Genomic DNA, 72,089 nt, shown 5'->3' with positions numbered 1-72,089 from the left:
AGAACGGTGTGCCAAAATTAAAACCTAAAGGCTGTTCATGACCCTTGTTATGGAATCATATGTTTTCACAATACATATGATCAACTAAAATACGCACATTGCAGCAAGAAGCCGTAACCTATGCATCGACAGTGCTGTAGACTAAACAAAAAGTTATAAGTGTGTCGAAGGACTTATTTTTGACTAGGTAGAAAAGTTTCAAAGCTTTTATCTGATGTTTCTTGCTACGGAGTCGTTTGAATAACACCAAATTGTAGCGTTAAAGCACGCTTTTAAGTGGATTCGAAACACTAGAAAGGGTCACAGCAACGAAGTGCCTGTAATAAAATTTCAAGGTAGTCCATGACCACATTTATTGCAACCCATCTTTTCCTAAAATATTTAGTTAACTTAACCTTATGCATATTAAGGGTGATAGAGTAATTTTCAAGCGCTAATGAATGTTTCTTTGACATCACATTAGTTTTATGCTCACTTTGGCATTCCTGTTTCACCGCGTAGATGCATCACAGTGTTATTTTAGCAGCAAAGCTATTGATGCCTAGGGTTCTCTGAGTATTTTGTGTGTGCAAGCAAAACTGTCATTATCAGCAATGGCTCGTGCCACTGCGCGCGCATTCGTCGTCGTCTTATTGTACAGCTGGCTCGTAGGCGACCATCAGCCTGAGAGCATAGAAGAAAGTTTGCTGGAATGGAGGGTGCGCTCTTCAAGTGGTGTCATATTGTTCTGGGGAGAAACCTCGGCGGCCGCCGGATTGTGAGCAGTGACTGCAGAGTGCAGTGATCTTTCATAGACAGACGTGCGTCTGCAGGACCTTCGCATGCGTGCAGCCAGAACTGCAGCGAACATGGACCCTATAACGAAAAACTATTCCAATGTATTTTTATTTCAATCTCGTGACGTCAAATTTGCCTAACCGCCGACGCAAGCAGCGGGCGGTGACCCGCAGGGTTGTTTGAATTGATAAATCAAACGCTCTCCTCGTTCATAGAAGGTCAGTTTTGTTTGCTTTTAAAACGAAGAACATTGCGTACACTGAGAGGCTTGTCTTATCTAATTGGCTGACAGAAGTCGACGAGCACCCTCAAGTGGAGAGGGATTCGATGAGGCCGAGCCATTACACTGAAATTCGATAATCGGATGAAGAGGGTGGTGCCGGTGTCTGCTATTGGTCCGCTTCTACTTAGCTTGCGGTGGCTGGTCGAAAATGGCGGCGCGATGCAGCGGAAGGTTAATAATGCCGCCAAAACGGATCCTCAGTAAAGAAGAGTTTGCAGAGGGAGGTCATAAACCTGCCGATAGTGCTCGAAAACATTGCACGTCCACACAAAAACTTTTATTATCGGCAAATGAATCCATCCTCTCCGGCAGCTGCGAGTAGCCACTGCCTGAGCGATCGGCGGCAGCCATCTTTTATTCCTTTTGTAACAAGGCAAGCTGCCACTCTTCAGAAGAAAATATGGTTCTGTTCGGCATATTAACGCATCTTTAACGAGTACACGTTACTTTGACGCGGTTAGTTTTCGCAATTTTGTGAGGGTGCGGGACAGGCAGGCAAAGCGGGTGCAGGCCGAAAACTTTTGACCAACAGGTGAACTTTAATGACGAAGAGGTGTCGAATCAGAAATAATTATTTATCTTTTCTTCATTAACTCGCGTTTGTTCTCTAACCCAATCTGCCCTTTTCTTATCCCTTAACACTACACCTGTCATTCTTCTTTCCATAGCTCGTTGCGTCGTCCTCCATTTAAGTAGAACCCTTTTCGTAAGCCTCCAGGTTTCTGCCCCGTAGGTGAGTACTGGTAAGACACAGCTGTTATACACTTTTCTCTTGAGGGTTAGTGGCAATCTGCTGTTCATGATCCGAGAATGCCTGCCAAACGCACCCCAGCCCATTCTTATTCTCCTGATTATTTCAGTCTCATGATCCGGATCCGCAGTCACTGCCTGTCGTAAGTAGATGTATTCCCTTACCACTTCCAGTGCCTCACTACCTATTGTAAACTGCTGTTCTCTTCCGAGATTGTTAAACATTACTTTAGTTTTCTGCAGATTAATTTTTAGACCCACCCTTCGGCTTTGCCTCTCCAGGTCAGTTAGCATGCATTGCAGTTGGTTCCCTGAGTTACTAAGCAGGGCAATATCATCAGCGAATCGCAAGTTACTAAGGTATTCTCCATTAACTCTTATCCCTTATCTTATCTTCATAGAATCATGCATAATCAGCATGTACAAGTCATATCATATGGCGAGCTATCGGCGGTGATCCTGAAGTCACGTGACAGAAAGGCAAAGGGGGTGCACCAAAAAAGATTTTCGCCAATCACGGAGGGCTGATTGCAGGATTGGAATAGAAAAGTTTGAAATAGCTTTACGTTATAACCTCATATGATTCCATCAGGCGTGTTTGATTTAACCATGCTGGCGCCCTCCAAATATATGTTGGCCCACCCCCGAATTGGAGCAGGCCCGCCCCCAAATTGCAAGCTGGCCTACCTCCAAATAACAAGTTGGGCCACTGCAAATTGGAACTTTGCCCATATCCAAATTTTAAGATGGCCCATCCTCAAATTTCAATAAGCCCACCCCCAAATTTCAAGTTGGGCCAGCCCTATTTTAAATTGGCCGACTCCCAAATTTCAGTTGGCCTATCCGTAATTCCAACTTGGCCCACCCCTAAATTTTAAGTTGCCTTCCCCCCGAATGTCCAGCTTAGTAATTGTTATCACTTGCGAGGAAAAAAATTTAGAGGACGCTTAAGCTTCGCCTTTAACAGTGGAACACGATAGAGTTCAAAGATCCCTTACTTCCTTTCATGCTTCCTGGCAACTGCAGTTGATGTAACCGTAGCGTTTGCCGGGAAACGCTGGCTGCGAACGCTACCCACGAAGGCGAGCTTTCTCGTAGGCCTCGGCGTGGGCCGAGCTCCTGTTATTCTTTCGCACTTCTAATATTGCCACATCCTATATAGTCGCCGCGGATATGTGCCAGGCGATGAAAACGACGCTGAAGTAGCGCGCGGGTAGAAAAACATAGACGACAACGACGTCGCGTTGGCTTCCCTGATAAAGATGCTTTTATACGTCCTCTACACCGGCTTTCCCATCCCCTACCAGGCTGCGACACTGGTGGAGGTGCGGGGTAGGATTGCCTCATGTTCGGCACCCCTTCGTGGAGCCATACATCGAACGCGGAATCACATTTGCTTGTCGAAACTCCTCTTTACCCGTACAGTCGCCGCCTGCTAGGCCTGACGCCCGAGTTCAACCCACTGCAGGACCCTGCGGGAACGCGTATGCCTACTTCCGCCATGGCCACTGCAACTCCATCGCAGGCGACGCTGCAGAATCCTAAGATCCCAGAAAGTATACATGGTGACACTCTTGAAGGTGTCTAAGATTGGCTGGACCAATTTGAGCGTGTCGCCAGTTACCATGACTGGGGCTAACAACAAAAGCTGACTAATACCTATTTTGCGCTTCGAGACAGTGCGCGGACGTGGTTTGTGAACCAGGAGAGAAGTTTGACCACATGTGATGCCTTCCGCACCCAGCAACTAGACACATTCGCTAGTAGCGACAGAAGGGACGGAAGGGACAACGCGCAGCGTCCTTCTCGAATCTCGTATTCAAAAACCAAATGAGAGCGTTGCATGGTTGCAGAAGATATGGCCTCTCATTTTCCGCAGAGCAGATCCTGAGATGACCGAAGAAAAGAAGTACGCTCTCTTGCGCGGAGTGAAGGAGAAACTGTTTGGCGGACTCGTGACGAACCCACCGACGACAGTGGTGGAATTTACCAAGGAGTTCTACAGCTATCTAACGGGCACTACAGCAACCGCACCGCCAATATGATCGCAAGAACTCACGGTGAATTCTTCAATTCTACCTGAGAGCTGCGGCACCTTTCTGCGTGAAGTCATTCGAGAGATTGTGCGAGAGGAGATCCGGCAGCTCGGGATTTCTCTCATGGCACCAGAGGGGGCTTCTGTCGCTGATATCGTTGTTCGGGAGAAAGTTCGACAAGCCTCGCCCGACTGGCAGGTGGTGCCACGATGATTAACCTACGCGGAAGCTATCTGTCGTCCACCTCCCGCCAGTTCGAAGCTGCAGACATCGTCAACTACTACGACGCAGCCATCACCACCACCCCCGACGTATGCCGTATCGCCGTATGCCCACGTATGCCGTATATGCCGTATCGCCGCCAGCCGATTGCTGCACCTTGGCCTTACGGCGAATCCCCTGTCGGCTACCCGCTTCGAAAGACAGATTTGTGGCGCACCGCTGACAGCCGGCAGCTATGCTTTCATTGCGGCGAAGCCGGGCATTTTTACCGCGCGTGCCGCTACCGCGCAGCTGGGTATCCAAGATTTCCCAACTGCAATTACCCTCTGTTTGTTGCTGCACGCACTTGCCACGGAAATTCTACATACTTTTGGTGGGAAGGTGCAACGATGCCTCGATCACGTTCCCTTTCTCCCGCTCGTTACAGCCCACCGACACATCGCGTTATTTCTGACGCCAATAAGGGCAGGTCCCCTAGCCCGCGCCAGGGAAACTAGAGGCAGCGACCTCCAGGGGTGAGGTTGCAAACCGTCTAGCTTTTCAAGAACCCCAATCACCGATGATCGGCGACTCTAAAACTCCGACGACTCCTACCACACCCCCTGTGACCGACGCCATCAGCGCCGATCTTGTCGTTTGCATTGACGACCACCAAGTGGCCGCTCACGTCGATACTTGTGAGAATGTTTCGATAACAAGACAAAAGCTGCCAGACAGGGTGAGAAAAGGGCAAATGCCGTGGACCGGGCCCAACATCAGAACTGCCGGCGGCCAGTTGATGACGCCGATTGGAAAATGCACAGCCAGAATAGTAATCACCGGTGATGCCTTCGTCGCCACCCTCGTCATTCTCTGTGAGTGTTGCAAGGAACGTACATTGGGGATGGATTTCTTGAGAGAGTACGGTGCAGTGATTAATGTCCGTGACCTAATCGTTACATTTTCTACGAGCTCAGTCGACGTCAACGCCGCGGAACACCAGCGAACTCGCTTACATATCGCCGACGACGAAGTCACGCTTCCGCCATGGAGCTGTTTCCTCGTTTCTGTAATCTACGACAACATGAACACCGGGACAGGCGTCGTTGAACACATCGACGCACTGGTACTGAGTGAAGGCATTTCCATCGCCACGGCCGTAATTAACGTACGCGACGGACATGCTGAACTCTTGCTGACGAATTTCACGAGGGAACGTCGACACATTGTTAAAGGCACGGCTGTTGCTTACTTCGACGGATTTACCTCAATACAGGACAGCCTCTAAGTGGAGCACGCGACGTCCACCGTGGCTATGCCTGCCCCTGTGCTTGATATCAGTCCCACCTTATCGCCCGTCGAACGCAACAGCCTTCTTGAGCTCATCGATGAGTTTAAGAGCTGCTTCTCATCCACGTCACGAGTTAGCCAGATGCCGCTCACTAAGCACCATATTGTCACCGAAGCCGACGCCAGACCAATTCGTCAGAATCCTTATCGTGTAGCACCGAAAGAGCGCGAGGCAATGCAAACACAAGTGAAGACAACGCTTGAGGACGGGGTTATTCGGCCATCTAAGAGTCCTTGGGCATCGCCTGTCGTATTGGTGGAAAAGAAGGACGGTAGCTTGCGATTCTGCGCCGACTATCGAAAACTCGACCAGATCACAAAGAAAGACGTTTATCCGCTACCGCCTATCGACGATTCACTGGACAGGCTATGAGACGCATGTTACTTTTCGGCGATGGACTTGAAAAGCGACTACTGGCAAATAGAAGTTGATGAGAGAGACCGTGAGAAGACCGCTTTTGTGACGCTCGACAGACTTTATGAATTTCAGGTGCTTCCCTTCGGTTTGCGTTCTGCGCCAGCAACGTTTAAACGACTAATGGACACGGAACTCTCAGACTTCCACGGGCAAACCACCCTGGTTTGCCTAGACGACGTGATTTTTTTCTCCATCACGTTTGAGGAACACTTATGGAGACTAAAGACGGTCCTTGAAGCAATACGCCCAGCTGATTTAACTTTGAAACCTGAAAAGTGCCATTTTGGTTTAGAAGAACTTTAATCGCTCGGTCGCGTTGTTAGTCGTGAAGTTGTCCGACCTGACCCTGATAAAATCTCTGCCGTCGTTTATGTCTAAGCGCCAGCAGATAAAAAGGCCGCGCGACGTTTTCTGGGCTTTCACCAGAGAAGATGTCCACTTCGTGTGGGGTGAAGACCAGCAACGGGCATTTCACGACATACGGCAATGGCTGCAGACGCCTCCCGTGCTCGCACACTTTGATGAAGACGCTCCGACGATTCTTCATACCGACGCTAGTAATGTGGGCCTTGGAGCAGTCCTTGTACAGCGGCAGTGCGGCACCAAAAGAGTGATTGCTTACGCCAGTAGGAAGCTATCAAGAACGAAGGCTAACAACTCCACTACAGAAAAAGAATGCCTCTTACTGGTGTGGGCCCTCCTGAAATTTCACCCATGTTTGTATGGTCGGTGTTTCACCGTTGTCAGTAATCATCATGCATTTTGCTGGATGACTATGTTAAAAGATCGAGGGGGTCAGCTTGCACGCTGGAGTCTTCGGCTCCAAGAGTTTGACTTCACGGTTGTATACGAATCGGATAAACGACACAGCGACGCCGACTGCCTTTCTCGGTCTCCTGTTGGGACTGCAGTGCACGGTCATGATGACGCTGCTTTTCTAGGCGTGCTAGATACTGTCGCCGTTTGACGCCAGCAACACGAGGACGCAGAAGTGGTTCCTCTTTTCGATTACTTAGAGGGAAGAAGAAGCAGCGTGTCGAGGTTATTCGTCAGAGGGCTGCCTTCATTTTGCTTGCGCCACGACGTTCTCTATAAAAAGAACTTTTCACCTAGTGGCAGCAGCTACCTACTTGTCATTCCCGCGTCTCTTCGCAACAAAGTCCTATATGCCTGTCACAACGAGCCGACCGCTGGTCACTTGGGCTACACCCGCACATTGGCAAGAATTAGGCTAAAGTACCACTGGCCGAGACGTGCGTCGATCGTGAAACGCCACATATGTCTGTATTGCCAACGTCGTAAAGTCCTACCCGGCAAGCCAGCTGGACTGCTGCATCCTATTCAGATACCGCAAGTGCCGTTCGAACTAATTGGCATGGACCTTTCAGGTCCGTTTCCACTGTCTACTGGCGAAAATAGATGGATAATCGTCATAACTAATTACCTTACTTGATACGCCGAGACAGGTGCTAACCAGCGTGGAACAGCAGCCGAGGCAGCGCGATTTTTCATCGAAGCCGTCGTCCTAAGGCATGGCCCTCCTACAGTGGTCATAATAGACAGATGTGCTGCGTTCACGGCGGCGCTTCTGGATACAGTTTTGCGACTTAGTGGTACCACTCACCGAAAGACCATGTTTATCATCTCCAAACCAATGGGCTGACAGAAATTTTTAATAAGACTCTGTGAGACATGATGAGTATGTACATCGACGTGGACCACAAGAACTAGGACGAGATTTTACAATATGTTACATTTGCGTATAACACGACTCGCCAAGAGGCAGCACGCGTGACACCTTTCAACCTTGTTTACAGCCGGGAAGTGACAACAATGTTGGATTCAACGCTGCCACACGAGTAAGGTGACGGCGAGACTGGTGCCGAGGAGTTTACGCACCACGAAGAGCAAGCCAGGCAGCTTTCGCGTTTGCGAATAAAAAAAAAACAGGAATACGCCGCCCGACACTACAATCTGCGGCACAGACTCGTCACATGCAACGTCGGTGACCAGGTGTGGGTCTGGACTCCTATTCGTCGGCAGAGGCTGCCTGAGAAGCTCCTGTGAAGATACTTCGGGCCGCACACAGTTCGGCGCTGCATAAGCGATGTGAATTAGGAAGTTGTCCCCGACCATCATAAGTGCTCCAAACGCCGGCGGCATCTGCCCGAGGTTGTGCACGTGCTTCGTATGAATCCATACTTTTCCTCGTGACCTGAGCTTTGTACCGTCTGGGCACTGCCTTCGGAGGTTGGTTCATCGTGATGATGTCTTTTTTCCAAAGGAGGGGCAAATGCTGCATTCTATGTGGTCGCCGCGGGTATGTATGTGCCAGGCGATGAAAACGGCGCTGAAGTAGCCCGCAGGTACAAAAACAGAGACGACAACGGACGTCGCGTTGACTGCTCTCATAAAGTGCTTTTATACGTCCTCAACACCGGCTGTCCCGTCCGCTACTAGGCTGCGACAATATTTCAGTCTTAGAAGAGCTAACGTAAAGGATATGCGCTGCCGGTGTTCTTTTACATGATATTTGTTTGTGGGCTGCCGTTCTCGAAATTCGGAGGAATAACTTTGTAATGAATGAAATACAAGGTGTGACAACTTTCGCGGTAAAGAAGTGGTTGGGTATGCGTGGTTCGGAATTTGGTTCTAAATTATTATTGCCGAAGCGACGTACAACGCCAAGTGGTGGCGCCGATGCGGGATTTTCTGCTACACGGGCTCTTTAACGCTCTGGCGTAAAAATTTGGAAGACTTCTAGGCTTCGTCTTTAAGAGAGAAACGAGATTTCAAAGATCCCTGACTTTTTGTCACGCTTCCCGACTCAGCATTCTTGTGGTTGCGCGGAGGCGAGCCCGATGGTGTTGTTTCAAGGAACCGAGTGGGACATGCTGCTAGGAAAATGGGTTTGTGTTTGAGTTTCTGCGTAACAGAATTGTGTTTTCTGGTATGTTCAAATTAAACTCCGACGCTACCATGTCTGTAGGTTGTGTTTAGACCATAGCTTACTATTTTTCTGACGTAGTTCACTCTGAGAAGTTCAATTACTTTAGTGAAACATCTGCCCAGCAAGGAGGCTCTGCGTGGTTGTGGTTCGGAATAATTTCACGCCTAGCGACGTCCGATGCCGGCAGTAGATTTTTAGTGACACGGGTCCCTTTCGCCCTAGCTATTGCGTTAGAACGGCGGCGAAAGCGCAGGATATGATACGAGGCCCGCAACTTCACTCTCCTCTATGGGGAGGTATATGCGCATTGCGTGCCGATCGACGCACCACTGGTGGCGGCCTTGCGCAGAACACACGGGAGAGAAGGCAGCCGCGCGCCGTAGTTTGCTGTGTCGTTCATCGTGCTTCTCTGTCTGATTCACATTGTCAGCGCAAAATAGGCAACACCCTTCGCATGTGTGGGGTGACCAAAGCTTCAAGGAATGTTGAAAAAAATTGTTGCAGGGTGGGAGGCTCAAATACCGGTGAAAACGGCCCGGCGATACGGTTCTAATCATTCCCCGCAAAGCCTCATCAGCGGGAACAACGGTAGCAAAAATGGGTCGTCGCTTCAGCGGGAATTTTCTTGTTCACATACTTTCCTTTGTCTCGTGGGTGTTTTTTCCACTTGATCATAGTTAGACGCGTAAGCGACGAAGCTCGTGTGCAGTGCAGCGTGCGGTTTAAAGGCATTTCGCTGGAGTTTGGAATGTCGTTTGCCACTTACATTGTTTTCCGCTTCTTTACCGCGTTGCGCAAGCTAGGCAGCAAGACTGCCCGAGCGCATTGTGTTGTATGTTAACGGTACTGAAGTTTGCAAGAACTGAAATTATTGGTTTTATGTGGTCCGGTAAATGCTCGCACCAGCTGTCGAGCACTTCATGTTTTTACATTTATTTTATGCGTGGATTCGCACGTCTTTAACTGCTGCTAGTTGCTCCATGCATAACTCTTGTTGATTCTTTTGAGCTGCGAAGTTTTCAGCCTGCCTCATTTGTAAAGGGTATAAATCACTCTTTGACTTGTCGGAATGATACCAAGGAAGTGCTTCTTTAACAGTTTTGTTCTTTTCGCCCGAGGGCATCTTAGATATTGCGTTTTCTTTAAATGTGTTTAGAAAATAGGGAGTTCAGGTCGAGAATTGCTAATAGGTGCTGCATATGATATTTTTTTCCATCTTTCGCAGAAAAGTTAACGTCACGTTTGGGAAGTCATCTTACCTCGATGCTGCCTGAGCAGAATTAACATGCCCGAGCGATTTCTTTGTTTCACAACATATTCCCTTCTTGCATGCGAATTTTGTACTCAACTGAATTCTTTCCTATTATGGCTACGCCGCAGAGGACTAAACCCGGCCTTTTGCGCCAGCGCTCATCTACTTTGACTGGCGCTGCTCTGCCTTTAAATATATCATGTGGCACATTTCTTTATTATTATACAAAAAAGGTACTGAAAACTTAGTCAGACTTTAATTTGTAGGTTTCCAAGCAGCTCCCTTGGAAAACTTAAAATTACAAAAACTGCAGCGGGAACGGCAGTTCATTGGCGTATGCAGCAGAATTGCATCGGCGGTACAGCACTAACATGCGCTTTGATTAACCCGTGCGTTTGGTGACTTCGTTGGCTAGTGCACGCGTTCACATCAATAAATTCGCAATTACTCTTCTTTAGGCGACTTCGACGGCACTTATTCGGCGATGTCACATGTATTCATCGCCAGAAAGATCGCAACAGCATATGCAGACATCGCACCGTGCGTATGTGTTTGATATAAGTCTTCACTAACGACGGGTGCTGATTATTGAGGTACAGAAGCAGCATTACGGCAAGGGTAGAATTCAAAAAAAACGATCGAGAGATCGCATTACTGAACAAAATTTATCGGCTAGTTAACATGAGCTCCAATTCATGTAAATGGGGTTCATGGTGTTTGGCTGCGGGACGCACCTGGAACGTATGTGGACTATGTTGCATAAAAAACCGGTAACATCGTGTTCATACTGGCTCCCACACAGATCAGCGTCTTCCCTACAGCTCTCACCGCAGAAGCAGCAGCCTGGCACCCGAACAAAGGAGAAATCGCAGCCGTGAACTTCAGCCATCCTTGCTGCAAAGGGTTGTCGTCTGCTACTGCTCCCGCGCGTATTGTTGGAAGCGCCCGCTAGGTGGCTATCAGTGGCGCCTCTATTGGCGGTGCACGAGGCTTATAGGCGGCTTCCACTCCGGGAGTACTTTTATACTCCATTGTTATCTTCCTCTAACAGTGCGAAGGTGCTCGTGCCACCGCTCGCGCGTTCCTTGTCGTCTTCTTACACAGCTGGCTCTGTGGCCGCTCATCATGCCAGCGATCCCATATAGGTTCCTCCTCTGCGAAAGCGCTGACGGCACTTGACCACTACCAGTCGGTGTGGTGATTACAGCCTGTAATTCCTTGCCTCAATATATTGCGAAATCAGAAGGCGAATGTATATAACAAGTGCGTTTAACGATTATATAATACGAATGAACGCGAATATATACAAATGAATGTGTGTCTGATGATTCGTCGCTATGACCACTGATACAAACAAGAAATGGGATCGTACCTTTGTTCAAAATTCTCTGTCACCTCTCTGTTGTGTGCTACAGAGCTTAGCTATTCATACACCTTCACACAATGGAATGTCTCATGATTTTTTAACTTTGAGTTGCGACATGTTTGCAATGTGATAAGAAACCAATAAACATACCAAAGACAACATAGCGGAAAATACTTATGCCTAATAAATGAAATAAAGAAACAATAAATTAATCGAAATGAAAGTGGATGAAAAAACATCTTACCGCAGGTGGGGAACAATCCCCCAACCTTCACATTTCGCGTGCGATGCTCTACCAATTGATCTATCGGGGTGCCGGTTCCCCATCCACTTTCTTTGGTATATGTGTGTTCTACTAGAACTTCATCGCACGCGAAAGGCGAAGGCTGTGCGAACGTTCCGCACTTGCGGCAAGTTGTTTCTCATCCACTTTTACTTCCATTACCTTTTCGTTTGTTGATGTCATTTATTAAGCACAAGTAAGTTCCCCTATATTGTCCTGGGTGTCAGTGTTTGTTGGCTTCTTATGGTATCGCTAATAAAACATTGGGCCCTTCGGTTAACCCCCTTTCTTCTTGTTTATTAGATAACGAGAGTCTCGAATCCGGAAAAATTGATGCCTTCAGGTAGCATGTGTGGGTTTATTGACCGGTTGCCATCACCCTAAAAGATCACGTTCTCGTGATGCCTGCGGCAGAAAGGACATTCCACGTCTGCCGCCAAAGTCTGTGAGTGGTGGCGCTGGCTAACACTCCCAGGGTCCTACTAGGAAACATAAATACCCAAGAAAGTGAATGGTGAAACGGCGCCGCGGTACCTCAATTCTTCGCGCTTCGTACGCCTAATGCGAAGGCTGTGGGATCGTTCCCCACCTGCCGCAAGCTGTTTTTTCATCCAATTTCATTTCCATTAATTTATTGTTTCTTTATTTCATATATTAAGCACAAGTAATTTCCATTATGTTGTCGTTGGTGTCAGTGTTTGTTGGCTTATGGTATGGCTAATAAAATTTAGGCCCCTCGGTTAACCCCCTTTCTTCTCGTTGACATGTTTGCAAGTATCTTTAATGCGTTGTGCGCTGTAAATTGCTTTAAGACAATTGATATAATCTTGCTCAAAAAGCAAGTTTCGTGCTGTATCTTTGACATGTAAAATTTCTGTATTTGTGCCATTTGAAGAAGAGTTTCGGTTAAAAATAACCATGGCCCGGTGTTTTAGAACAACGCTTATAAGGTTGGAGATGAACTTTCTTGTCATTTGTGCCCACATTTGTATTATTACAACATTGTGAACAGTACATGTAAAATAAAACAAATGAGCTTACATGGCGGACACTGAAAGTAACCTAGGCTTGAAATAATTGTGCACTCGGCAGTGTTGCTCAGGTTGTGGACTCGCTCTACACATGTAATGTGACTTTAGAAACGATGTTTCACACTCTCAGATTATAAGAATTTCCCGCTTCAGCACGCAAACTCTAAGGCAGTTCTTGAAAGATGTCCACTTGACCCCCGCTTGGCAAATGCCAGAGATACTTAACCATTATACTTCTTTTATTGAAGATTTTACTTCTTTAGAGTATTTTAATATTTGTGTCGTTTATCTTGACAGTCTGTTATTGATTATTGCTCTTCCGTTTATTTGATTCATTTATTAAAGAGACATTAAAGCGAAACAATAAATCAGTTTACACTAATGGAGCATTGTTTGAGATCCCTGCAGGCAGACATTTAAAAAAATAGTATGATTATTAGATGAGAAAATGAAGGTCCAAGTATCAATATTTGAATTTCGCGCAGAAGCCCCAGCGCCGGTACGTCAGCGCGACATCAGGGATTCCAAAGTATGTGTTCGCATTTGGGCCGCGTTGGCTGAATAAAGGTTACCGAAACTTGCTATGTTCAATATTTGGTTGCTTTAGAACATAATTTAGTCAATCTGTATCGCTATATATAATTAGTAGGCCCTAGAAGAGGCCATCAAAATTCAAGACATCACAGCCCCCAGGTGCGGGAACACAAGTAGGCGTCACCACCCGTATTTCGTTCTTGCGCTTTTTCTGGCTTGCCAAACATCTTATCGTTCTAAGAGGGGTGTTTTTGGTGTTGTAGAACGGAAATTTACTGATGCAGAAGAAATCATTTTTCACTTTAGTGTCCCTTTAAGTGAAAGAGCGTGAAATTAACATTCAGGGTCGAAAATGGAGCCAAAGTTCCATGTGTATAGGGTCGTCCAGGATTTTTCCAGCCACAATGTCTTTTTTTTTTTTGTGGGCAAACAGCGTCAAAATTTAACTCATGCACAGTAACGCTGACCAAAGAACACGGGACCGAAAAACACGCCGGGACGCGTACAGCGACGGTCAGTCTACTAATGAAGAGTAGTACGCTGGGAGTATAAAACTAAGATTGACATGTAGCAAACTTGTGGTCAAAAATGAACGACAACAAAAGCAATGGAAGCTGAACGATAATGAGTAGAGTGAAAAAATATAATAAAGCGTAACGCATATTATTAAATTATGACTAGTTTTATTCCCACTTGGCATAGAAGCCCACATTTAACCTAATACCCGTGATCTAACATTACCTTGCAACTGATGCACACAGTACGAAGTTTGCAGTGTCACCTCTGCTTTTTCGGCATGGCTTGACGTCCTACCTACTTCATGTGTCTTTTAACATCAGCAAAAGGCAACCGCTCTGCTTGTTGATCTTGTGTATTTGCTTCTTGCTCGGTCTGGTGCCATCCCTCTATTTTAAAATCATGCAGCAAGAACAGCGTCTATTTGGCAAGTGAAAAGAACATTTCGAAGAACTGTTTCTCAGATTGTCGTCCACTTAAGCTGCGCAAATTTGGGACAATTCTGATTGTGACAGTGTTTTGTTAATACCGCATCGTTTAATTGATTCACATTTGTTCCAGTCGGATGCGTGCTCCTATTCTTCCCCCACATGGCAACGTTCAGTCCGACACCACAATGCACAAATGCATTTAGTACTATGCGCAGATAAAATAATAGGATGAGCACGTTTTGCTACACATGAGTGGGCTTCCAACAAGGGAACACCCGGTTTTGAACTTTTATTAGGTACATTTCTTCATAGCAGAAGCTCCTATATAAATATATAACGCACGAACATACTTTGCAATACCGTCTCTGTATACGATTGCCATGAACGTCGGTAGTGCTGGTTATTAGTTCGGCATTGAACTGCCTCCCTGGGCCTTGTGGTAGTCATCTGGAAGTTCACGTTCCCAGGGCCTTTAAATAGGCAATCCACTTCTGTATTTCGTCTACACAGTTGCGATGCCGTAGACGTGGTAGCTGTACTCACAAGGAATGTTCAAGTTTACATTCTCCATCCTAACGTCACTGAAGCCACCTTCCAAGAGAAGGGAACCACTGTCTCGGTTCATGTAGCATCCACCGGTGAAGTACATGACCATTGGGGCCAGGACGTCCTGGAGGGATCTAGCGAACGTACCTTTAGGATGGCCAACGTGCTCGGCGAAAAGGAGGCGGCCACCCTGCGCGTTAAAAGTGCCCTTACGTTAGGATATTTCAGATTGTAAAAAAAAAACAGGTGCACATACAGGTTACTGCGAAATCCACTTTCTGTGTATGAGGAAAGCCTATAAGAAAAACCTATTACGACTGCTGCTTTCATAATTATCTCTGCTCTTCACTGATATAACGTTGAGTTGCGCATGGCGTTAAAGATCCATCAATGGTGCTGAAATCCTTGCCCATTCCCGTTCACTTCTCATAGCCAGCCCAGAATAGGGAAGAACCTACCTAATATACGTATTCAATATAGGGGAAAGCGAAGGCAAGACAGTAACCGACCGAGCAACGTATCCAGCTTTTCTGGACCTCAGGGTTTAGTTCGCGCGAGTGCCATCACGTGACGTACTGGCATTAAACTTTTAAAACTGCCAGTGGTGACGTAATGATGACGTCAACGCAACAAAAATTAAGTAATTAAAAGCTACCCGTGTGCACCGAACTTCCCCACAGTGCTTGTCTCAGCTTCGTTATCAGTGTTCTTGATAAAGCGTAACCGTTCGTCGGCAGGAAAGACCTTGTCACCCTAAGAACCTTTAGCCACGACGAGCGATAACAGACTCTGGTCTTTTGATATGCTTCCCGAAAGGCAGCCACGGTTCTTTTTCCATGGTATCTTTAGTAAGTATTCTTCCGTGGTAAATACCTTCGTGGTAACATGCTGGGATAAGCATCTGAAGTATTCCGGGCCATGCTTTGTTCGGTCGGAACACATTCTAAGCGTCCGAAAATCCGACAGCGTCCACAAGAGGTGTCACCCTGGACGGCTTTTGATTTAGACCTTAACTTAAGATGCGCCCAATTATTTCCCTAGAAACTTGACTATTCGCACACATGGGCTACCGCAGCAGCTGCAAACCGGATTGTGCTGAAGTATTAAGATGAATACATGGATAAATTGGTTTTGCACCTTGATGCAAAGGGTACGACACGAGAATTTTGCAAACTGCATCTGTGTCGTCATCCGTTAGAATTAGAAATTAAATTATGAGGTTTTACGTGCCAAAACCACTTTATGACCATGAAGCGCGCCGTAGTGGGGGACTCCGGAAATTTGGACCACCTGGGGTTCTTTAACGTGAACGTAAATCGAAGTACACGGGTGTTTTGGGCCCCCATTGAAATGCGGCCACCGTAGCCGGGATTCGATCCCGCGACCTCGTGTTCAGCAGCCCAACACCATAGCCACTAAGCAACCACGGCGGTTTCGTCGTCCGTTAGCATGCCATGGTTCAAGATGCTCGCAATATTACGTCACATTCATTGGCCACCGGGCAGCTACACTTAGCGTATAACATATGCAGTATTTGCAGTTAGTTCTCAAAGTAGTCTCCTGTCATAGTTATCTACATGCGTGAAGGAAGACCGTCATTTAAAATTATTGTGCAGTAATATATGCGGGGTTTGTCTGTTCTTCATTGTGTCTACCTTGTTGTCGTTCCACCATTAAGATATAGCCGTAATGTAGACTAGCAGGTATCGAACGCTATAAAGGCTATCCACATACTCAAATACCTCGCCCACAACTCCTGACACTTGCTTGTATTCAAGAGTGGTGCGGTTGCCAAGGACATCTTTAAGGCATATTAAGTAATAAATTATGGGTCTTCATGCGCGAAAAGGAAGATCTAATTATGACACACGGTGTAGTGGGGGCTCCGGAGTAATCTGGACCACCTGGGGTTCTTTAATGTGCCCCTAAATCTAAGTACACTGGTGTTTTCGCGTTTCACCCCATCAAAATACGGTCGCCGTGGCCGGGACTCCATCGCGCGACCTCGTGCTTAGCAGCCCAACACGATAGCCTCTAAGCAACCACGGCGGGTGAGGAATGTTGGAAGTTCGAGGAAGGTGACAGTCGTCACGCGAGGCAGTCTGTTCGCATCCGCCTTGCGCAAGAATCAGTGGCAGCCGTTGAAGAATAACGCCTTAGAGTGCACTGTATTTAATGTGGAGTCCGCGTCCCAAATTTCAGACCCATGCCTCACGCTTGAAGGACTCACCCTTGTAAGGCTGACCAATAAGCATCTCGCTTATTTGTGTAGTCATCCGATAACTTCAGGGCGCTGTCGTCGGCTGTAGGAGCTGCCGGACCTCTCTTTAACACTTGCCGACATTTTCACCATGTTTTATACAATCAGGTCCCAGCTGAACTCTTTCAAGAGCCAATTTATTTCTCCCTAAATTTGGCTAACCTGCCAACCGACGTTATCACTTTTCATCTTTAAGTCATCATTATATTTTCATTTGTTTCATTTATTTTCATATGCTTCATTTATTCGGCATTTGGTGTAATACGAGAGTAGTGAGTTGATGGTAAATGTTACCTTGCATGTACCACTGCTGTTTGTTTGCGTGGTACACAGCAGATACAAACAGATGTGTTTGCTTGAGGCGTTATTGTACGCCATTGTATATTACCTATGGGAAGGTTGAACATTGTCATTGCCTTACATGACACATCGCATCGCGACAGAAATGTTGGCAGAATGATGGGGCTGAACGTACAAATACGACAATCGGGTTATAAGGGCCGCCGTAGTGGCAGACACTGGAAATGTGGACCCCCAGGGTTTCTATGACATGTACCTAAATCTAACCACGCTGGTGTTTTTGCATTTCGCCCCTATCGAAACGCGGGCGCCCGTGGCCGGGATTCGATCCTCCGACCTCGTGCTAACGACGCTCTTTACCCAGCACTTTCGTCTTATACGTGGTTGTGAACTGGAGGGAAGGATAGGATGGTAACACACCTTCCCGAAATGAAATATTTGGAATGACCCTTTGTTCGACACTCGGACATATATGTCAAGGGCCCGTGATACAAACCACCTTCAAGTCTGTATCAGCTTGCAAAGTGGGAACTGAGAATAAACTTTTTCAGGCGGATAGGCTTTTAATTATCACAACGATATTTTAATGGAATTTTCTCTCCTGCCATGAGGTATAAGCTCACTAATAAGCATTTAAATATTCTTTACTCTTAAGAACCCCTGTTAATGACATGTTACTGTATTTTACAACCTCCTAAATTAAAAGGTAAGCTGTGAATAATAAATTATTGCGTTAACTGTTTAAACGCGCACGTAAAAAAGAGTCCTAGTCCATTTGCCAGTATTCACTCAATGAAGATGTAGCAAGTCTACATTATCAGGTTGCAGTGATGTGAAGAATAAGGCAGTTCCAAAATAGTGAGCGACGAATTTCCCTCATAATAACACCCGAGCTTGGCTGGCAAAAAACGAACATTCAAAGCACAACGATGGCTGCACTCAAAGTAGTGCTTCCTCTCAATCTGTTCTACGAATCAAGGCATCGGTTCATCGGATTGGAATGCTCGTACATTGCAGCGCAATCTCTGGCACTCAAATGTGATCGAGAATGTACGCCAATATTCGCTTCACGCGCGTAGTCTTAGTAGATAACGCTATCTCGCTATTTATACCCTGGCAACATTCTGGATATCAGAAATACATGCGGGCGCGTCTTGAGCTAACCGATAACTTGGGAACAGTGGTGAGACGCTAAATAGAGCTTACCCAAAAAACAAGAAAATAAAAATAAGAAAAAATAAGAAAACACGCATATACACTCTCTCGCCTACCCTGCTGCCTCACAAAAACATGCACGTGCAAACAGACTGAATGACACTACCTCTTCAATTACAGTTCAAACTCTAGCTGTAATAAATCGCTTTACGGTTTAGATTTGGCGCTTCTTCAATTGCCCTCTTCACAGAGCGTGCCAAACCATTTGCTCCGGTCGTGTGACATAACCGCCCATCCCTGACCATAACACTGCTTTAATGCACCACTAATGTTCAGACTAAGTGGCATAAGTGTATATCTTGTTAGAAGGGCCTACCCTATCATCGCAGTCGAACTTTGTTGATACTCGGCCGATATATTGAAATGAAATCTGTCAATTTTTGTCCATTCAGTTCAGCACTGCCGTGAAGTTACAGAGAATGTTGAAGGTTAGATCTCCAGAATTCCTGAGTATGTGCATGCTACAAGGTACGAGTTCGTTTTTTTACGTAACACAGGCATGCGCATGCTTCTTATGTTGTCCAAGGAATAAAATATGATTATAAAGGGGAAGACTTAACAAATGAAGAATCCATCGCTACACATTAGGAAGGAATATTAGAAAACATAATATTTGAAGACCACCACTGACAAACTAAAACCGAAGCCAAATCTTCAGTTTTGTGTTGCTGCCATCTAGTGGGCGAATGTGGTACTAAGTCCTATCTTGCTTTAAGAAAGACCACGGAGCACGGTACTAATGGAGAAAAGAAACAAAATAGGAGAGGCCTTGACGTCACGTTTTTGAAGCCGGAAATGCAGCCATGGTGGTGTGCTATCTCTCTTGGTGCCTCCAATCGGTTCGTCGGAGAAGATATACGCTAGCTTTGAGCTTGCATCGCTACAAGGCGTCGGTAGTGCGTGCTGCCGCAGCGCTTCAGGGCAGAGCCTGCTAAACTTTTACGAAAGTTTTAGTTAAGAAGATGCGCTCCTGTGCTTTTCCGTGGCACGTTGAAGACGACGACAAAAACCTACGCCATGATTGCTTTCGCGCGTCTGCTGCGTACTGCCAACTCACACTCAAAAGCCCAAAAGGCAAGTTTCAAGTTTACACAGCACGCTCCAAAATCGATATGCCTCGCGAACAGAATCTGCTGTGAGAAGTACACGGGCCGAAAAAAGAAAACCTACCTGGCATTTCGGAGGCCTAGAGCAGCAGAGAGAGCTTCGGGAGCGTGCCTGCTATAGCAACGTTGACGTTTTGGGTACCAGTCCCAGTGATCCTTTGCGAAAAACAGCCCGTGACTTCCGCCACACTTTCTCCAGTACGTCAGTGCTGGTCGAGGCCTCTCCTATGCGTTCCTTCCTCCATGACGTTACTGAACCGATGCCACCATGACGCGGGTCGATAGGTGCGTGCGATTAAACAACCCTGCCACGGCTTCCGATCTTTCCGCAATCATATTCTTGGGTTCATCAAGATACGGTGCAAATTCGCAAAACAGAGTTTCAAAAATCGTTTTTGGCACAGTGTTACACCATGTGTATAAAAAGTCGAGATAGGCATCAATCGAAAGCTGAGTCTTCGCACTACATATGTTCTAGTGGCTACGACAATAGAAGCGGTAATTTTATCACAGCTACCGCTTTCGTCTCGAAAATCAAGTATAAATTTTAATCGTTTCCATCGGCTTCGATTGCTGAATCTTTAACCACTCTGGAAACAAAATTCTGGTTTTCTAGAGCATGATCACTGCGTCTGTCTCGTATGAATTGTCTTCTAGAACACGTCCGTCACCTGCCTTTTTCAATAGTCGACCTGCGGTTTTATTTGTTCGTGAAAAACGAGCTAGTTCCATTCAAAACAGGCTTGCTTCGTGCCGCGGCCGCTTGGGGCGCTTGTAGGTATCTGTCCAGAAATGCTGGACATATCAAGGGAAAGCTTTACAGCACTCAACTTTTATTCATGGTAAGAGGGAAAATACAATAATGAGATTTAGAACAATAACAAAAATATAATGATCCAAACAAGCTCATATAACGTTCAGATAAAGCATTGTTACTGAAGCGCTTAAATGGGGCTTAGGGATGTTTTGTTAAGTTAGGTTAGCAAGTTCACAGCAGTAGTTTCTTTGAGATTCGATGCTCAGCAGTATCAATGACGGACGGCACACAAACAGCCTTTCTTCGCTGCAAGGCAAATATTTGAGCAATCTATGCTCACAATAATTTCATTAAAAAACAGTTCGTAATATTGCCACGTGCGCAAACCGCCAAACTGGGGGCATATGCATATATAAGTGTAGTTAAAAACAGATACGCTGCATTGAAATAAAGGCCACAGCCTGGTACAATTCAAAACCATTGTCGTCTTTGCGACACCAACTGCTCCTTCATAATCAACGCTTCTAGTCCTGGTAACATTGCTTATTGTATATATCTTTAAGAGCTGTCTGATCGAAGGCATTGCTAACTTCTGTTCTCCACTGCCTCTATTTGGGAACCACAACCTGAGTACGCGCAATAAAAAAATATTTATTTATTTATTTACAAATACTGCAGGCCCTATTCGGGCCCAAGCAGGAGAAAAAAATCATATATCATAATCATAATCATATATATACTTGATATTTGTAATAGTAACTGAAATATAGCAAGCACTTCAGCAGTTTTGGAGGCTCAAACTGCGTGTGCTGCAGGGTCTCCTAATAATTATTGGCCACGTGGTTATTCAGGATATAATACTTACCTTTCTGAGCACACGTTTGCACTCGCTTAGAAGTTTCCTGCCATCCTTCGCTGTGCACAAGACGTACGTGAGGACGACTGCGTCGAAGTGGCCATCCGGTACCATGTACATGTCCTCGCCGTATCCTCGAATTGTACGCACTAACTGCACCTAGGGAAAGAATGAACCACCGTTTTTTAGAAGAGAGAACACGCTTCCTACAGAAACTTGTTGATGTATGGCTGTTTAGGTAAGCAGAAATCAAACGGGTAACAAGTACTGTAGCAGGACACTGCAATGCACCTGACTAATGGCACTGTAAGCGTTCATAGAAGTCCCCAGTCACGCCAAAGTAAAGGCTGTCAATGAACATGCTCGAAGTCTTGTGTATTAGGCGCTGTGTGACCTGTACGAGGTGGTTTGTGCGAGTTTAAGTCTGGTGGAAGAGTGTTGGTGAAAATTTGGAAGAAGAAGCAGAGTAATTTTGAGAAGTATCCACTGCAATAAATAATATTTCCTGTGTACGAACGAGAGATCTTAAGTTTAGCGAGCAGACGAATCCAAAGAACTAGAAAAGGAGAGCTTTCTGGCGTGCTACAACACCACTTCAAGAGCGGTTATGCAACGTACATTCCTTCCAGATTGAAATCAGTGCAAAGTGTTCGTAAGAACGAAAGCAAGGAGAAGAAAGACAGGAAGTCCACCAGACGGGCTTCTGGTTTTCTGCCCTAAACAAGGGACAAGGGAAGGGAAAATCGAAAGAGGTAGAGAGTGAGCCCGTAGTGCACGTGGGATGATGCACAGAGACACTATAGGCGGTCGCTTAAGCCGGTGCACTTCAAGACTGTACGAGTGCGTGAGTTTTATGTAATTCCAGGCATAAGCTCATATTTTTTCTGGTATGGCTGAATGAGACTATTCTCCAAATTTTTGCCGCTCTAAGAACGTAAAAAAATTGAAAATTTAGGATTGAGTGACAAACTTTTTTTGCAATTCAGTAAGAGGGTGCAGCGCGGCCCCTAAATGTAATTATCGTAATAACTATGGCGCGAACGTTACATTACCACTTTAGGGAGGCGTCTTAGTTGGCCTCGGTAAAAAATCTCGATATCCTTGCCAAGCCAATTACTGGCCAGGTCGTGATAAGTGAAGGCACAGCAGAAAATGTCAAAGGTTATGTAGTTTTTTAAAACTGCGTCGACAGAAGTTACATTTACCATTAAGAATGACTTCAGAATAATAATTACATATTTCTTAGTAGGCAAACTTACCTGGTAGAGAACGAGAAGTGTTTCTTTGTTTCTACGGGTACGGTATAAACTAACAATATAACACCAAATTACTATAAACTTTTGTTTGTTTCTTGTTTACCTCTCAGCACGGTGATATAATTTCAGATTATTCCTTTTTGAACTTGTTTTAGTGAAATGCTGAGTTGTTTTTTCTGAGTGACGGGAATCCGTATTCTTCCGGCGCGCAGACTCTCATTTACGAGAAATTCTTGCCAATAGTAACGCTGTTTGCTGAAGGCCACGCTTTGACGACACTTGCGTTAAATGCCATATGGACGCTTACCAGTCTCTTGCATTGACCAGGGCTCTTCCGTTCTCTGTTGACAGGCTCCGCGTAAATTGTCGGTGGCAAAGGAGTGAGCGGCTGACTAGTAGACAGTAGCAACGATTGGGCAAAATTTTAATCGTGGGGTGCAGCCTCGTAATTTTCTTATGAAGATTTATAACTGACGTGTAAGACACTATTTATTGTCCCAAGTAAAAGGACAGTTGAATAAATTTCGACGTTTGGATTTTCAATTTTGTAGAATGTTGAAAAATAGAAAATTTTCTAAGCCTAGCCGCAGTGACATAAGCCGGCGTAGGCATAACGGACATGACCAGTCCGTCAAGAGACATCCGCGAAAGTGTGGCTGCCATTGCTTTTAAGTATACACTACGATAGCCTGGAACCCATACTAACCGCACCAGGCTTAAATTTGGTGGGATTAACGATCTAAATGTATCGGCTACAGTAGGCTGTCTGAAGGTGAAGATAGTAATGTGCATACTGACAGTGAATCAGTCACTATAACAGCTGTTGATTAATTTGAAGGAAGTTTTTCAAGAGCTAAGATAACTGCCGATAGTTAGGCCAGAAATATGGGCGTGAAATCCGGAAAGCGTAATGCATTTGACCGGGGCAGTGACTCAGAGAAAATACCCATAGCCGCTTTCTCCTCACTGACCGACGCATCAGTCTCGATCAATTAATATATTCCCAACTGCGTAAAATTATCTTGTAGCATGCTATTTCAATATGTAGTGGGCAGGTGTTTGGCATTTCGTGGAAATACATGATCAAACTCAATCCTTATATAAGGCATGGGCTTGTCTGAACAAATGATCTCGCCTACATTAACCTTTAGGGAACCTAGCTCAGCTTGTACAAAAAAAAACTGAGGTCTATGTAAGCGGGACCAATGCTAATCGAAAAATGCCTTCGTTTCACTAACAATTACAAATTGTGATCGTCTCAAAGAAAGTACATAAATGTTTAAGTATGCCTTTTACTTTTAGAATGCGAAATTGGCAGGGAAGAGTAGGCAGTCGTGTTTCTTGATATAAAACATGGTTAGCTATAAATATTGGGAAACCAAAGCGATTCCGGTGAGCCTCCCGCTCCAGAAGAACCACAGGGTTAATTTTTTATCCTTGCGCACCAGAGTACAGCAGGCACCCAAATTCCAGCAACGATCAAACGTACATGTGATAAATCATTATTAGAGCTTCCCTTCGCAGTACAAAAAAGTTAAATTACCAAATTTCACTTACCAAACCATGATCAGATTATGAAGCACGCCATAGTGGGCCACTAGGGAAATTTTTACCCCCTGGGGCTCTTTAACGTGCACCTAAATTTCAGTACACGGGCGTTTTCGCCCCCATCTAAATGCGGCCGCCGTGACCGCAATTCGATCCCGCGCCCTCGTGCTTAGCAGCCCAACACCATAGCCACTAAGCAACCGCGGCGGGTGCGTAGTGAAGAGTGATGTTGGCCTAGTTTTCTTATCGTGCCAACAGCGCCTGCTGCCCTAGATTTAACATGATCAATGCGATCTCGCCAGACACCTTTTGCGCCGTATGTTATACCTAAATATTTCATCAATTAAACTGGCGGAATTATTTCTTGACGATATTGTAGAAAGATATTAATCGGTACATTGAATGGAAACGCAATTAAGGAACTTTTGTTGACATTCGAATATTTGCAAACCAAGCTTCAAGCGTTCCAAAGTATGACTGCAGTGTGAACACTCGCAGACGTAAAGAATGCTATGTCGTCTACATAGGTATATACTTGTACGGTATCGCACAATGGAATTGAGCTTAATAAAACATAATAAAATAGGAGAATAAAATAAAAAAATAATAAAAATAAAATAGGAGAAAGAACAATCCCTGGGAACTTCTCTTGATTGATTATATTTTTGGGTCAACGAGCCACGTTGGCAACAATAAAATATCCTCTCCTTTAAAAATTCATATAACCAATTCATAATATAACGAGGAAAACTCATGCAATATAAAACGTTAAGGGAGAATGACATGCTCTGCACTCTCGTTCTGTAAGTACCGTCTGGGGTCGCTTGAGGTTCAAATCAATCTTTAAAGAAAGTGTACTTTAGCGATATCAAGGGCCCTTATAGCTGCATAGTGGCGCATGTGTCGAGCAAGCTTAATGCGTTCCTCTAAATGCACATGTGCGCACCATATCGAGCATCCAGGATAAGATCCAATCTGAGATGTGCTCATTAGTGTATTATTATTCAAAAGCTTCAAGATACGTATGTGCAATACTCTTCGTATTAATTTTATAACATACGAAGTTACTGCAATTGGCCTTACATTATCTACCTGTATATTCATTCCCGCTCTTTGTTTTTTAAGTGATGGGATAATTCGCTTTTTATAGTTTCTCGTCAGGTGATATCTATGTGTTCATGAGGCAATAATTAATTATATCTGAGAGGTTCTCTGGGGAGAGGTGAAACAATATTTTGAACATGCCTATGTAATGCCATCTGAACCGGAAGCTGTGCCAGGGAGCAGTTGAACAACGTGCTCAAGCTCTTCCATTGTTAACTCTTAGAAGTCATCCACAGATTAAGCCCCCGCGAAGTTTGCCTACAGCTGAGTTGTCAACCGCTGTTCTTAATCTTTAGCAATTTTATCTGATGATCCTAACAGTTGTTTTGGTGTCAGAACAACTGAGTCAATATTTATGGACTGAAACGGCGTTGCGAGAGCTGACAAACCTAAACAGGGCTTTTCTGGGACCACTTCAAAATAAAAAAAAATATAGCGTTTTTCGACATAATTATTCTTTGCTAATGATACTGTTCTTTGAAACATAGCGACTACATAATAATAATTACTCCAATTAGTAGGGCACTGATTGAAAATAGGTTTCTTCCATGCAACTTCTCGGCGCCTATAATGTCGTGCGGAATCACTAATCCACCACGGACAGTCAGTATTACTTTTTGTTAATGAGACTACAAACTCAGATTTTTTAATGGTAGCTTTCAATATGAAACGAAGGCTCATCGTTTCAATATCTATTCTATACCTTTCTGAGAAGAGGAAGTTGACGGTAAACTATTTTTTTAATTTCGAATGGTCCACAAATGTCTGCACACATTTATTTAAATGAATAAGGGGCTTGTTAATATCAATGACAATCAAGCGATGGTCACTACTAGTAGCGGCATCGACCACACCACAAGAAGAGAAGAAAACGCCTGAGATAGAAAATGTCAAACATAGGAGAGATCGCGACTGCGAACGCACGAAAGTGACAGCTTTAATATTTTAACGCGTGAAATTGTTAACTTTATTCCAATCCCATAAAAGTGGGCGTACATCTTCCACCTCCGCGGGAAAGTAGGAGCAGAATGCACAGAGCGGGGAACAACCCGCAATAGTTATATATAATATTAAGATTATACATTCCTATGAGAGATTGCAATGTAAAATTTTTGCTTTATGACAGAATTTAGACGAAATGAAAAAAAAAAAGCTAATACACCACCCCGGGAAGGTCAATTCGATCGAAAACACTTGTAATTGTTTAAATGAAAGTTTTTGTCAGTCGCAAAACGAGTCTCATGCAATAGTATAACGTCTGGATATTGTTGGAAGCTTAAAGATAATAAATCTCTAGTTGCAGGAAGTATTGATCGGTAGTTTTACTGGAGTATTCTTAAGCCCGGCCATGTTGACAGTAGACGATAAGCCACCACTGCCTGATCCAGGATACTGTGTTTTAGAAAGTCAGTTCTTGTAAGTGGTTCTTTCGCTCATTTTTTTGCTAGGTGATGTTATGCGATCGCCGATCTTCCTCTCGCTCGAAGACACGCGATGGCAATGCAACGTTCTAGTGCAGTTCGTCTTCCTTGCAATAATTTTAAATAGGTACAGCATTTGATAGGCGATGCTTCTACTTGCTTACCTTGTAATCATTGCCTGAACAGTGGAGACCTCGCTAGCAAAATTACATTCTGGTTAATCATTCATGCAAGCATACGACGATAATACTCGCTGTTCTAAGTTCTTTTGGTCTTTTTATTCTGTTGCCCATCGACATAATGATGAGAGTGGTGAAGATTTATCTTTTCGCAGTCTTCGAAACGTGGCGTCGTCAAAAAGTCACCTAGTCTGCTTGAGCTAATCACTTTTTGCATCTATTGTAGTCTAGCATGTTACCTATCTCTCCTTTATCTTCAGTCTCTTCGTTAAGAACTTCTCTACATTGTGCATTGTACAGTTTGCCTATGCTTTCAACGATCCCGGCTCTATCAATATCCTTCTTGTAACTTCCCCCATCAATACTCCTCTGCAGTTAAAGCTTATGTGCGCTTTGAATGCCAACGCCTCTGGAAGGTGCAGCTTTCGTACTGGTCTTTGCTGGGTGAATACCATGGCATTTTATTACAATGTGCTGAGTGGCTTCGGCCTTTTCCTGCAGCGGACACATGCCTCAACGTGTTAGTACATTTGCACCAGCATATTTTTCCTGTCAGGCAGCCAGCTCGGGCTTTATGTAGCAAGTCACTGCCCTTTGTGTTACTTCACAGATTCCCTCCCCCGATTTCTTGGTTGCCGTACTTGTAAATCACAATTTTCGTCATGACAACTACTTTAGCCCTTCCGTCTGGTGTCAGGAGATGTAACTATAAAAGCCATGAAAGCACAGGAAGAATTATCTGTCCCTTTATGTTGTGCAGAGGTTATAAAGAAAAAGGAAGCGCTTGTTAATAGAAACCTAACTTGCAGCTGCGGTAAGCCGATGCCATATCTTCGGCATTATGAGAGCCATGTTCTGTCGATTGAGACACGACGGCGAACGTCCCTAACTTCCGTGCCTTAGGTTCACGTAATACAGAGCGCGTGTGGTCAAATGCACAATCCACATGCGCCGCCCTTGTCAGGAGTAGTGCTCACGGGGTGGAATCAACAAGAGGCACACCAATACCCGAGCAAGTAGATGAGAGGACCGCCGTGGCCATAGCTCAACTGATACAGCGACGCACGCTTAGTTCGGCAGATGCGGGCTCGAATCTCATTCACGGCAAGCCGTTTTTTTCTGCACTTTCTTTTCAACTTTCCCTATTGAAGGTAAGCTTAACTGACGTTCCCTGCGTGAAAGACTCCCAAGCTTGGAAAGCCAACTCTAAACAATATACGTAAGTACTGTATTCTGCCAAGTAAGTTTCGGCGTAGTTATTGCATGATGGTTCTTTCTTTCAGCCACCACGCCTTTTGAATATAGCTAGCTGCGTACCAGTGCAAATGACTCGACATATTACGCACGAAAGCCAACAAAGTAAACGTCTTACTTTCCGGTTGGCAGCCAGGTTGTTCTGAAATTCTGGCTCGAAGCTGACGTTTGGCTCCAGTCTCCAGTACTCGATGTTCCGGTGTATGTAAGGCAAGTTAGGTCCATAGGCAGCTCCTACTTCGAGCACACGGACTGCGCCGCATGCTTTTAGCGTGGCGTCGTGTGACACAATATCATCAAGTCCGGTCATCAGGACGCGTCGCACAGAGCCGTAGTCATCGTACCATAGGCGTTGCATAATCAGGTATATGAAGGCGAAGAATATTTCTCGTACGCGGTTGCTTAGTGCAAGTGCCGGAAAAATCAATATGCCAAAGAATCCGATGGCGCAAAAGCATGCGTGGCCCACAAAAATGCGCAGCCAGTCGAATAATGAGACGCTCTCTCCAGTAACCAAGCGCAAGGAAGCTTCCGAATGAGGATCGCATTTTGTCTTTGTTCCTTTTGACAAGGTTGTTGAAGTTATGGTACTGACTCTCGACATTTTAAATCCTGTCTGTTGTGCTCGTGGCTTGTGAAAGCGTAATTCTTTAGACTACAGCGCTTTCGGCACTGACGACATGGGCATCAGGTTTTGTCTAGACGGCGATGTTGTCAACTTGACTGTTGAGGGCCGTGCTTCAAAGGTTGTATTAGTACTTGCTGACGTGTTCCACCAGGTTCAACTTCAGTGCATCCGGAAGCCGCTCACACGAAGCAAGTGTCTCTCGCAAGAACGTCAACCTGGAGTAGCAAAAAGAATTCAGGTGGGTATTTTAGAGAAAGGTCAGGCACGTGTTTTGCGGACAACACATTAATGACATAATTAACTCAGACCTGCTAGAAAACCTGCATCCTACACTAGCGCACAGTACACAGATCAAACACTTCGAACTTCATATTTGCCTTCATAAACAGATGCGCGTTAAAAAACTACGTAGACTGTTTCCATTGCATGCGGAAATGAGGTTTAAAATTTCGCTGCATGCTTTCCCCTTAGAGTGCGCATAGAATTGATTACATTTCCTTACAACTATTGTGGTATGGAATTGCAACACAGCCATTATGATGACGTGCCGAACAAGGAGACGCCGAAATGAAAGCCTCCAGTTGAGAATGTCCTGCGGCTTTTGCGGGCACCCATTGATCGCAAAGATCTTTTCAAAATCGCTCCTTCTTTAGCATCTTTCGCACTCCCTCGTGTCTCCATCTTATTCACCTACACGGGATTGGTTATGAGTGGTTACACTTTCTATTTGAAATACTAGCCAAAACACCATTGATGATGGGGCAGCCCCACGACCTGCTTGAGGAGGAGTATGCCTACTGCTACTCATATCTGTTCACAACAAAGAGTCCTAACATGCTTTCTAGATTTAGGAGAGGAGCATGCCAAACAAGGTGCAGCTCAGCAATTCCTGCTCTCTGGCTTTTGTCTAGCTTGCTGACCTTGATTTCTGCAAGATGACAGCCACAAGCGAACAAAATATGCGAGCTACCCATGGGCACGTCATTTCGACGGGCGAGACAGCATCTAAGGGTCCGTTTGTTCAATTCACCGGCACATCTGTGTCTCTTCCACTTTTTGGTTAACTTAAGTATTACGAAGACATCCAAAGGAGCTGTCCGTAGCATCATCTCATGTTTACTAGTGAAGCCACGACGGACGATCACAGAACAGTGCGATTATGGCACTCTTCTGCAGACAAAAGTAGTTTTTGCGTGCTAAGAGCGTACCTATTCAAAGACTAAACTCCATTTTTTACGTAATATTGTCAAGTCGGCTGTATCCATATGGTAGCAATATCATGTGGGACATCGTGTACTCGATGTCCAATATTGCAATGAAAACGAAAAAAATGTGGGGCAAATCATCTATTTTTGTCTCTTGTCCGGAAAAATCAATATGATAGGAGGCTTAAATTGCAAACCAATGTTTATATCTATTAAGTAACGTATTGTATTTAAATGAAAATAATGGCACCTTGCCGCTGATTGGAATCAAAGCAGCAACCTTATCGCTTTCCGTAAACGCTGCTCTACCAATGATGCTACGGACAGCTCCTTTGGACAAGATAATTCTTGTCATGGTCCATATTTACCGTTATTTATGCACATATAATAAAAAACTTGCCTCGAGAGGGAAATACGGAGCAAGTGAATGCCCTCATACTCTGAATCAAAAGCTTTCTACACTGTTATATACGCATGGAATATTCACGGTATGATGAAATCCAAACAGACTTGCAGATATATTGTTCTAAAACAATTTAGGAATGTATCTGGTTTACCTATTAAAAGGGGAGTACTCTTGAATAATCTCAGGCTAATTGCTTTACGTATGGAGTATGATGTTGCTGAAGACTGGAAGAGCAGCAGCATGAGCAGCAGAAGACAATTAAGGGCCTCTGTTTTGCTCGATGTTACAGTTGGTTCCTGAAGTATAAAAAATAGCTTGATGCATTGTTTGTGTTTCAATGGTCAGAACTCCTCAAAGCTTACACTCTGAAGGCTAGCCAACATGAACAAGCCAGAGCCCGTTAAAAATGGCTACTGAAACGTAACTAGTATGGAATGAATAATGATGGACGAATTTTTTTCTAAATCTCTGGTGACATATAGCAGACATCTGCTCACCGAGCATAATTGCTCGAACATTCGTATATTACTTTCACTAAAATCAAAATGTAACTAACCACTACAGTTTTTCTTACTACTCAAATTTTAACTAATTTCTCTTGAACCGATACTGCAAAGTGCTAGTTGAAGCTATTGATCTTGGCACGTGCATCCAGTTCGAAAAAAGAAATTAAACGTGGCGCTACTTTTCCGTTAAGTACTGTCAAACTTGCAGCGAAAGTGCATGATTGTTCCACTTATATTTAATAAAATGACTTTCTATGCATTAAAGCGCGAAAGCTCTGGAACACCAATGCATTTTGCGGCAAAATTCGTGAACGCATGTCTCGAGACTGGTAACACGTTGAAAATTTCTTTCCAGTCAATGCGCCTTGCGAAGTCGCTGAAAGCCATTCGTAAATTAAAATGTGTTGCAAAATAATTTGTTTAGAAAGTAAATAGCGAATTTTTTTGACTAGTTGATTTAGTTAATTATTTTTATGCGAATAGTGCCACTTCTAAAAGAAATCCCGCTCAAGAAGCAAAGTTTTGCAACTCACCGCGTGAACTTCTGAAAATTCTGCAAACAATAAAATAAACACCCTTTACAGCCCTATCCTATATTTCGATTCAATTTCGACTTCCAACTTCATTTGAAATGCACATGAATAACAGCTGCTTTACCAGTTATCAGTTTTATTTCAAACTCAATGTTACTAAGGTTGAAGTAGAATTGCAGACGTGTACATATAGCTTAGATAGTCCTGCGAAGTGCTTCTATACTAATTTGTACGGGCCGAAGTAAGGATAACGTACGCTTAAAGATTTTCAGCGATGTCTTTTTTTTACGTAACCCGAAAAGAATACTTCGCGCGATGCAAGCATATGTGAGCTCAACGAGTTTACTGTTTCTGTTATAGTCCTCGCACTGTAAGAAAGCACAGGTTTCAATAGACGCATTAGAGTGCCTTTCTAAGATGTTCGATCGATGGGCGTTGTCCTGCAGTCGATCCCATTAAAATGCGGGAATTTTCACACAGGCCAGACTGCACGTTGTTTGAGTAACCAGCTATGGGAGCATACTCAAAATAAAAACAAGAAATAGGACAAATTGCGTAACGTTTTGCACATGTATATTTAGGACGGTGCAGGCGACAATTTAGTGAAATGCGCATACGAGCCAGTATATTAAAAAAAATGATAGCTTTGTCTGTGGAAGTGATTTTTTTCACAATATGAAGAACGCCCAGTGCTTCCTGGTTATTAAAAGCAGGTGGCCTGATTCATTGCATTTAATTAGGCATCGGAAAAGTCCGTATATAAGCACCTCCTTAAGTTAGTGAGTAGGCGTACGCATAATCGTACCAAACGCTATAGCAAAAAAAGAAAAAAGCTTAAAAGCCGACCATAACTTCCAAAGCAACCATAGATAAACATTTAGAACAGGAACAGCGTTGTTGCTAGGAAGCAACCGTCTAACAATAAAGCGTGCCATGGCCACGTGCTAAAATGAGGTGGCGTCCAATAAGGAAACAGTGCGATCCTACAAACAAAGATAGAAACCGGTGTTACATTGTTAAGAACAACGGAAAACTTATGCGTAGACTGTCCACAATAAAGAAATGCTTGCTTTAGACACATCTGACGTCGACGTCAATAAGCAACACAAGTGACACGCAAAGTTGGACACTCGCTGTGGTTATGCCTTGAGATTAACCACCTCGAAAATGTTACGCTGCAAAATAAATTAATTTTCCGGTTATATTTAACGCATGCCCCAGTGGCAGTTGCGATTCATCGACGAAGCTGCTGTCACGATTTAAATATATTTACTGTTCCGCTTTGATTTGTGGTAGATTTACTATGTGTTCACTCGTATACCACTATGCTTGCTCTGCGTCACCTAAATGTTGCTTAATAATGTAGATTACACATGAAGGAAGAAGAAGAAGACCGTGCGTGAAGGACGCACCCCGAATAGGCTCGGGCTTTTGGAACACCTCACAACTGATTTTTTATTCTACAACGTGCTTCGCACCACCAATCGACGGATCTTATCGGGTGGAATCTTTCCAGACCAAGATCTCCCATTTCCGGTGAGATGTCGGCCCTCGGACATTTCGAAGCGAGCAGGCCGCAGCGCTAGGCCTAACCTACGCGCCGCGATTATGGTGCGACGGCACCGCTTGCCGCTCATTCTCACTGCACGGCTACCGCATGGTGGAGATGGCTACCCGGTACCCCCTACCTGCTGCAGAATATTGGACGAAACCACACCAGCTGCCGCGGCGGATCAAGAACCGAGTCAAGACAACGAAGACGGGACTTGGTTTCTGGTGAGCCGAAAGTGCAAAAAACATGTCCAAGCTACGTCGAGCTTGCCACCCAACACTGAACTAACACAGCAAGGCCACCTGCATCTGACATTGAGCAATAAGGGCTCGCAGCTGGCCCCGCTACCGATCGACTACTTGAAAGTGACATTCGACCAGGAAATGGACTACACCGCGGTGAGTGGCAGCAGCACTCTATAGCAAGAGCAATACGCACGGCGGCTCAATAAAACGCGAGCACGCTCCACCAGCTAACCATCCAAATACACCTAGAGCAGAACTTCGCAGTGTTCAGCACACCGTACGAAGAAATAGTGGAAAGACTCCAGCTGATCAAGTCTATATGCCTGAAAAACAAGCAGTATGAGGTTCAGGCCTAAGTGGCTGCTCCGGATGCCTCCTGGAAAGGAATCGTCTCTGGCATAGAAAAGAACAACTCACCGAAAACGCTGATGACCGACATTCAAACCCCGAAGGCTCATGTCCTGCATGCAAGAAAGATGCGGAATTCAGCCACGGCCATCATCACGTTCTCCAGCATTCGGGTTCCCCGGTACATCTACTATTACGGAGCAGAATGCTGGTGCTGCATTCATAAAACCCGACAGCGGCTGTGCTGCGTGTGCCTCGCCAAGGGTCATCGAGCGGATATTTGCGCAACCCCGGATGAACCCCGGTGTACTGCGTGGACAACTTCCAATCCCTCCGAAGGACATGACTGCCCGCTGAAATGTTTCTATTGTGGAGGAGAGCACCCCGCCATTGACTCCCAATGCCCAGTAAGACAACAAAAATCCTTTAACAAGAGCCACATGTTCCGAGAGAAGCAGAAAATGGTGGAGCAACAACTCCAGTACGACAATAAATTCAGCAAGGTAACGAGACACAATGTTGCGGCACCTACGACTACTGATGCAACACGTGGTCGTCCCCACAACCGTTCCCGGAGACACAGCCAGTCCCAAAGTGGCAGTAGGTCCAGGCGTTCCAGGCCATCCAAGAACCTGGAGCAACCACCAGGTTGAAGGCTATCTGGGAGTCGCAGCCAGAGGCAGCAGAAACAGCTACCGAAAGAACCTTAGGCCGCGTGGACGAAAACGCCCGACCATCACACCAGGAAGGTGAAAATGGTGAGTTGGTCAGCGCAGTTTCCCCGTCTCTCCTCTTCCCTTCCTTCTCCTCCACCCGCAGTGCAAGCACATAAACAAAACAGTCTCCCGCACAAACGATTTCGCTCATCGAGGCACGCACACTCGCACGTGAGAAGCTCCCCTCACAATTGCTACACCAAATTAGACGTGTGCGCAATGATAGAGGAAATGGCGACTGTTTTGAGAGCGGAGATGCAAGAAATGAAGGAAGACATTATGGCCGATCTCAAGCAAACGCCACAACAGGTCATACAACAAGCCATGACTCAAATGACAAAATTCATCAGCGCAACTTACAGCGCAACTTTCAGTCATCACAACGACTCCCTCCCACATGAAACTAACGCCATTCGAGACCCACGAAGGTCACACCCTTATACCCGTCCGGCTCGTACAACAATACCTGCCCTCACCAGCGAGGCGGTATCAACTAATCACGGGCACCAAACCTAAGATACGCACTACCATCCCCTTCCAAAGGTGGCAATGGAATTGTAGAGGGTACCGAAGGAAAAGGGGCTCCATCACACAGTTCCTAGCCTCACAGACTCACCCACCAGATGTTGCAGCACTTCAAGAAGTAAATAGCACTCCCACCCTCACTGGATACAATGCATACACAGACAAGCATAGCACCACCGAACCACCACTAGCTGTCACCCTTGTGTCCAAATAAATCACAGTGTACGAGCACACACTCGACAGCTCCCATATTCCCCGTGTGCTCTTAGAAATCGCACCCAGGAATCGATATCAAGCGAGCTTGTTTTTGCTTAATATCTATAGTGCACCTAAATCGCGACGAGACGACTTAGGACAACTTTTTTCGACTGCCAGCAAACAAGCTAATAAGCGTATTCTAGAAGATTTAAATGCGCCGCACCCAGCCTTGGGGTACTAAACAGAAACTCCGAAAGGCCGCCGTCTATCCGACACGATGAGCCTTCATCGACTCACTCTGCTGACAGAACCTGACACACCATCCAGAATGGGTAACAGCGTTAGCAGGGATACTTGCCCTGACCCAACAGTGGTCAAAGGGTCGACTCAATGCTTCTGGAACAACCTAACGGAGACCACAACACTCTAGCCACAGACGTCCAAGTGGTGGTCATACACACCGCACCAAGCGCAATTAAAATAACGAACTAGGACGCTTTCCTGCGCAATCGAACCAAACCAAGTCTCACCAACACGACGCGCCGTCTTTACACGATTGGACACAACAGCTACAGGCAGATTTTAAAGCTGCCACTAAGCAACTTACTGCAACAACGGAGACACCGGATGTGGACAGACATCTGCTTCATCTGTGGGATGCTCGAAGAGACCAAACGATGCAAGAGGCAGAGGCACAACCACAGAGTGAAACAAAGGATCGCCCATATCAAAGCAGAAGCGGGAAAATACGCCACCAGCCTCACAAACAACAATTGGCACAATCTCTGCGACCGCCTTAATGGCGCATTAAGTACTTTAAAAGCGCGGTCCCTCCTCAGAGGACTACTCAGCACAACGCACACAATAATGCGCACAACCAACACCGTCCGCACTATCATCCACAATGAACAAATGGATGATGACGCTCTGCTCCAAACACTGAAACAGAGATGCATTGCTACAAGTCACCGAGTGGAGTACAAAGACTATGCACACGAGGAAGAAGCCGAATGGGATGGCGATATCACAGAGACAGAAGGGAGGGCAGCCCTACACGCAATAAGACGTAAGACGGCGCCGGACCAGACGGCATTTACTATGCGCAACTACGCAACCTTGAAGATCAGGCCATACCGCAACCCACTGCATACTACAACGACAACGGGAAAAGCGGAACGCCTCCACAGGAACGATGACTCGCCGGTATTACCTTAATTCCGACACCCTGGATACCACTGTCCCTCCAAAATCTCAGACGAATTTCCCTGACTTCATGTATCGGCAAACTCTTCCAACACGTTCTAATGCACCTCCAGCCTTACCTCGAAGCTCGCCAAATCTTCCCCAATACCTTATTCTGCTATTGACCGCGTATGTTTGCGCAGGACATACTCCCATAACATAAGGAGGATGAGGATGGTCCGAGTAAAGCTGCAGCAAGAGCGATTCTGTCATTGAACCTCAAGGGGGCATTCGAAAACATCTCACATGACCTCATTCTAACCAATCTTGCATCCTCCCGATGCGGAAAACGCATATAATAATAATAATAATAATAATAATAATAATAATAATAATAATAATAATAATAATAATAATAATAATAATAATAATAATAATAATAATAATAATAATAATAATAATAATAATAATAATAATAATAATAATAATATTTATAGTATATTGGCACGGACCTACAAGCCAACTGAGCCTTAGACCGGCCTGCTTGTGTTGTTTTGTATATTTTGTGGCAATTATTATTATTATTATTATTATTATTATTATTATTATTATTATTATTATTATTATTATTATTATTAGTTATAGCATATTTCCCTTTGTAATCTTTTGCTTCTCATTGTATGTGAAGTGCTGCCGACTGGCAAGCGTTGCTGTCATAACCTGTCGCGATGTCCGAAAAACAGACTTTTTGCCTGTCAAAAAGTCTGCCTAGTGATGGACGTATTATGGCATGTTGTGAATGCAAATATTCATACCATCTCGGACAGACTTGCTCGGGTATTTCCCTAATACCTTTAACACTATGGGACAGGCGAGACGTAAGGGTTGGGTATGCAAGACCTGCAGAGCGAACAAAAAGCACCCTTCTTCATCCCACTCGGATTCAGCGCATGCGGCAGGCAATAAGGACGCTGTTTTAGCTCTTGTTGCGGAAATCAAGGACGTAAAAAAAGCTTAGAAGTACTACGAGCACTGCATTCCAAAGTTGACTCACTGTTGCTTCTGAAAGCAGAATTCTTAAAGCTGACAAAGACCGTCTTTGACCTTGAAAACGCCGTCACTTTCTTGTCAAAGCAGTACGAGACCACACGTGAACAGCTCAAGTTGTCTGAAGATGCCGCAAGGACCAGAGACAAAGAAATTCAGAACTTAAATGAGACTGTCCGTGTTCAGGCTGAGATTTTGCGACGATTGCAGCATGATCAAAATGAATCTGAACAGCACAGCAGAAAGGCAAATTTGGAAATTCGTGGTTTGCCGGTTGCCGATAAGGAAGATTTGAAGAAAATACTGCATGATCTGGCTGAAAAATTGATTTACCTGATTTTTCTGTTGATGCTGATGTTGTTGCTGTCCACCGACTTTCTGACAAAAAGACACTGTCCCTACAGTCTTGGTTCGTTTCTCAACGGTAAACATGAAAGAAAACTGGATCCAGGCTCGTGGAAAACTTCGACAGCTCCGTGAATCCAAAGTGCTTCTGAAGCTCTACTTTAATGACACTCCAACCAAGGCAAATCGGCATCTGTCCTGGCTTGCCCGGGGCGCAGGCAAGCAACACAAGCACAAGTTCGTTTGGGTGAGAGCAGGCTAAACCTTCGCTAAGAAGGATGAAGACTCTCCACTCATTCGCATTACCAATGAAACGGATGTTGAAAAAATCCAATGAATATGTCTCCGTCTATTTTGCTTGATTTTTCTAGCTTTCAAGCTTTTAAGGACAGCTTCGGTCCGAATTCCGAATTAGATTTTACTTTGGTCAATATAAATATTCACAATCTATGTAAATACTGCCATGAGTTTAAACATATTGCAGAAGATGCAACAAATTTTGTGGATGTATTTGTGCTAACCGAAATAAATAGTCCTTAAACAAGCGCGCAGTTCTTTGTCATAAAAGGTTACAGTGCAGAATTTATCACCCGTTCACACCGTCGAGGTGGTGCGATTGCAGTTTTTGTGAATGAAAAGTACACAGTATCATGCATTGATGTAGATCTTGTTCATGCGGAATGCCTGTGTTTAAATGTAATATTTTTTCAGACCACTCTGGCTTTCTTAGCGATCTACCGGCCTCCTGCAAACAGCGTCAGTCGCTTTATAATAGAATTAGAGACGGTTTTTAAGGCTTTCACTTAAGAGGAGGTGCTCTGCCTCACCGGTGATCTAAATATTGTAGTATCATGCCGAGGCAGCGCTCAAGTGTCAGATTTTTTGTCTGCTTTCTGCCTTTGGCCTCGAAAGCGTGGTCACCACTTTCACACGTGAAGAAATTGTGAATGGCGGAATAACGCATTCTTGCTTAGACCACATTGCCGTAAGGGCGCCAGATCCCGATCTGCATTCATGCGTGATTAGGCAACGCTTAGCAGACCACTACATGACTGTCTGTCGTTTTAGCTTGAGGCGCCTTTCTAACGCACCTCAACGTTGGAAAGTATATAGCTCAGATAGGCGAACGCGAGTTGCCGTTGTTCGTGAACGCGAATTGGATGATGTGGTTGTCAGGTTCGACTGGTCATCGCTGATTGTTTCCAGAGTGCCAGTGTATATTTATGAAGAATTTTGTTCGCAAATACGCAGCTTTCCAGAAGCCTGCACTCGAATCGTTCTAACTAAACAGAGAAGATATCATATCCGGCTTACCATGGATATCATGAATGCAATCGCCTACCGAGATTTGCAGTGGAAACGGCTTAAGCTAACTCCAAGCAACGCTGAGCTTCGCGCTAGCTACATAATCGCAAGCAATAAAGTCATCGCCCTTATACGATGCGCTAAACGATGCTACTTTCAACTTCAGATTCAATTATCTGTTCGAAACCCGGTGAAGACGTGGTCACTGATAAACCACCTACGCGGTAAAGACACTACCAATTCAAAGCTAGCCGACGCTTTCCCATCTGATCTTTCGCAGACAGCCACAATCTTCAATCTAAATTTCGCGCGCGTTTCGGGAGCAACTTCAACCGTGCCAGCTGGCCGCTCTGGAAAAGAGAAGATCATATCGATTTCCGCGTTCTTACCGAGGATAACATTCGACGCACTCGCAAGAATAGTTGCTGGGTTTAGGCGACATAAGCCAGCTGGTATAGATGGTATATCGGTATCTTTGCTCCAACGAAACTTCAACGCACTATCGCGTATTCTTCTCGTAATACTTAATGAATTCCTAGAGACAGCTACAATGCCGGCGGAATTAAAAACAGCTATTGTATCTCCATTATTTAAAGGATGAAAGAAAGATATTATAGACAGTTACCTACCTATTTCGATCTTGCCATTCATGTCACAAATAACAGAAAAATTTCTCTTAGAAAGTATGACGTCATTTCTAGATAAGTTTTCAGTTATATCGAGCCGTCAGTTCGGCTTTGTCGCGGGACGGGGCACCAGTGCTCTGCTCGAGGAATTTTCAGACCACTTAAACACAGCTTCAGAACAAACCATGTTTGCATGCGCATTGTTCCTCGATACTCCTAAAGCATTCGATAATGTGAACCACGAACTTCTGCTTGAAAAGCTCTATCCGCTCAGTTTGAGGGGGCCATTTTACCAGTTCCGAAATGTCCGGTCGCTCGCAGGTGATATCTTTAGACAACGAGTTATTCATCAATAACAGTCGACCTTTGAAAACTGGAGTGCGTCAGGGCACTATTTTGTCTCCTCTTCTTTTTAACGTATGTATGAATGATTTTTCTTCAGCTGTATCGAAGTGTATGATAATGCAGTATGCAGACGACACTGTCCTTTTAACTAAACATTTCTGTTACTCAAAAGCAGTTGCGTTACTTCAAAAGAGTGTGTACGATTCAATGACCTGGTTTGCTAGCAACTGCTTGTCAATAAACAAGGAAAAACAAAAATGTTATGTTTTAGAAATCCACTTAAAACAACGGTTACAAACTTACCCTTGTTTCTGCACTGTCATATTGGCCAATCGTGTCAGTGTGCCCCCGTGAAATATGTAAACTCCATTAAATACCTTGATGTTTTCTTTGACACTGACCTCTCATGGAATGATCACATGACATATCTTTGTGGCAGGCTCAGAAGGGTTTCATCGCTGCTTTTTAACATTAAATCCATTGTTCCGATTGCTGTAAGAATCACTATCATGCACGCATTAGCATACAGTGTGTTACGTTATGGCATTACATTGTTCGGGTTTAGCTCATTTCGATGGCTCTGTCAAATTGACAGAATTCCAAGAAATATGTTCAAGTCCATTGCTTATAACTCTTTTATAAGTTGTTTATACATCTGGGTGTTCCGTCATTTAAAACTTTGTTCACTCAGACGGTTGTGGTAAGACATTTTTAGAACCCTGATTTCAAACAGGAATATATTGCTCCTCGTGCACTGCGGAAAGCATTGTGTTTTATAGTACCGCACTGCAACACAAGATTTGGTAAAGCTAGTATGTATGCTTATGTCCCAAGAATATTCAATGACCTACCTATTCATATATGTACTGCAACTTCGAAACGAAACTTGAAAAAAAATGCTGAAGGCACTGTAAGATATGTATAATACTAGAAAATTCTCTTTTTTCGTTTCTTGTATTTCTTTTGTCACTGATTTCAGCTGAGTTTCTGTTTCATTTCGTTGTGATAAACTTCATCAGCGTTTCATTTCTGTATATGTTGCCATTTTGAGTTTGTTTGCCGACATGCCAGGCCAAGTCACGCAAGCCACTTCCTGGGATTTGACGGTCCTGCCTTCTGATGTATGATTATTGTACGATGGCAATAATAATAATAATAATAATAATAATAATAATAATAATAATAATAATAATAATAATAATAATAATAATAATAATAATAATAATAATAATAATTACTATTATTATTATTATTATTATTATTATTATTATTATTATTACGGGTGGACACAGAGTGCGAATACATTTTTTGACTGTGGAGCGATTTAATCTGATTCTTTCATGAAGTAATGTTCTGTGCAAGTACCGCCGCATGGCCACCACAGGAATTCCACAATATTTACAACTTCACTGTGAACTACTCAATTATGAAAACACGATGAAACTCGGCGTAACTTTAGTCTTCTTAATGGCTAGGTGTTATACAATTTCTATCGGGATAGTTTTGAAAAAACTAGAGTTACAGGCGTTTTCTGTTAACACACTGAATCCTTAGACGGTCATGTATTGACAGCAGACGGGAATTCTGTGACGTTTACAACTTCACTGTGAACGAACTAATTGACAAGCAAATGAAACTCGGCGTAATCGTCATAGCGGCCAATTTCAGTTAATTTTTCCGAGATACGTACATTAGATTGCGACCTACAGAGCATTCGCAAGAAACTGGAGACGAAAATTTTTTTGTGTCGACACGACGCGTAGACGGACGAACATCGACCGCCGTCGGTGGGTAGCTATGTACAGCTTTACTCTAAAACGACCAAATCGTCGCGACGGGGCATCGCGAGCTGCCGTCCTATGCGTCGAAGTCCCTAGTAATGAAGGAATCATTTCTGAACAACTCTGTCAAATGCTCCCAGCTGCGGCCTAAACTCACGGCACGGTGTGAAAATGCGCTCGCTGCGAAAGGGAACCATTGTGCGCCGGCGTACATGCGACGCGCAGTCGGTCGCTGTGAACTCGTGAGATCACTGCATTAAGACTTCATTCTGTTATGCTCCATTCGGTTATACAGGCAGCCCACTACAAAAACATATTTCACACAGTTCGCTCTCCGCGACTGCTTACCTTTCACGCACGAAGCCGGTTCGGGGAACTCCATCGCGGCGACCGCGCGCAGGGGGCCGTTCAGTGTACATATTCGATAACCATACTGTGCTTTCTGTTTGCCCAATATTATTAATTCGAGAATAAAAAACCTCCTTCGTTTCGAGAGTAGTTACAGGAATGTCCAGGAAGCCTCCCGCGTGCGCTTTTTATTGAGCGTCGATAGCTAAACCAACGAGGACCGCGCCGCGTTATCCCTCATACTACGCAAGCGAGGTGCTCCCGAACGATGGCGACTCCGTAAGTACCCGCGCCCACTAACACACTGCTAATTTGTCCTGAACAGTTGCGTAGGAATGGAATTTATTCTGGGTTCTGCACTAATAATGCTATAAAAATCCATAGCCCTCAAGAATGCTACTTATCGTTTGACGAAGAATAATATTTGATAAGCAGATATACGCGTAATTTTCTTGGTGAACTAAACTGGGCAATATACTGTGTGCTCTATACGTTTTTTAATTAATTTCACGGATAATTTTCAACAAATAAAAATAGAAAAACATTCTAGTTATATTAGTATTTGTTATTACTTTATAATATATATGTATTTTTTCTAATAGCCTCTATGCTCTATTCGCAGGTGGATTCATCGAGCTAGGAAAAAACGGTCCGAACAGACAACATCGCTTACCGACGGCAGTCGTAATGGTACCAACGCTGCGGATCACGAAGTGTAACTGAGTGCCCGAATTGCTCGCTAACCCCTAAGCCATCTCAGATATATACTGAGCGAGAGTTTCACGCCAGAATTGTGTACTGTTTGAGCGAGAAAGGATCACCGAAATAAATATATAAAAAGGAACAAAATCCGAAAAACTTTGTTGTTGACTGTGGCAATATAGAGACAAGAGCACAGCTCAGGTGTAAGGAGGAGGCTGAAATTCTAATGAGACTGCCGCGACTGGTTATGAAAGGGCGTGCGCGTGCTCGAGTGCAGAGAGCGAGAGCGCTATAGGGTAAGCTGCACTGGGGTTTCCAGACAGAGGCAGGTCGAGGTCGAGACAGCGCCTTTAGGGAGTTTGCGCAACTAGTTGTGCCGGGGCGAACAATTCGCGCAACGGCACGAGAAGCTGCGATAAACAGCTGGTGGGTGCACAGTGTCGTTCCTTATTGAAATCTGTCTACGGTTGTCAAGAAATGTAAGATTGCATTTGCGAGCGCATTGAACAGAAGCCCCGTGAACAGCAGATAAATATAACAGCACCACTGCACCGAAAAGTAACGGTTAGGTAAACTTCATTAAACAGACACAAACACACCCACACCCACAAAACAAAACGTGAAATGCTGCTCCGGGGATGACGTGTGTTCACAAACAGGACCTTAACTTCAAAGAACTATCGCGATAGAAATGGTGATTCTGGTAAAGCTAAATACCGCGTATGCTCAGTCTAACAAGTCATTTGCACCACTGCGCAAGGCACGAGGCGTACAGTAGCAATGTGATTGTGTAGAGGAACATGATTCCGGTGAAGTGTACCTTTTCACAAATTTAGTTTCATTTTGAGCGAGTGCACTTCACCACTAGTCTCATTCGCAGGCACGTGAACGCTTAGCGACACTCGCTGCACAACGCACTCGGCGGCGAGAGTGTCCGCCGAACTCGTTTCGTTGCGTCAAAGTGTGTAGTTTCGGTAGCAATGCCTACAATATGCATAAACTGGTATTGAAGGCGCATTAGGTAGTAATTTTAGACAAGCGTTTTCGTGATTGCAAATGTTAGAAGCTACTAAAATGCGCTACACCGTAAAAAGAATCCTGCTGTACTATTCTCGATCTCAGGATGTTTATGAGCTGTGGGCGCGGACTTGTTTATGACTGTTGTATGCATGTGCTAGCCACCCTAACTCTGCAGCCGCCGTCGTTTGTTCCTGGTTTACTGGATGGAAGTAGCGCATCAGTGATGACATGGTCGGACGAGGAGACCAAGGGGCTCTATAGTACCGCTCCTCACCGGTTAGAATGGTGACACGTTCGTCTTTGTGGTACAAATGCCGTATATGCACCCTCAAACGGCGCTATCTTTCGTCGAGCGCGGGTAAAGGTGGAACGCTCTCCGCGCTCATCTGACGGGTAAATCGGCCGGAGCATGACAGTGTGTCTATTTAACTTCTTAGTCGTTTTACAGCACAGTGTAAGAATATTATGATATTCTTACACCGTGTTTTACAGCCAATGTAGGTGCATGTCGCTTGCGTCTTTAGCTGGCACGCTTATGAATAGGTAAAATTGACGCAATTCTCCGCATTATCAGGGCGCGTGAAATGTGACCGGACTTTTGGAGTGGTCCGTAAGCGGAAAATAAGCGTTGCAACAACACGCTCCAATTGCTCGCGATCGGTTCTTGTGCCGTGTGCAACGCAATCCGACTTTCTTGCTCTGCTACGCTTGAATGCGACGCTCTCTTGTCCTGGCTCGTGATGATCGATATTAGTATTGCTTTTGCAGCCAACTTCTTGATTCGCAATGAAGTTTATTCTAAATGCTCTTTTCGACTATAGCAAACAGTCATATTGGAAACCAAGTTTACAATACCAAATACGTGTTGCGCCTACTGGTTCACTCACCGCTAGTGTCAATAATTCGAAAGGACACTTTTATTTATCGTGTAGCCTCGCAGTGCCAAAGTGACACCTTTAGCGCACTGAAGAGCACTTGCTCGAGGTGACATTAAGTTTCCATGTGTCGCAGGAATATTTGAGGGGTTAGAGAGTTTCAGTTTTGTATCGTACGTGATACGTTACAGCCATAAAGGTCATTTCTCGATCTTTGAGCGTGCACGTTATATACCGCAAATTACTAGGGCGCCGAGCACACGATGCGGCGCAGGTGTACATATATCGAAGGGCATTCGGCGTTCCTATTGGGCAAGGAGCCCTCGAGCTTTCACAAATATAAATGGCTTGCCGAATGAAGCATACACGAAGTTCTGTAGCTCTTGTAATGAAGAAACGAGAAGGAGCACCGCTTCTTCTGGCAGTCGTCTTCAACCTTCCTCGTGGTGTCAGCACCGCCCACGTCAGCGCCCGAGGCTCTTCCCTTCGCCTTCGTTGCACACGGCCATAGGTCAAACTGGCAGTTGGTACGCGAAGTTGCCGAATATGGCGGTGGCGGGCGGAAGATTGTGGACAATGAACTACCGTCTGTCGCAGTAAACGGGGTTGGTCGCCTTGGTCGCGGTCGGCCATAGTGCGTCTGGATGGCATACCAGGTGCATGCGACAACAAGGAGGCAAGCTTCCGCGATGGTGTGTGACGCAACTTCCGTTTTCGCAGCATTGCCGCTGTTGTACAAAGGCTGTGTGAGATTCTCGAAAGGCGGCGTCGGGATCTGTTCAGGGCTTGAAACAACGGACAACTGCATCTGCTCTGAAACCTGTCGTATCTTGAACGTCTTACGGGAAGACTTGGCCCACGCGGTCAGGTCTTCGATAACAATGACCCAGTCGTGTTAGTTGCCTTGACTTCATTCCTTGAGACAAAGCTAAACGTAAATTGAAGGTCAACGTATTTATTTGCTTACTTACTTAAATAGCACTAGTATCCATAAGGTAGTTCACGTACTTTCCGGAGGCTGGCTGGATGGCTGGCTGGCTGGCTGGCTGGCTGGCTGGCTGGCTGGCTGGCTATCTATCTATCTATCTATCTATCTATCTATCTATCTATCTATCTATCTATCTATCTATCTATCTATCTATCTATCTATCTATCTATCTATCTATCTATCTATCTATCTATCTATCTCCTGTCTATCTATCTATCTATCTATCTATCTATCTATCTATCTATCTATCTATCTATCTATCTATCTATCTATCTATCTATCTATCTATCTATCTATCTATGCGTGTTTGCACGTAACCGTTTTCCCATTCACCTAGGTCACTGGGTAGTCAGCCATCGAATGGTCAGCTCATCGGGCTTCTGTGCTGAGCTAGCAAGAATCGAAACCAACCATCGCATCAACTTGGGCAACTCAGCACGCGTCAATGTGTACATATGTGCCTTTCTTTAGCGAAGCTCTTTTCCACCGACTTGGCTCACTACAGATGCGGGACTGCGTATACACCGCTGCTCGATGAAACTTCGAGCACTGGGTAGGTACCACTCAGTCAGTGCTGGTGTTCAATGAACCGCTTTGCTGCCAACATGGGTCTCTGGGTATGTGGTGCCAGTAGGTATGTATTTCTCATGAACGAACGTCTTTGACGCCAACTTGCGTAACTATGTGCCTCAAATTTAACCGATGTTCAGCGAAATTGAACCAACGTTCAACCATGCGAACGCTGAGAAATGCATGATGTTGCAGCCGGGCTAGGTACGTTCCTCAAGGACAGCAACCCAAGGTATTAGGAGGCTGTGCCACAAATTGATTGGGAAAGTGCCGTTCTTCAATAATCTCCTTTCACAACAACGCTATAGCCAGCTGCGCTATGAATGCACTAGGCATGCACTGCTTTTCAATGAATACTCGCCAACTTGTGTCACTGAGCATGTGGTGCTAAAAGCGCGGCAAGCGAGGGCAGATGTCGCAGCGTGCGCAGGCATCGGCGCGCCACGCTTTTCGTCTCGCTGTCCACGCTCAGGCTTCTTGGTGGCGACACTAGATGGCGCAGCATGTCCAGAAGAAAGTGCAAGAGTGCAGCCAAGTTTCCGCATGATGCGTTTCTCAGCGTTCGCACGCATCCGTGCACCATGCATTTCGCCTGCCACCCCTTGCTTCGTGATGGCGGCGGTAGATGACGCCCAACATTCTTTGCAATATTCTTTGGAGCGTGGACAGCGAGACGAAAAGCGTGGCGCGCCGCTGCCTGCCCCCGCTGCGAAATGTGCCCTCGCTTGCCGCGCATTTAGCACCACATGCTCAGTTACACAAGTTGGCGAGTATTCTTACCGACCGTCATGCCTGGTCTTCTTAGACATTACCGGAGGGTATGGCAAGGTAGACCGCAAAACTCTATGGAGTATTCTGGAAGAGAAGGGCTTATGCAACGACGGTATAGAGCTTCCGAACGATATTTATCTGGAAAACGCTGTTTGCGTTGAATCTGAAGGAATGTAGAACGAGAAGAAAGTTGACAATAACAAGGGACTGAGATAGGAGTGCTATTTCTCGCCGCTGCTGTAAAGATCTACAGGGAAAGGACGCTAGATGGAAGCAATATTTCGTTTAGTCTTTCCTACAAACAGGCGGGCAGTTTAATAGAGAAGCCGTTTCCAGGTCTGTTATATGCGGATACCACATTGTTTTCCTAGGTAACAAGTGAAGTGATTGTGATGTCTGGGTAATAGCTGTGAATATATATATATATATATATATATATATATATATATATATATATATATATATATATATATATATATATATATATTATGACACCGAGACCGACCTAGTTGTCCAGCGCTGTTTTTTCCCAAAAAGGCCACGCCCCAGCTCATGCGCGATGAAGTCGAAGAACGGGGAAGATGATGATGGTTATGTACAAATGAAAACGACGAAATACATTAATAGTGCTTACACTAACTTCCCCCAGTAATGGAAGCGGCCAGCCTGGCCGCAGATTAGAGGTTATCTAAACTGGGAGTGAGGGATTTCATCCGCGAGACATGAACAATTTCGCCGGTCAGTGACGGAGTGTACTGGGCGGAAGAGATAGCTCACTGCAGATGTTTGCTGCTCAACGGTGTATGGGCCAATGTAGCGTTGAAGGAACTTCTCACAGAGGCCTGGAGTGCGGACTGTAGTCCAAATCAGGACTTGGTCTAAAGGGTGAAAACGTACGTCACGGCGTTTGTCGTCGCAGTGACGCTTGCGCTCAGCTTGGGTAGCTTCTGTGCTTTCCCGGGCGATTTGACGACAATGTGCCACTCGGGCAGCAAAATCTTCTGGAAGCGACGCATTAGGGGAAGAAGGTGCTAAAAAGAATTCTCTGTCGAATATGATGGAAGGAGATCGTCCATATACAAGGAAGAAAGGGCTGTAGCCGGTAGTCCGTTGAATAGTAGTATTATATGCGAATGTCACAAAAGGAAGAATTTTATCCCAGTCAGTGTGGTAAGGACGGATGTACATGGAAATCATGTCAGACAGCGTACCGTGGAAGCGCTCAGTAAGGCCGTTGGTTTGTGGATGATAGCTATAAGTAGATTTGTGGACGGTATTAGCAGCCCGAAGAACTTCCTCGAGAACTTGGGAAATGAACGCCTTGCCACGGTCACGGAGGAGAACGCGAGGAGCCCCGTGGCGCAAGACGATGGAGCGCAAGAAAAAGTCGCGACCTCAGAAGCGCTACCGGATCCCAGAGGGGTAGTCTTGGCATATCTTGTTAAATGGTCAAGCGAGGTTACAATCCAACGGTGACCGGAGGGTGTCAACGGCAAGAGACCATACAAATCAATACCAACAAATTCAAAAGGTGCGTCCGGGCAAGGGAGAGGTTGTAATAAACTTGCAGGAGGGGATGTCGAGCGTTTGCGGTGCTGACATGACGCACAAGAGGCAATGTATTTGGCCCCTGTTGTGGATAGGCCAGGCCAGAAACAGCGGGTTTTTATGCGGTCGTAAGTCTTGTGGAAGCCTAAGTGGCCAGCCGATACGTCGTCGTGAAGTGCCTCTAATACCCGCAGGCGAAGGCAGCGAGGCAGATCTGGGACCCACCGGTGACCTGTTGGGTGGTAAACGTAGCGATGTAGCACGCCATCTTGAAGGCGGAATTGTCGAAGTTGGCGTCGCAAGCGGCTGTTGTGTGGTTCGGCGAACCCACTAAGGTGATCCATGAGAGCTCGACAGAAGGAGTCGGCCCGCTGAAGCGACACAAAATCAGACCGTGATGAAAGCGTAACTTGGCCCTGGGGCGTTATCGAGAGCTCGTGTGAGGCAGGCGTAGCATCGGAACGACGTAGTGCGGACGACGACGGCGCGTTACCGGTAGAGAGCGAGAGTGGGCAGCGAGACAATGCGTCTGCATCATGATTAGTTCTTGCAGACTTGTACGTTATTGTAAAGTCATATTCCTGCAAGCGGGGTATCCAGCGTCCTATGCGTCCTGACATGTTTTTCATTGATGACAGCCAACACAGAGCATGGTGGTGGTGACGATGGGGAAGTGGTGACCGTAAAGGTATGGGCGAAATTTCTTAATCGACCAAACGATAGCAAGACACTCTTGCTCTCTAATGGCATAGTTCCGCTCAGCTGGATAAAGTGTTCGGCTGGCATATGATATGACTTGCTCTTTAGAGGATGCATTACGTTGCAGAAGTACTGCGCCAACACCTTGTGCGCTTGCGTCAGTATGGAGTATGGCGGGGGCTCGATTATCGAAGTGGCGAAGCACTGGTCCGGAAGTAAAATGTCGCTTAAGAGCTCGAAAGGCCAACTCGCCGTCGCTAGTCCACGTGAAAGAGGCACCGGTAACCAGTAGCTTGTGTAGAGGAGCTGCTATTGCAGCGAAGTTGCGTATAAATCGACGAAAATATGACGCCGAGCGAGGAACTGCGTAGATCTTTCTGTTGCTGGGGGTCAGGAAGCTGAAGAGCAGCACTAATCTTTTCGGGGTCTGGCTGCATGCCATCTTTTGAGACGACATGGCCCAATAGTTTGATGTTCTTGCTTGCAAATTTACATTTTTTGTATTGATCTGGAGACCAGCATTTGCAAGGCACTTGAGAACTTCGTCTAATCGATGAAGATTTTGGCTGAAGTCACACGAAAAGATGACAATATCGTCCAGATAACAGAGGCAGGTCTTCCATTTTAGACCACGAAGTACGTTGTCTATCATGCGCTAAAATGCGGCAGGAGCGTTACAAAGGCCAAAAGGCATCACGTTAAACTCATAAAGTCCGTCTGGTATAGCGACTGCGGTCTTTTCTTTGTCAGTCTCGTTCATCGGAATTTGCCAATATCCTGATCGAGGATCAATGCTGGAGAAATACTCCGCCTCTTGTAGTGTGTCCTAAGCGTCGTCAATTCGAGGTATTGGATATACGTCCTTGCGTGTGATCTTATTGAGCGCTCGATATCCGACGCAAAAGCGAACGGTGCTATCTTTTTTCTTTACCAGAACCACGGGAGAAGTCCATGGGCTAGATGAAGGTCGTATTATCTTACGCGCAAGCATGTCAGCAACCTTTTGCTCAATGACCTTCCGTTCGGACGGCGATACACGATAGGGGCGTCGTCGTATTATAGCGGAACCATCTGTTTCGATGCGGTGTGTAGCCGCAGGAGTTTGGCTCAACACAGGGGAACAGCTATCGAAACAGGCTTTGCGCTTTGCCAAGACCACCAGTAAGGCTTCGGTCTGCGCGGCTGTTAGGTCAGAACCAAGAACGGCTGGAGGAGGGAAAGAAGAATCCAAACCTGAGGTTGGTGCTGGCGATGACGAAGGGCAAAGCGTAACTATAGAGATAGGTTGAGTGTAAGCGAGGGTTGCCACAGTCATCCCTTTGGGCAGCATCACTGGATCTGGGGTCGCGTTGCATGCAGACAGAAGGGCGCGGCCACGTGAAAACCGGACGAGACAGGTAGCAATGAGAATTCCGCGAGAAGTACAGCGGGAAGAAGCCCCTTCTTCCCGCTGTACTTCTCGCGGAATTCTCGTCGGCGATCTGACTGGATGTTTCGGCTACAACTTCTTCGTGACCAGGACGCAGGACGTAGTCTGCAGTGATGGCCAAGTTCACGCATGAAAGTGAAGAGTCCGTAATAGGCGCAAGCACTGTATCCGTGAAATGGACAACTTCCTCTCTACATGAAATGACGGCTGAAGCAGAATGTAGGAAGTCCCAACCAAGTATAAGTTCATGGATGCATGTTGGAAGGATGAGAAAACCAATATGATGGCGTATGCCGTCGATGAGAACACGGGCAGTACACTGTCCGTCGGGGTGATTGACTCCATTATTAGCACTACGCAAAATAGGTCCAAGATAAGGCGTTTTGACTTTCCGGAGCCGGGAACACAGATCACTACGAAGAACAGAAACGGCGGCACTGGTATGGTGAAGGTGGGAGTTGGGGCGCAGGCAGCAGGTGGACGCCTTAGGTCTTGTATTTGAAGCTCTTCGCGGTTCATGGTGCGGATAAGGGCACGCAGATCTGCATAATGGGAAAGCTGAGGATTCCTGCTGTCATGTTGAAGACGAATAAACTGCAGCTCTTCTAGGCGTTGACACTTGGCAGTGATGTCTTGAAAAGAAATCAGATTTTGCACGATTAAGGCGTTGAACACGACATACCCAATGCCTTTTAATATGTAGCGAACGCGTTCGGCTTTCGTCATGCTAGGGTTCGCACGGCGGCACAGAGCCAAGACATCATCTGTGTATGAGATGTAAGACTCCTGTGGAAGCTGGAGGCGCGTGCCCAGCTTCTGTTTGGCGACTTCTGCACAGCCAGAAGAGGAAGCGACGATTAGCTGCAGCTTGGAGGTAAACGTGAACCAATCCGCTATGTCGGATTCGTGGTTGAAATACCACGTCTTTGCGACACCGGTCAAGTAGAATGCGACCTGCCTCAATTTCTGGGTGTCGTTCCACTTGTTGCAAGAACTCACGCGGTCGTAGTGGTCAATCCAATCGTCGACGTTATCACCGCGGAGTCCCTCAACGACAGGGGGATCGCGCTGAGGGCTCGTAACAGTCCAAGAGGGCGCCGCAGGCGGGGTCGTCTTTGTGGTAGGGTTAGAGGAGCCGGAAGAGCCGGGGTTGGAAGTGTCCATCGTTGTAGGGGTAGCCGGGCGCAGGCGGCCACCGGAACGTAGCTCCAGGGAGGACGGGAACGCGAGAGGACGTCGGGGTCTTGCCGTACCTCCACCACTTTATAATACCGAGACCGGCCAAGTTGTCCAGCGCTGTGTTTTCCCAAAATGGCAACGCCTGAGCTCGTGCGCGAAGAAGTCGAAGAACAGGGAAGATGATGATGGTTATGTACAAATGAAAACGACGAAGTACGTTAATAGTGCTTACAATGTGTATATATATATATATATATATATATATATATATATATATATGGAAACACAGGGAGAAAAAATAACCGTAGAGGGGAAGAGAAGTGCGGCAATAATGAAACTGAGCGTTATGGTGCTGCAATGGGTATGGGGTGCTCCAGGGTATGTGGAAAGGTGTATTGGTTCAAAGACTCACATTTGCAAATTCGGTTTACTTGAAGTCAGGGGTGCATCCAGGACCACGTGGCAACCAAAAGTCAGCGGGGCGCCTCGTAATGGGCGCTCACGGGCAGACTACAAATGAAGCTGGGCAGGGGGATAAGGGATGGACAAGTTTTGGAGTGAGTGAAGTTGAGAGTAAAATTGCTTTTCAAGGTTGACTGAGGAATATGGAAGAAAGTAAATGGGCTGCGAAAGTGTTCAGGTATTTGTACAGGAAAAAAAACACTGATTCAAAATGGAGGAAAATAACAAGGAAGCTTATCGGCAAGTACGCGAACGATATAGTAAGTGTGACATGGCCACAAGGAACGACAAACGCAAAGCCAGGGTGGCTGAGACAATCTCATGGGTGACGGCGGTAAAAGAGAAGGCTGCTTTGAGAAGCTAAGAGGAAATAACAAAATCAGGAAAGAAAAACTGTATGATAACTCAAAAGGAAACTCTTAACATTTCAAGGCCAGGTCAGGATGCCGTAGAACAATCACTTATAAAGCAAAGTACAACAAGGAGGAAACAGCACGTGCTTGGTGCGGTCAAGCTGCTTCATCCGCGCCGTGGCCGCTAGAGAACACGCTGCGCGCGAGCCACCCGTTTCCGTGTTCACGCTTTCTTACTGAAGAATGAGTGATGGAACCGGTAGAATTCAATGCACCTGAAGAGCTACGCTCAAATTTCACATTAGGGAGTATCATAATCGCATGTGACTTTTTGAGACCGCCGCTCTTAGGCACCCGTTCCTGGGTTCGGCGTCGACGTCTCTCGGCGTAACCGAGCGAACGCGCCCGTGGCACTGCTCGTGCCTTCGTCGTCGTCTTCTTCCACAGCTGGCTCCAATGCTGCTCATCATGCCAGCGTTCCCCTCCCTCTGCGAAGGCCCTGACTGCGGTGGCCCACTGCCAGTCGGAGCAGTGACTTTGATCTTTCTTTGGCTCAGTATATCGGGACATCAAAATAGGTATACAAGTGCGCTGACACTTCGCACTAGGGACTATCTTAATCGCCGGAGATTTTTTATTATTTTATTTATTAAAAGAAGTATCAACGCCCACTAAGCGTTATAGAGGCGATGGGTACAATATACATAAAAAGAGAGCTTCCGGCCAATGATTGCGCTGCAATTTGAGGATGAGGCTCCGACCGGTTCGGAAGCATCTTCTTGCAGGGCTCCGAGGACATGTCCACATAACGTAACGCTATTTCATTCTGACTTAACTTTGATTTTCTTCCGTCGCATTTACGTAAATGCCGACGCAAGCATCGGCCTTTGACACGCAGCCTTATTTGAACAGTCAAATCCACCGATTCCCCAATTAAAAGGAAGTCTCTTTTGTTTTCTTTGTAAGCAAATAGAATTGCCTGCCTTACATGTATTTCTTACCTAATGAACTGACAAGACGCGAGGATCACGCAGTAGAGGAGATGGTTGCAGTAGGTCTGAGCTACTACACTGAAAGTATAGATAACCACTTGGGACCCGTCGTGGTTCATCAGTGGCTATGGTATTGGGCTGCTAAGCAAGAGGTCGTGGGATCCAATTCCGGCCACTGCGGCCACATTTCGATGGAGGCGAAATGCGAAAACACCCGTGTACTTAGATTCACGTGCACGTTAATGAACCCCAGGTGATCAAAATTCCCGGAGTCCTCCACTATGGCGTGCCTCATAATCTGAAAGTGGTTTTGGCGCGTAACACCGCACAAATAGTTGGGGAGGGTGGCGCAGGCCTGTGCCAATGTTCCGCCTTCGCTTGTTTAGCTCGCGTAGGCTGGCCGTAAATCGCGCCGGTGTGCTAGTGAAGTTTAAGTTAGCTTCTAAAACAGATTTTCAGCGAGAGAAAGTTGGCAGAGCCGTGCACGTGCTTAAAATGCTCGGCGACGTTATACTTGCATCCAAATTTTAATTCTACGCATAGAAATTCAATCTCATCGGCAGCTCCGAGCAGCTTGTGCCCGAGCGATCGGTGGGCTGCCATCTTCCGTTTGTTTAGAAACGGTGCACCCTACGCCTGTTCCAAGAACATAACCACCTTTTTTTGGCCTAATAATGTATCTTGACTCCGTGCACGTGAATTAGATGTGGCGAGCTTTCTACGGTTTTGTGATGTCGCTTGGAAGATGGACGAAATGGGCGCAGGGTGAAATAAGTTCGTCGAATACCGGTTTGCTGATGGCAAAATAAAAATGCAAATACAAATACCTTTATTTCAACATCAGGAATGTTAGGGGTGCACCCAGAAAGCCTATGACTGGCGGCAGCCACACCCAACACGGACATAACAATAAAAAAAGGCTACAGTGCATAGGTAAACATCATATTCAATAAAAAATTAGCGAACATCCTCTTGCAATAACAAATAAGTGAATGCGGCAGAATTAACACGAAACACTAAGCAACACTGAAGACTGCAAAAGAAAGAATAACAATAAGAAAAGAAAAAGGGAGAATGGAGGCGCAAACTTGCAGTGAAACGGTATCGTTAGGTCCTCAGTGCTCATTGCGCCGATTAAGAAATAATTAATTATGGGTTTTTACGTACCAAAACCACTTTCTGATTATGATGCACGCCCTAGTGTAGGACTCCGCAAATTTCGACCACCTGGGGTTCTTTGACGTGCCCCTAAATCTAAGTACACGGCTGTTTTCGCATTTCTCCCCCTTCGAAATGAGGCCGCCGTGACCGGGGTTCGATCCCGCGACCTCGTGCTCAGCGCCGATTAAGAAGAGTCGGAATTATTGTCGGAGCATTTGATGACCGTAATTAGTACGAAAGGATGGCACATACCAGACGTCGTTCTTACGTGTTGGGTAGTAATTATATTTGGGCCGTAAGTTAGCTGTGTCAGCTAAGAATGCTTCATGATTTTTACGTTTTCTTTCATATCATTTACTTAGCAATAAATTATATAGGTCATTAATTCGACTTACTTTTAATGATGCGAAATGAGGTTGAGTGTGAACAGTAAACGGGGCATTTGCAATGATACGAATGACCTTTTTCTGTATTTTCTGTAACCTATATGTACTTGACCATGTTGTTGTGCCCCACACCAGATGACAATATGAAAGGTTAGATAGAAATAGTGAATTATAAACTAAAAGTCTAACACTGAGAGATGCCAAAGAGCGGACTTTGTATAATATGCCTGTGCATTTTGCAAGTTTTTTAACCAGATTGTCGATGTGTATGTCCCATGAAAGATTGCACTGCAATGTCACACCAAGACACCTCATTGACTCCGCTATATTAATGCTTTGAGAACCAAGCGTTAGTGTAGGTAAATGTTCTAGTGGTTTGTTCTTAGGTCTAAAAAGTACAGCTTTAGTTTAAAAAAGAAGCATAGAATCGGAAACAATATGAGTTTTTAGCCCAGGCCATGCATACGCTTGCGGACGCATACGCAGACACTGCCCCTGCGTGTCAAAACGCAGTGCGATCTTGGTTAAAGCTCCTGTCAGTTATCGCGTGCTTGGGCTACCTCGCGTTGGCGCGCCTGGCTACGCAGCTGCGGCTCTGTACGTTCAACACTGAGTCAAGCAGTTTATGTTATGCAAGAAAGTGCTTCATCTTTGTTTTTTGTGCTGATATAAACGCTAGAAAAAAGGTCCCATTTCGCCCAAAACGCGAAGCACCGATTGCGATAGCAAATTAGTGGACAGCTATACGAAGTGAGAATAGTAGTTTTATCAGCCGTATAAACCTGGAAGCATTTCCTTACTAACTAAATTAATAATGTAAACGCGTACTTGTTTATCTTTTTCGGTTGACCGCATTTACCGTCGAACAAATGCTATCGTTCAGCGAGGGACGCGCGCGCATGTATCGGAAGTCTCTCGAATGTTATCGATGGTTCTTTCTACTGTCTGTTTTCTGCCGAAGCTTGAGTAATCTGACTGCATGAGCGGCGCGAATTGCGTAGAATTTTCTGGAAGACGGTTGGGCATCAGTGATTACTATGAAACCTTCGATGGCTCATGTGTAAATGCTGACGCGGTCGACCCCCTCATCAGGTTTTCGGCGATCACCGACCTTGTTGGCCGCTATTGCTGTGTTCGAGTGTAACTTGATTTTGTGGACGGAAGTTTTCCCTATATAGAGTTAGTTTCATCATTCGCAGTTTTACCGCTGTATTATTTACCGTCGCTACTGCGTGACAGTATAATGCCTAAGCGCGACTGAACGATGACGTAGAAAGAAACAGGCGCACAGACACAGCCTCGTGTCTGTGTCTGTTTCTTGCTACGTCCTCGTTCACTAACGCTTACAAATTATATCATGGATTCAAACGAACTAGCCCGCCAACGGGCTTTAACTAAAATAACAAGCAGCGTGTCACGTGCACACAGGTAAACATGAACACATCTCTTTAGATGAGCGCGGAAAGTCGCTGTCAGAATGTTGGAGTAAGGAATCGCGGCAGCAGCAGCGCTCGAATTGACCTTGCTTTATCTCTCGCTTCAACGCGAACAAAGATTCTAGAGCACGACGCATACGAAGCTACCGGCACTAGGCGCACTCTGCAGACATAGCAGATCGCTTTCAAGATGAGGCCCGCACGGGCGCGCACTTTGGCAACGTCGCTTTCAAGATACGGCGGCCGCACGGCCACGCCGTAAGCAGCAGCCGCCGGTGAAGAACGCCTCCTCCCTCGCCTCACCCGCAAGAGAGGGCGCGCCCCCCGCTGAGGCGCGCCCGGAAGAATGTAAATGGCCTGGGAGAGTGTTGAGGTATCTGTACAGGAAAAACATTGATTCACAGTGGAGGAAAAGAACTAGGAATCTTAGCAGCAAGTGTGCGGCCTGTAGGGTGGGCAACACAGCAACAAAGAACGTCAAGCGGAAAGTCAGAGAGGCTCAAGTAATCTCAAGGGTGGCGGCAATGGAAAAGAAACTTGCCATGAGTGACTACTTAAGTGGAAGAAACGAAATCAGAAAAGAAACAATTGATGATAATTCAAACGGAAGCTCATTACTTTTCGAAGCGAGATGGGATGCCTTAGAACACGCACCTATAAAGCGAGATATAAGAAGGAAGAAGCAGCATGTGCTTGCTGCGGTATAAAGCTAGGGAAACTATGGCGCATCTTTTATTAGAATGTGAAGACGCCTACCCAGCGCTCGATTTACGCACCACTGGCCTCCTTGGAGCCCTTGGGTTCAGCGAGAGCAGTGGAAAAGTAAACATGTCCGCAATAGGGATTAGTAAGAGGCGATTCGAGGATTTGTGGAAGAAAAGCAGGAAAACGACAAAAAAAAAAAGAAACGGAGACGTACAAAAGCACAGTTCGCAATAGGGGATCAGAAAATTTGGTTGTGGGCGTTCATAGTGTTTTCTTTTTTAATTTTTTATAGTGTAACCTAGGTAGGGCATTAAACAGTATAAACTCTAAAAACAGTTTACACCCTTTGGCACCTTTGGCGTGCCCCTTCTGCCACACACCGATAATCGTCATCTGCCTTGATGGGTTTCCTTTCTTGAAAACGCAGCGCCCGCTACTTTCTTGTCGGGAATGCTATCATGCTGATAACGCGCATGCCGTTCGTTACTGGAAAGTACCGGGCTCGCAGCGTTAAAGAAAGGAAACGCATCAAGGCAGATGACGATTATCGTCGTGTGGCAGGAGGGGCACGCCAAAGGGTGTGAACTGTTCTGAGAGTGAAATAGCAAGACCTTGGTGGCGCAACCCACCGCCCCGTTCCGAAGGGGACGCTCATAACATCCATCCATCCATCCATCCATCCGCCGCGTGTGGAAAAAGTGTGCGAGGCCGCTGCGAGCGAACTGAATTGGAGCGGAGATACGGGCTTCGCGGCATAGTCAACGTAATTGCGCTGCGGGCTCTGAAACTGATAGCGCGCATTCGCTGTTATAATGGCGCTTTATTTCAACAGCAAGTTTATATTGACACCTTTTTGCTACGTATGCATGTACATGGGCATGGGTTATACGACATGACGTCTTCAACTTCGCTGTCGTTGTCAAGTGTGGCGTCTGCTAGCGAGCGCGCGTTCGTTGCGCGGTCGCTGGCGGATGCCCAGTTTATCTCGCGAAAAGTCTCTGCAGTAAAATTTTTCGGGGTGTTAGTTGCTTTGGTGCGCCCGCGACTCCGGTCGGCCAGTGCTAATTGTAGTTTTAGTCATGTGAATTGTTATCATTAACACTGTTTTCTAATAATTTAGTAACGCGTAATTTTTGCCACAGAAGACACCTATGTGCAATGTGAAGCTATGTAAGAAAATTTTATTGATATCCTGCCATCTTAAGCGCAATTCTTGTTGGTGGAATATTGATCAGGGACAATAATCAAACATAACAATATTGTAGTGGTATGAACCGGTTTTACTTACTGAGTGGCGCGAAGAGATGCAAATGACCAATGCATTTCTAGATCACCCTGAAGGTACACAGACATAGGTAGCCACGACATATATGTAAGAGAAAAAATATCGAATATTCTCAATGCACTCATTTCAGAAGTGAAATCTCCCGATCAGAATAAACCTGCGTCTTTTAAAAGCTACACCAGTCCCAGGTGACGCGAGCGACTTTCTCAGAAAAGGAATGAAAGCAATTATTGAAGGTTAACATGAACAACAGGGTCGGGGAGACCGGCAAATCTTTACCAATGTAAGCTCCGTGGCTTGTCTGGCGATCTCCTTCAACGTGCCATTAGGGGAAATGAAGTAGCAACATATAGTATATCGGATGGTATTTGCTATTCAGATCGTATTCGACTTCAGAATTCACTATTCAAAATTATAGAATAGCCGTTTCCATTCCAATGTAACGCATAAAAGCACTTTTGAAGTCTCGGAAGTGAGGGGCTGGTGCAAGTGAGGACTCTTGTTTCTAATGATCGTCCTGCTGGAGAGTCATGGCTATTGTGCAGAACCGCACAAGTTCCTGGGAGAATTAACGCACGGGTGCTAATCGATTCTGCTGAACAAGTTCTCAGTTGTCATCCCATATAAACGCCCCGTTCTGGGGCAGCGTGTGCATCTACTAACTTGATTCAGGCAACGAAAACTATTTTTGACAATCTCACCATGTCTGCAACGCATTAAAACTGGGAGCGCAATGTGGTACGAAACCGATCTCCTTCAGCGAAGACAGCACATCTACAAATATCATTACGTGTATGTGAGGCATGCGATTATTTTCATTGCGTTGTTATTGTCCTTATGGTAGTGCACCGGAAGATTGATAGCAGCAGTTTTTGAGTTTAGCGGACGTACAGTTGGGAACGGCATTACATTTAGGTATGAAATATAAGTGTAAGGTCTTTTTCTCAGAAATCAGACTCGAGATAATTTGTTTCGGTTAAACCACTAAAAAAAAATCCCGAAGGACCCAGCTGCCGTCTTTTTTTGTGTTTCTTTAATGAAACAAATTCTGGCATATTCCGTCAGACGATATGATTTGCTCTTTAACGTGCACCTGAACCGAAGTGAAGGAGCTCTTCTCCATTTCGTTCCCATCGAATTTCGCGGCCTGGTTTGAACTTGGAAACTCCAGTTTACCAGAGCAACGCCATAGCCACTAATTAGACTACCGCGCCGCTTTTTTTTTTTTTTTTGTTAAGCACGGACTAGACAAAAAATATTTCGCACGGCTGACGGGTCAAACATTAGCATGTATAATGGCTACTTAAAGCTGTTTTCGGCGCCCGAGGTCCGACCGCAATAAAAAAAAACCGCACCAATTACTCCGCGTTCTATTACACGAGGAATACTGAAACATGAATGCAATTTCGCAATGCAGTTTTTTTTCTATAAGAATACTTATAAATCTTAGCACATAGCACCGGATGGGGCTGGTAAGTTTTATTTGTTTGAAGCGGCAAGCAGAAAGTTTACGTACGTTTTTCCGTCTACGTTTCGCGAGCCCTATGATGGAAAACGATATGCTCAAAAATAGACCCGAGGTATACATGCTGCTTGAAGAACAAAAAATATGTTTGTGCTCCAAAGGGAACCGTACAATAACATAGTAGAATGACTGCTGCGGCCGCAATGCACGCGCAATAACCGAGCGACATAAAAAAAAAATGAAATAAAGAAGGCAAATGAAGGCACCTATTTCTAAGGCATAAATACATGCCATATGCAATTATAAACAGCGTTTGACTGGGCTGAACGCATAAACCAGCACGCGAAGGGCAAGTCTTTATCGCAATAAAAGAGAAAAAAGAATGACCCTTCTTAGCAGAATCGCCAGCAGTTTTCAACGGCGATAACTTGATGCGGCCCAATCCACTTCGATCGCAGCGTCGCTACAGTATTTTTCGTCGTCGCGCGCCTCACTTCAAAGCATGCGTCGCCCCAGCTGATCGTCCCACTCAACCGTACTCTTCTAGCGCACCCTAAGCGAAACAGCACCTCGACCGACCACGTGACGGACTAGCTGTAGAGGGAGGGGAGAGGTCATCTCCGCGACGCGACGTCACCCTCCCTTTCGCAAGCCTGTGTTATCCACGCGTTGATGCTTCGTGCAAGCTCTCACATGCGTTCTAACTTCACCTAGGCAATAGCTATAAAGAAAATATGTATAAAATAGAACAGAATAAATTTGAATGGAAAACTTACGCCGTAGTGAGTTTCCAACTTACGACCACGCGCTCGGAAAGCCAAGTATCTTAAAGTGGGCTAAACCAGTGCTTTTTTATGGTATTTTTAACGATAGTATGTACTTGAGCAAGGCCTTGAGCAAGGTATGTACTTGAGCAAGGTAACATGACGGCCAGAACCCATTCATAATCTCGTTCGCAAACGCAAAGCAAATATATCCCCCAGTAAAGTTATTCTCTAAAAGGGGAGGCAAAAGGATAGACTGCATCAACAGCAGATGCCAGTCTGGTTGGAAGTTTCTTTGATCGTAGTGGTCTTTCATTCTGAAATCATCTGAAGGAACTGTGACTGCAAAGATGCAATTGCTTCTGCATTCCGATCTGACATGCGAGTTTCCCGTAAACTGTTCAACGCCACAAGTAACAGCATGTAAAAAGGCACATCTTCACATTTAAGTGGCATAAGATATCGTATGATAGGAGGGTTTACATCAAGATCTCTTTTAAATGTTCTTTGAATTAGTGTCTCGTTTCTTCCTTTTTAGTGACAGTTCTCACGCACTACTTCGGTCGTTCCTGAAAGTTAATTTTGTCAACGTTTTAAAAATTTTAAAATTACGGCAAATTTTGCTTCAGATTCATATTCGCAGGGTTTCGCGCGCGAGGTGCACCTCTCATGGCGCTTTCTGGCAGAGAAGTGCTCAGATAAATACTTGTTCTCTATCTCACGGAAAAATCTTTATAACGATCTAATTTATATGATTTAAAAAAAAAAACCTCCGTTTTACCGATCGCTGTACATCGGCTGACCTGAACAGTCTGTCAAATGTCGCTTTCTCCACACTCTAAAACCTTCTACAAAGTGCACACTGAAACGCTACAACGCCTGGTTAAGTGGGAAAGGCATATGTGGATCATCGAATAACTGCCGTCTCTGTATTGAACCAGGAACTACAGAGAGGACTATATCAGCCCCTCCTTGATAGCAGGCCTGTGTACTCTGCTTTATTTCTTCATGCTACTTGAACCGAAATTTCCATTGGCAAGCCCGGCGTGACGAAAACGGTGAAGTCAAAATCACCGCGGCTTTCTCGGTAGCGGGCTCATTAGGTGCCATGGCAGTCGGTCAAGGTAGCATGACGTCACGGATCGAAGCGCACCGGCCTTGTGCTACCTGGGAGGCCTTGGCCAAGCGTCTGAACGCGCTCGCTTTCCAGCGAACAAAGTTCACGACTCGAAGGACTGCTCCGCGGCGTTCAATGGGATATTAACGCTTTTGCGCTCACAACTCGTACGAAGTGCCTGAGTGCCCTCGAATATTTTTCCATTCGGACTTCCCACGCTGCTGAAATATAGCCACACGTACATAAATCATGTGTCATTACCCTTCAGGCTATCAGTGTGCTGACCCAAAAATGCAACAATCAAAGTTGATTTCGCCATTCTGGATTTCATTTATTTACCTTTATTACTGCCAGGCGCGTATGCATTACAGAAGAGAGTTGTACTTGACATATAAAGAGAATTAACAAACACAGTCAAGATAACTAAAGAAAAGGCAATACAGAAAACCATCTTCAAGAGCGTAATAAAGAGCCACATACATGTTTACGTAGGAGCAATCGATAAAGGGAGTAAACGCTGATAAGCAACAATGCTACACAGTAGCTCAAACAATAACCACAAGTGGAGCTACAGATATACAAGACGTAACGCACTGAAAACCAAGTAACTGGCTACACACAAAAAGAAACCACTGAAAATGTCAGCGATCAGCTGCAAGATATCGCACGAGAGATGTACTAATTGAGTCGTGATCTGTTATTATTGCTACTTGGGACGGAAAGCGATTCCACGCTGCTGATGTACGCGGTAGAAAATAATTAAAGAGTGAATTGGTTTTACAACATATGATGTTTACTTTATAAGGATGGTCGATGCGGGATGAGCGATAAGATGGTTGCGAAATGAAAGCATGCTTCATTTGGTCATGATGATAAATTTAGGGGAAAATGCTAAGGCGAGATACTTTCCAACGGCGTCTAGGAGATGGCAGTGCTCCTTTCATTGAAGTTATGCTGCTAGTACTTTTGTAAATTGGAAGAAAGAAGCGCTCCAAATTATTCTGGACCGTATTGAGTGAAAATATTAAGTCTCTGCAACAGGGGTCCCAAATTTCGGCATATTGTAACTTTAATCGTACTATTATATTGTACATAGTTAGTTTAGCACAGTCAGTTGTGGGAGTCGAAACACGTTTAAGACCCGCTTTTAAGCATAACATCTTTTGAAATTTAGGTTTAAACGGGAGGAACAATAGAGGGTGATCGCAGTTAGATGTTGTCAGCCACGTGCTGAAACTGCGCGCTCATGCTTGGAACGTAACGTTGGTTGTTGCGTTTCCAAGCTACCCGTGTCTATGCCATGAAGTAGAGATCGATATTCTGCCCACATATCAGAAAATTTTCTCCAATACTTCTTTCATTAGAAATGCGCAGCGTGTCGCCTGCTTTATTGACAGCAGGGACATGTACAATATCCATGAAGACAGTTGCATTCTGGGCTGTTGTAACAGTAAGCATATTCTACAAGTCGCGCAATTGTTCATGTCCGTGCTAGGGCCATGACATTGTTGAACATGTGCTCTTTTAGGCGCAGTGCCACCCGCCACGGTTGCTTAAGGGCTAAGCTGTTGCTCCTGCCAAGCTCGAGTTCCCGGGATCGTATGCCGGCCACGGCGGTTGTATTGCACTAAGGGCGAAATGCGAAAACACCCGTGTACTTAGATTTAGGTGGACGTTAAAGAACTCCTGGTGGTCAAATTATTCTCGAGTCCCCAACTACAGCGTGCCTCATGATCAGATCGTTGTTTCGGAACGTAAAACTCCATATTCAATCTTTTTAAGCTAACTCCCGTCAAAGTTTGAAGCAACGAGTACACTTACGCCCTACGACAATATATTCTAAAGGTTAAAATAAGTCTTCTGAGCATAAATTTTCGTTGTGTAATAACGTGCTTTGTCGGCGTTTTGTGCATTGGGAGATATGCGTGGTATTCTCACTTGTTCTTTTCTTCTACTTCGGCGATTGCTTAGTCATCATGTTGCGTAATTCTGCAGGCAAGAGTGGATTACCCGAGGAGGCAGGCGTCGCTTCCACAACAAATCGCAGTGATCTCGGGAATAATTAAAATATTTTTAATCAATATTCCCCTTATCCGCCTGCCTATATATGCTCAAATTCCGAAATTGAAGCCTAGCATTAGTGAAGCGATATCTGTTTAACTCAAATCTTTAGACTGGAGCCACATTCGAGGTATTAGTCACCAAAAGTCGCTAAAACATTGCTTTGATATTCCAGTGAATATTGTCTTGACCTGCCTGAGCAACCATTTTCGGGAAACTGTTAACGGGAGCGCCAGTTTAGTTCGAAGCATACTTTCAGACCAGATATCTGGAATGTCCGTCCTTTCACTGTTGAGGGTTCACTGTGAGAGCCAACATCTGTAGCATCAGATGGATTCAAAACAAGAGAAATTTCTTATGTTGTTGATTTTTACGTGTGGTTTCGGCAGCCTTGTGGCAATTTCTAAATACAGCAAGAAAGCACGCCACTCTTTTAAAGCGTTAGCTTAGCTTGCTGCCTAGTTTCGCGATGTTGGTAGTGTCTGCCGCCAGACAGATGAGTGAAAGAGGACAGAAAGTCGTCAAGAGGTGCTCCCATCGATTGAAACACTGCCGGCGGCAGTGAGAGAGGAGTGTTTGATGACGTGACCAAAAGTTCCATTTCATGTGACGCCAGCTCCTTGCATCATGGGTGGTGAAAAGCACCAATGGCACCTTGCACTATCAGGGAAGGTTTGCCGCGGCAAGGTCATGCGTTGCTTTTTCTTTCGTAACTTGGTTGCGGTGCTATTGCTTGCCGCTTGGCGGTTAACCAGGTGTTTAACATTATGGTGTTGGGGGCGCCGCCGGTGGTGCTTGATTCGACACGCTGCTGCTTTGGCGCACCAGTGAATGCTTTGAAACCCGGCGAGCACTTTAGCATCGGCGAGGGGCATAGTTGTTTAAGCGAAAACGCTATAAAATTTATTTTACACTGAATTGTCATGGAACAACCACAACCTTCAAAGCCCCAAGTGATTCGGCGAGCTCGAGAACGGGGGCAAATACGGCTAGCCCACATCAGAGCACACGTTCGCCCTTCAGAAGCTTTTGATGATTATTGGTACATTTTTTATAGCTGCTGCTTTCACGCTATACCTTGAGATATTCATATTTAGAACTTTTGCACGCTTAAAGGTACTCGGTTGTCTAATGGATAATACCCTCTTTTAAGGAAGCTTTCCCTCGGGCGTTCCTATCTAAATATGGAGAATGAATAAGTTGCGTTCCTCGGCAAGCAACGGACCACATTTGACGTGGTTTGTTACATTTAAAAGACAATATAAAGGCAAGTGACTTCAGCAAGCGGAAGTTTCATTTAGGCCGTTCATTTTTGAACGATATAGCCGAAAATTGCGAAATTTCATAGTAGAAAACTACTTCCACAGTCTTGTAACTCAGCAATGGAAAAATAAGAAAATTCTATAAGCGGTACCAAATAGTAAACATGAAGTGCACAATTGGTCTAACTTGGCAATATTATGCGACTAAGACTTTAAAAAAAATCTTTGTGACAAGTTTGCTTCGGCTATAGGTTCAAAAATCCCGTTTGCGGAACTCTGGAAAACCACTTGCTAACATGTGCAATCTTGCGCCATTTTCTGATGCTGCAATAAACAGATGCACTGGGCCCTTGAAAACAACCTCCGCGTGGTACAAAAATTTGTGCTTCAAAAACTATCAATCCTTTCTGTCTGAAAATTTTGTTCCTGTCATGGCCATATTTTTGGCTCATCTAAAAAAATTCCTCCTCAGCTGATCATGATACCTACTAACAGCAAGCATGGCTTGGTCGCGTGGTTATAGGTGTGATGACCCTAATATGGGGACAAAGGTTCGTGTACTCAAAAGGTTCTGATGGTTCTCGTAGGCGGAGCCTCCGAGAACCCAATTGGAACCCAAAGCCATTCGTTTCGAACACACACACAAACGTTTAATGGAACTAAAGAAGGCTAAAAATAAATAGAAGAAAATAGCAAACATAAAAGAAGCACTCAAATACACATCAAGACACACATTTGGGGCTAGTATGGAGCTAAGTAGTGCGCGAGTCCGGGCTTGCCACGACGGCAGGGATACATAACAGTCTCGAAGCTGCGACGCTGCGACAAGCTGGTGAAAGGAGTGGCGCCGGTCGCACCCAAGGTCGTGGTCTAACTTGGTTGACTGGGCGACCGCAGCTGGCCAGCTCTGTCTCGGAGAAGTAAACCAGGCGGCTCGGTGGCACGAGCAGACGGTGGCGGCGTTCTGGCCGGGCAGCTGGGTGTAGAGCTCGGGCCCGTAGCCCGACTGCTCTTGTCCTGCCCAGGGGCACAGAAGCTCGAGCGCGGGCCTCGGGCAGCCGGTGGCACGACAGACGGGGGCGGCGTTCTGGCCGGGCAGCTGGCGTAGAACTCGGGCCCGTAGCCCGACTGTTCTCCTCGGGCCCACGAGCACAGAAGCTCACCGGCCTTGAGGAGCTGGCGGCACGCTCGGGTAGACGGGCGACGCACAGGAACAGGTTGGCAGGAGGCCCCGGTCGGGTGAAGTCCTGGTGACTCGGGACCGCAACCCGGCGGCCCGTCTTCAACGCCCGCTCCGGTGTTTGACCTCTATAGTAGCGCGCGGCAACCGAGAAGCCGTACTCCAGAAAACGACAGTGGCCGGTGCAGAACAAGGAATCAGCGTTTATTCTTTTGCCCATGCTTTTTATAGGCAGCGGTTACTTATCCGCTGCTGATATCAGTGCCCGTGATGACGAAGTGTCACGGCATGCACTTGGCGTTACGTAATCACATTCCTTCCCCCCAAGATCGTCGTCGTCATTACTATCTTCAGTGGCGGACATCGTGAGACCCATATCGGTCTGGTGGTTTCCTGGCACGCTGACTTCGGCGCAGCACTGGTGGAGGGTCGAAAGGCGCTTCGGCTTGCGTCTGAGGATGGTCATTGTGGGGAGCAGGCAGTGGCAATTCCTGCCCGTCTGGTGGTGGTGGTTCCGGCGTTACTGTATCCTCTGGGGGAGATGCTGCCGTGTCCGCTTCATGATACGCCTGCTGGGCATGGTTGGGGCCTCCCGCTGACGCACAACGTCCTCAGTGCCGTGTCTTCTCGGTGCCTCTGCACCAACGTTTGATCCTGCGTGCTGGAAACTGCGCGAGCGTAAATGGTCAACATGTACGTGGCGAACTTTGTTCCGTGTTTTAACGAGATAGGTCACAGGGCTAACTGGCCGCACCACACACTCTTCAGTCCACGACACTTTCTCTTGCCTGACAGTCTTTACGTATACGCAGTCCCTGCCCTGAATGAACGGAAAATCGATCTTCGTTGGTCATGCTGCCGCTTCACCGCTTCTTGCTTGCTCTGCATATCGTCTCGAAATGAGGGCCTTAGCAAGGACAGTCTCGTGCGCGGCATTCGTTTCTGAAACAGTTCTGCTGGACACTTGCCTGCTACTGTGCTAGGTGTTGTCCGATATGCCAGCAAGAAGTCTTCCAGCCTCTCCCGCAGCGGTCTGCCGTTTCCTCCCTTGTCGTGCAACAGCTGCTTGCGGAGGCTCCTCTTAACGGTTTGCACCATCCTCTCAGCAGCTCCATTGGATTCCGGATGGTATGGCGGCTGTACGTGCGCCGGATGCCACAGGCATCGAGGAAGTCCTGGAACTCCTGCGATGAAAACTGTGGACCATTATCAGAAATGACTTGTTCGGGGAATCCGTAAGAAGCAAATAGACTCCGCAAACGCTCGATAGTCTTCGCGGCTGTAGTTGAGCTCATAGGGAACACCTCAATCCATTTTGAAAACGAGTCAACACACAAAAGGAATGTCGTTTTTTCAAATAAAAAAAAATCCAAATGCACTCGCTGCCAGCATCTGGCGGGAAATGGCCATGGCTCGAGCGGTGCACGAGGAGCACCGTTTTGTATCGCTTGGCAGATGCTGCACCTTTTTACCATTTCTATGTCTGCATCTAGCCCTGGCCGCCATAGCAGGCTACGAGCGAGCATCTTCATGCGTGATGCCCCGGGGTGTTCTGCGTGCAACAGTCCCAGCACGGCGTATTGCAGCGTTGTTGGCACAATAACACGACTTCCCCACGTGACGCATCCCGATTCTAACGATAGCTCCGCGCGTCTGCTATAATACGGTACCAGTTCAGCGTCTTTGACTTGTGCTGGTCATCCTTCCAGTGTACATCGGTAAACCGTGCTTAGCGCCCCGTCATACTTTGTCGCTTTAGCAACATCCATAGCCGTCAGTGGTTTAGTTTCAAAAACAGCGAGGGTATCTGTCTCCTTCACACCGGTTCCACTTAAAACAGGTAGTCAGGACAGTGCATCTGCAACATGCATTTGAGATCCTTTCCTATATTTCAAGTCGTAGCGATTAGAAGCCAAGATTAATAATAATAATATTTGGGGTTTTACGTGCCAAAACCACTTTCTGATTATGAGGCACGCCGTAGTGGAGGACTCCGGAAATTTTGACCACCTGGGGTTCTTTAACGTGCACCTAAATCTAAGCACACGGGTGTTTTCGCATTTCGCCTCCATCGAAATGCGGCCGCCGCGGCCGGTATTCGATCCCGCGACCTCGTGCTCAGCAGCCCAACACCATAGCCACTGAGGAACCACGGCGGGTAGAAGAAGCCAAGATTAAAGCCCATCGTTGCATGCGAGCGGCTGCCAAAGATGGAACCTGCTTCCGTGGCCCTAAGATGCTTATCAGCGGTTGATGGTCCGTGAACAACGTGAATGTCCGCCCATACAGATAGCGATGAAATTTCTTGAGGGCAAAGATTATCGCCAACGCTTCTCGCTCGATCTGGGCATGGCTACGCTCAGCTTGCGATAGGGTCCTGGACGCAAAAGCAATGGGTTTTTCTGTACCATTTGGGAGTATAGGATAAAGAACCGCGCCGAGCCCATACTGCGACGCATCACAGCTTAGCGCCAAGCGTTGCTTTGGATCATAGTAAGCAAGTACCCGACTGGTCGTGAGTAAGTTCTTCGTTTCTCGAAACGCGAGAGCGCATTTACTTGTCCAATTCCAACGCTTGCCCTTCTTTAACAGCTCGTAGAGCGGCGCAGCTACGGTTGCCAAGTCGGATAGGAACTTAGCGTAGAATGTTACGATTCCAAGAAAAGACTTAAGTTCTGCACTATTCATGGACTCGGGTGCATCCTTTATCGCCCTTACTTTCGATTCCAAAGGCTTGATTCCCGCTGCTGAAATTCTGTGGCCAAGGGAGCGAACTTCGCTGCAAAAGAGCTGGCATTTTTCCATGTGCAGCGTCACATTGTGATCCTGTAATCGTGTTAACACCTCTTCCAGCTTTTGCGGACAGTCATCAGCACTCGTACCCCCAATTATGACATCATCAATGTAACACCCTACTTGAGGGACGCCTTTGAGAATCCTGTCCATGAGCGACTGAAATATGGCAGGAGCACTTGCAATGCCATAAGGGAGACGCTGGTATTGGTAAAGACCTTGGTGTATGTTCACAGTTAAAATCGCCTTCGCAGCTTCGTGAAGTTCTACTTGCTGGTAAGCGGTAGCAAGGTCAAGCACACAGAATACCCTTGCACCTGCTAACGTTGCGAATAAGTCTTCTGCCAACGGAAGAGGGTAATGCTCAGTCAGAAGCGCAGAGTTCACAGTGACCTTGTAGTCACCACAGAGCCACACTTTTGCTCCCCCATCCTTGGGTACTACCACTAGCGGGGTTGCCCAATCGCTTCTGGTGACTTTTTTCAATACCCCAGTCCGTTCTAAGGTATCAAATTCTTCAGACACAGCTTGCTTAAATGCAAAAGGCACAGGACGGGCCTTGCAAAATACTGGCGTGCTATTTGGCTTCAAATGAACTTGTGCTTTGTAACCCGTTATGAACCCTATCTGCGGTGAAAACACTGCCTCAAATTTCTTCTCTAGCTCATCCACGGCATCGTCTTGCTCTACAGCTCGAAGTTATTGCCAGTTTAATTTAAGCTTTGTCAACCAGTTGCGACCAAGCAGACATGGCAGCCTTCTTCCCCCGTCATCTACTATCAGCACAGGCAAAATATCAGTTTGATCGCCGTGCTCGACTCGCACGTTCACTGATCCTACAACTGGCACCAGCTCACCCGTATATGTCCTTAAAGGAACAGTCGCTTTCTTGATAGTCAGTTGCGGAAACTTGTGCTGAAAAACCGACTTAGGCATGACGGTAACGGAAGCCCCTGTGTCTATCTGCATCTTTATGGTTTGTCCTTCCATCCGAACAGTGACATAGTACGCTGAATTATTATTTGTCATACTGTATGTTTCTTGCTCTTCGTCCGAATCGACTGCCGGGCTATCGATTGCATTCAGTGCCTTTGTTCTGCCTGGGCGCTGCCTGCACATTGTTCTCAAGTGACCTTGCTCACCGCAGTTATGGCACTTATACTTGCGGTACCGGCAGCTTTCCGCCGTGTGACGTTTACCGCAACGGAAACACTCTAGGCACTCATTCTTGACTCGATAGCGGTCCCTAGCTTGACTGCCATGCTTTAGAACATCAACTTCTAATCTGGAATGCCTTTGTGAACTACCTTGATGCTCTTCTAATGCCATTTGCCGAGTCTGTGTGGATGCTAGTTCATGGTTTAACGCGATTTTGCACGCTTGTTCGAATGTCAGCTCTTCAGCTGTAAACACCTCACGTTGTGTATCGGCGCATCGTAGTCCGGCAAATAGTCGGTCTCTAAGTGCTTCGTCTAGAAATTTCCCAAACTCGCAACTTCTAGCCAGGTGCTTCAGCTGAACCACAAATTCGGCTACAGTCTCTTGCTCAAGTTGCATCCTTCGGTTAAATCGGCACCTTTCTGCTATCAAGGCCTTTCTGGGACTGTAGTGACTTTTTAGCAAAGCCGTTACCTCGTTATACGTTTTGCTTGATGGGGAATGTGGAATCAACAGGTTCTTCAATACCTCATACACTCGAGGACCCACTGCCGTCAAGAATACAGCCAGTATCCTGCCTTCAGCTATGTGATTTGCCGAGACGTAAAGCTCAAATCTTTCCAAGTAGGACTCGAAGCTATCGCTTCCTTCGTCGAAGTTATCAATTTTTCGCACCTTCGCCATTGCAGCGCAGGCCCCGCGGTAGTCGGTAGTCGTCTTCAGCAGCAATCGAAGAAGCAAGTGACAAGCCGTCCTGATCCCATCCTCGTCGCCAGTGTAGTAGCGTGCGGCAACCGAGAAGCCGTACTCCAGAAAACGACAGTGGCCGGTGCAGAACAAGGAATCAGCGTTTATTCTTTTGTCCACGCTTTTTATAGGCAGCGTTTACTTATCCCCTGCTAATATCAGTGCCCGTGATGACGAAGTGGCACGGCATGCACTTGGCGTTACGTCATTACAACCTCCTCCTGCCGTCGCTTCCTGGAACTCTCCTGGCGTCTCCCCGGCGTCTCCTCTGCGTCTCCTCCCTTCTGCCAGCGCACCACAGTTTTCTTCTTTCTGGCTAATTAGGCATTCTCCGATTGGCTGCCTGGTGCCCCGTGGTTCAACCTAATTGGTTTGCTTTTCTTCTTTTAGTTGTTTTTCTTGCGCCGCGCGTTCACGTGCCGGACGCTCTTCGGCGTTGTCGTTTTTCACCTTCCAGCACGGAATTTCCTTCGGCGCGCGCACTCTCCTTGTCGTCTGCTCCAGACCGTCCCGATCACAGCACCATGTCGCGCACCACACATGACAATATGTGCTCTCGCTACAAATAAGGGCTTGGAATAAAATTTATTGCACTGGAAAATATGAAAATTCAAAATTACATATGTGCTTTTTACGTGTCAAAAGCACGATATATATATATATGTATATATATATATATATAGATAGATAGATAGATAGATAGATAGATAGATAGATAGATAGATAGATAGATAGATAGATAGATAGATAGATAGATAGATAGATAGATAGATAGATCTTCAGTGCGAGGGTTAATACTACAGGGCATACAGTGGTATGGGATGCGGACTGATTATGAGGCACGCCGTAGTGGGGTCTCCAGGTTATTTAGGCCGCCTGAGGTTCTTTAGCGCTCATCTAATACACGGAACACATATTTACAGCGAAGCCTTCAATGGCCACGATCTTGGGATTCCTTCGTGGTGTGACGTTGACCGAAAATTACAATCATGAATGGCTCCTGCCCCCAAAGGCAATGGATAATATCCCCGTAAGGGAGAGTCTATAAGCACTCAGCAAACTGGAAGCGAATGGTACATACATTCTTTGGAGTCACGCATACAAGAGAGAGAACAGCACACGTTTCAATAGATAACAAGCTCAAAACAAGCATCTCGACC

The 72,089-nt window shown here is 45.8% G+C and overlaps 1 protein-coding gene across 1 annotated transcript; it reads right to left on the bottom strand.

Annotated features, from left to right (window-relative positions):
- Positions 1-14,425: 14,425 nt before the first annotated feature.
- On the bottom strand, positions 14,426-42,525 carry LOC142584139 (thiol S-methyltransferase TMT1B-like). The gene is made up of 4 exons (XM_075694310.1): positions 42,495-42,525; positions 28,099-28,823; positions 21,228-21,377; positions 14,426-14,914 (listed from the first exon to the last, which is right to left on the bottom strand). The coding sequence occupies exons 2-4, from the start codon at positions 28,582-28,584 to the stop codon at positions 14,681-14,683; spliced, it is 870 nt and encodes a 289-aa protein (XP_075550425.1). The 5' UTR covers positions 28,585-28,823; positions 42,495-42,525; the 3' UTR covers positions 14,426-14,680.
- Between the last annotated feature and the right edge of the window lie 29,564 nt (positions 42,526-72,089).

The sequence above is a fragment of the Dermacentor variabilis genome, chromosome 6 (genome assembly GCF_050947875.1).
Source record: "Dermacentor variabilis isolate Ectoservices chromosome 6, ASM5094787v1, whole genome shotgun sequence".
Classification (NCBI taxonomy): domain Eukaryota; kingdom Metazoa; phylum Arthropoda; class Arachnida; order Ixodida; family Ixodidae; genus Dermacentor; species Dermacentor variabilis.
This window is presented reverse-complemented; position numbering and strand designations above follow the sequence as displayed.

Bases quoted from the DNA above. Each gene is read 5' to 3' on its own strand.
- LOC142584139 (XM_075694310.1), bottom strand. From the start codon at position 28,584: ATGTCGAGAGTCAGTACCATAACTTCAACAACCTTGTCAAAAGGAACA. The intron at 21,378-28,098 runs GTAAGACGTTTA...TTCTTTCCCTAG, and splicing joins ACCTGGCTGCCAACCGGAAA to GTGCAGTTAGTGCGTACAAT. The intron at 14,915-21,227 runs GTAAGTATTATA...TTTAACGCGCAG, and splicing joins GCAAACGTGTGCTCAGAAAG to GGTGGCCGCCTCCTTTTCGC.